Here is a 61,397-nt window from a genome sequence, read left to right as displayed (position 1 = left end):
AGAGGCGAGATGGCGTTGGTGTGGACATGTGCAGATGAGAGATGCTGGGTATATTGGGAGAAGGGTGTTAAGGATAGAGCTGCCAGGCAAGAGGAGAAGAGGAAGGCCTAAGAGGAGGTTTATGGATGTGGTGAGAGAGGACATGCAGGTGATGGGGGTGACAGAGCAGGATGACGTGGACAGGAAGATATGGAAGAAGATGATCTGCTGTGGTGACCCCTAATGGAAGCAGCCGAGAGAAAAAGAGGAAGAAGAAGGGGGGCTGAAGTGGTGTGAAGCTCGGCTCCTTAGTCACTACACCACCCAGCCCCGCACTTTCTTTGTGTACCATTTTATAAAGAGGGCATCTGGAGTCCTTACATAAATGAGTAGGGAGTCTGTGCTGTGCCATCCCTGAGCCGACCTTAGGACACCTGTGTTACGGTGGGACATGTGTACCACCCCAGTCAAACCCGCTGACTCTCCCACTGTCCCCGGAGTGGGTCACACTCCATCCTGCCTCAACGGTTAGAGTAGCGGTGTTTCACTGGTGGAATCCCAGGGCCTCTGGTTGGGGCGGGTGGCCCCCCGACTTCTGTCTGTTCATGGTTGGAAAAGGATACTCCCTGAAAAAGAGTCCTGCTAAAAAGATTCTTGATTGTTGATTGTCGATGGTAGAACGCAAGCAAAGCAAATAAACACGCGAGCTGAGCCGAGAATCAGCTTTGTGACAGCGTTGAGTGTCACCCGGCGTCACGAGGCCATCTCTCACATTTCCTCAGGTGGTCTGGTTAAACCCTTACATTCCAAGCACAAACTGTATGTCAAATCTAAATTGGTAAATTGGCTCAGTGTGGACTGGCATCCTGTCCGGGACTGGCACCTGCCATGCCTGCATTACTGCCCTGAGTGATTCAGTGATTAATGGATCAAAAATAATTTCAGGACAAACGCAGGTTAGACAAAATGGATGGATGGATGACTACAGGAAAACAGGTCTTGACCGGATCCTCATTAACTGCCTCCTCCCGTTGGCACAACATCTTCGCAGCGAGCACTTTGGGCCTGCAATGGGAAACACAGCTTGTTAGTTTTTATTGCCTTGCCCGTTGGCTGCTGCTACCTGGTTTCCTGCTGACTGGCAAGAGCTGAGCTTTCTAATGAGGCAATGATTGCCCGCTACCTGTTGTTATCTCCCTGATGGGCTCGGTGGATTTGTTTGTTTTTTTTGTGCCGCAGATAAAAACAGGATATTAGAGCATCTAGAGGCCGAGTTCAATTGCCTTGTCAGAAATGCTTTACACCGCTCACCTACCCAGGTAGCGGGCATAATGACTCGCCTAACGATTTTCCCACCCATTTCCCTCACTTGCTTTATCCCAGTGAGAGGATACGGCCAAGCGGCTATAGTATGTGTCTATGGGTATGCCTGTGTGTGTGGTTGCCCTGTAATAGACTGGCATCCTGTCCAGTTGTGGTTCCTAGCTTGCATCCTAAGATTGCTGGGACAGGCTCCAGCTGCCCTGTGACCCTGCCCTCAATAAGTGGGCTAAGAAGATGGATGGTTGGTTTTTAGCCAATCACAGCAGGCCCCTTGGTAATCCTGTTAGCCTCCAGGGATGCCAGTCTGCCATGGCAGTCTTTGACATTGAATTGCTCTTCATGTTCCTCGCTCAATCTTTGCTTTACTTTAAAATGATTCATTCAGTTTTCAGCATCTGCACCTCACCCGTCTCGCTTCATTCATCTGCTCATATTGACCTCTGGCACTCTAAGGCAGTGGCACTAACCAGTTTGCCAAGAACAAAAAAAGAGCATAACATTAAACTTTCTTAATGCTATTCAGGATCACAAGGAAGCTGGAGGACATTCTGGCAGCACTGTACACAAGGCAAGAACCAACACCAGATGGGAATCCCACCCATCGCATTTTACAATCAATTTCAGTCTGTCCCGGGAAAAACCCATCCATCTACAGGGAGAACATTCAAACTCCACATGCACTCTTAAAATAATAACGGTGCTAAAGGGATTCGTCAGAGTGATGCCATAGGGGAATCATCTTTGCTTTACCAAAAGAACCACCTACATTACGGGGTAAAAGGACAGTTTTCAACATTTCTTTACACCTGTGTTTATGTAAAGTTGCGATGTCTCTATCATTCCAACAGATGACGCATCATAAACATTTGCAGCAATAACAGGAATTGCATTTTTCATTCCAACAGAAGGCACATCCCAAACATTGACACTGCTTTTACGAACACCTGTACCAAATGACATATAACATAGATATATGATTGTATTTGTCATTCTAACTGATGGCACATCACAAACATTTGTAGTAATAAAATGCACTGCATTTGTCATTTCCACAGATGGTGCATCACAAACATTAACTCTGATTTTATGAATACTGTAGCAAATGGCACATAATAGAGATGTTGCATTTTATTTGTCATTCCAACTGATGGTGCAACACAGACATTTGTAGTAATAAAATGCATTGCATTTGTCTTTTCAAGAGATGGCACATAACAAACATTAGTACTATTTTTAGGAATACCATACTAAATGAGGCACAGAGAAGTATTCATTGTATTTGTCATTCCAACAGATGGCACATCACAAACATTTGTAGTAATAAAATGCACTGCATTTGTCTTTCCACGAGATGGCACATCCATCCATCCAATATCCAACCCGCTATATCCTAACTACAGGGGCACGGGGGTCTGCTGGAGCCAATCCCAACCAACACAGGGCGCAAGGCAGGAAACAAACCCCGGGCTGGGCGCCAGCCCACCGCAGCAGATGGCACATAACAAACATTAGTACTATTTTTAGGAATACCATACTAAATGAGGCACAAAGAAGTATTCATTGTATTTGTCATTGCAACAGATGGCGCATCACAAACATTAACACTGCTTTCTCGAACACAAGTACGAAATGGTGTTTAATAGAGATATATTATTGTAAATTGTCATTCCAACTGATGGCACATCACAGACATGTGTACTAATAAAATGCACTGCATTTGTCATTTCCACAGATTGTGCATCACAAACATTAACTCTGATTTTATGAATAGTATAGCAAATGGCATATAGTAGAGATATATACATTATATTTGTCATTCCAACTGATGGTGCATGACAAACATTTGTAGTAATAAAATGCATTGTATTTGTCTTTCCAAGAGATGGAGCATCACAAACATTTGTAGTAATAATAGGAATTGCATTTTTCATTCCAACAGATGGCTCATCACAAATATTAACACTCCTTTTATGAGCACCAATACCAAATGGTGTATAACAGAGACATATGAGTGTATTTGTCATTTCAACTGATGGTGCATCACAAACATTTGTAGTAATAAAATGCATTGAATTTGTCATTCCAACAAATGGCGCATCACAAACATTGACACTGCTTTCTCGAATCCAATACGAAATGACTCGGGTATCTCTGCAGCCCAGGGGCTCCGCCTTGGAACTCCAAGTAGGCGGAGTTAACTTACTCAACAGTGCTTGGCATTATTTGAGTCAAATGACCTTCCTCCCAAAACTCTAACCCTTAACCACAGTATAACTGAATGGTGTGCTGGAGGTCTGTAGCTACTCAACTCGACCTACTTGGGGCTCCAAGCTGCAGATATATGCTTTTACCAAATGGCATATTACAGAGACATATGCCTTGTATTTGTCATTCCAACAGATGGTGCATCAGAAACACATGTAGTAATGCATTTTCTTACTCCAAATATTTGTGAAGCGCCATCTGTAGGAATGACAAATGAAATTCATTTTATTACTTCATGCATTACAAAATACATTCTAATGGTGCGCTGAGGTCTAAAGTGATTATTTAGATTTCAACCCATCTTAGACGGGTGTGAAGCAAAGGTGACTTGAAGTTCTTGTTGAGAATCCTGAATTGGATGGGCTGCATGGCCTGTTCTCGTGTCAATGATCCTAATGGGCTGATATTCCAACAGGCTCATGAAAGTTCAATGTTTAACTGTTGACGTGAACGACATTCTGCCATTCGTGTCCAGTTGTGAACGTCACCAACCCTCCCCTGATCTTTAAATTTCGTGAACAGTTTAGAACGAACTGTCTGAGTCAGAAGCAAAGGTGTAGCCACTAAAGAGGACCTGCGCCTTGAGGGTCTCACCTGTCATGGTTTTCAAGAACAATGAATGTGGGGCAGAGACCTGCTTGAGGGTCTGGTCTGAAAATGACAGAAACGCTGTTTAGATCTGCAGTGGATCTGAAGTATATGTTTACGGGGTCTCGTGTAGTGCCTTTCAGAGTGGTCACAACGCCAATCATGACGTCCATTCATTCTCTATATTCTGGTATCTGGCACCTTAGACCTCAGTACTGGGCAAACCAAAAAACAATCGTTCATCATATACATACAACATTATTGTGGATATCGGCTCTCAGCTAATTTAACGGCAGTGAGTAATAGCCGTCCCAAAAAGTTGTTTTGTTATTTAAAACGTATTCAGCGCGAGCCTCGGCCAAGCGCCTTGGGAAAGCCATTTCATTTCATGTAAATAATTCAGTGACTGGAGTCGGTTAGGACCCGCTAAACTCGTAGAGATCGATGTCTCCTGTCTATCCACCTGCCTTCAAGATGTAATTTGCTGTAAGCGTTACACGAGACTTCAATAAATGATTGGCCTCACTGAAACACGGAGGGGAGCTGGGCCGCCACGTCGAGAGGAACAGAAGTGAATTACAGCGGCCGGACCACCTCACTCACGCGTGTGTACTCTGTTTTTGTTGGGGTCAGTTCTGCCACTTGGACCCCTCGGAAGCCACAATTTGTGTTCATAAACCCTTCGAGAAAGGATCGAAGAAGCATTCAGAGCAACTTCTGTATCCAATAATGAAAAATAACCCTTTGTTAATTGTGATTTGTGAGCCTGATTGTGTTAGCGTACGTCCGGCTGATTTAAGGACAGTCTTTTCAGGCAGGGCCCTCGGTTCATTAAAGCAGGCCTGACCCGTCACTTTCAGGCTGTATCCGTGAGAGATTAGAGAAGCTTCACTGGGCACAGATAGGGAAGAAGATGTTAGTTGGGTCTTAGAGGTGCACAGAACATATAACAGAGGCTCAGAGAGACGTATCACCATAACTGGTAAAGTCTGTAAAAATTTCACTGAATATACAAGACGTGTGGGTATTTATAATGGCGAGGGACCTTTCAGAAGCTAGACGCCATCTGCAAGCACTCTGCCGAACCGGACGAACACTCGTCAGCATTCGCCACTGAAGAACTGGATGACGCTCAAGTGATTCGACGACATGGCATACTGGGAGGGAAAGCTGCACTTTAAAGCACGCTATATACAAGGTGAATGTTGATGCTGAGCGCCATCCAAGAGCAACGCCAAACAATTCAATGCCGGTTCTGACAGGTCCATCCTAGGGCCGAGTTTGTGACCAGTTTCATCTCGTTTGATCCTGTCAGTCATTTGTGAGCCACTGTTGAGTTCAAGTGTGTTGTTCACGTTTGTCGTTAATAATGGATATCGAGCAACCAATTAACGTGAATTTTTGTTTCAAATCGCAAAAAAATCCCATCAGATGTTAAAATCGGTTTATGGTGACACTGCACCGATAATTAGGACTGTTTACAAGAGGTTTGACTGATTTCGTAATGGATCTGAATCGGTTGAAGACGAGAAAAGATCAGGAGTTCCTTCAACATCAATAACCGATGAAAATGTTGTAACGGTATCTCATTCTTCATCATGACAACGCGCCTCGTCACCATCCCTTTCTAGTACGACAATTTCTGTCGAATAAAAAACATTACGCGGTGTCCTCATCCACCTTATTCGCCTGATCTGTCACCGTGTGACTTCTGGTTGTTCCCTAAATTGAAAATGACCACGAAAGGCAAACGATTTCAATCCATTGAAGACATCCAGGCAGCCACGACTGTGGTATATTGTGAATTAAGGTTTTAAATAAAGTTGTTATAAACCAGATAACCAATGAATAAATAAGGGGGCGTGGTTAATAACAGAGAGTAATGGAGACGGGCGTCTTTTGAAAGGTTCTGTTTCGTGTGCGCTAATAAATTAAACGCCTTTCTGAGTTAACCATCTGCCTTGCACCGAATCATTTACGGAAGCTTCCAGAGCGAATAAAGAAAATTACAACGACACCGCAACTAAAGACACGATCGAAAGAAAACTTCCAGAACGGCTTCGCAAAGTGGCAGGAGCGTCGGGAGACGTGCATTCGAAGTGGAGGAGACGATTTTGAGGGAAACTAGTAGTTAGAAATCTTTTATTGCAATAAACGTTTCTTTTTTTTACAACATTCACCGTATTTCTTGATCACACCTCGTATATTGTGACAGAGCCGCGGCGCCCCTCGGTGTACATAGGCGTACTGCGAAATTTAAGGAGTGGGCACCCCTTCACTTTAATAAGGTGACCATCCGTCCCCGGAGGGGACAGTCCCCTTTTTCGGACAACTGTCCCCACTCAGAAACATAACCCCGTCTTGTTTCCGGTTTAAGATTTCGTCCCCCGTTTCAGCTGGTCCACTTTTTTGAATGTACAGTATCTCATCACCAGGATAACTCGGCGCGCATGCGCGGTGTTTTGACGGAGGTTAGGCTTTACCACATCCTGCAACTTTGGAGAGTAATCACGTGATAAGCTTTCGCTTTGTACTCTGTAGTGTTTAGTGTCCCTACTCGTAATCTGCAGATTCTACGCTCCTCTAGCCCAAACCAACCCCATAAAACCACCCCCTCACGTCCCCGGATTGGCCCAAAAAATTTGGGTCACTTTAACTTTAATAAACTAAAGGCATTTGACTGGCAGCACGTGGGCAGTATTATTAGACTTCGATGCCCAAGGTGAGGGTGGTTCCCCCTTGGTGGCCTTTCTGCAACATACCACAAAACCTCAACATTTACCAGGTGCGCGCCCCTCAAGTGATGGCATGTGGGCAGTATTACTAGGCTTCGACGACCGGGCTTGAGGTGGTACCCCCACTGTGTCAAGAGTGTGCCCCTTTAGCAACATAGCACTGAATTTATGGAGTTTGCACCCCTTCACTTTCGTAAATTGTGACCCTCAGGTGATGGCACAAAGTTTATTATTAAACTTCAAAGACCGGGGTTGAGGCTGCTTCCCCCTGTGGCAGAAGAGTGCGCCCTTCTGAGTACATGCTGCCCACTTTATGGACTGTGTGCCCTTTAACTTTCCTATTTGTTGGTTTGGCCACCCCTCTGTGTACATACTGCAAAATGTATGGAGCGCGCCCCCCCTTATAAAGTAAAGTCCCTCATGCGGGGGCACGTGGGCAGTATTATTAGACTTCGATGACCAGAGTCGGGGTGGTTCCCCCACTGTGTCCGGAGTGTGCGCCCCTTCAGCAACATACCACCATATTTATAGAGTGTGCCTCCCCCAAGTGATGGCACGTGGACAGTATTATTAGACTTCGATGACCGGGGTGGGGGTGGTTCCCCCCTTGGTGTCAGGGGCACGTGGCGTTTCAGCAACATACCGCATAACCACAAAATTTATGGAGTGCACGCCCCTTTGTTTTCATAAACGGTGCCCCTCAGGTGATGGCACGCACAAGAGTATTGTTAGACTTTGATGACTGTGGTGGGGGCGGGTCCCCCCTCGGTGTCAAGAGAGCACCCCCGTCTGTGTATATACATCCTACTTACTTTAATTCTTTTTTTTTTTTTTTGATTCAGATGCCCTGTACCATCTCTGACAAGATCCCGCCCTGGATGGTTGCCCACGTCAGCCATAACTAAATCCGCCACTGCAAACCCACTGAACCAATGCCAGCATTTTCTTTTTCTTTTCTTAACTAAACTGACCCGATGATTTATTTCAATTTGTGCGGCCTTCAGTGTTTTTGGCTGAGCTTTTTCTTTATCACATCAGCCAATCGATAAAGCACATAGGCGTAACGCTAACTAGGGTACTTCTATAAAGTTTCAATAAAGTCTGCATGATAAACTTTATTTAAACATTACACAAAAATTAGAAACAAATATGTATTTCGAGGTCCCGGAACTCCGGCAAAAGTTAAGCGCTGGACATCAGTGGCGTAAGGTGGTCTGGTGTCCCACCCTGGGTTGGCTCCTGCCTTACGCTTGGTGCTCGATGAACCAGTGACGGAATTCAGATATTGGGAGGTCTCAAGGACTTTAATGACGGGCACACAAGTGGCCTCCTTCGGTAATAAACTGAAGGGACGTGCCGGGCTCTCGTCTCACTCTCGCCATGCTAATTGCTTATTGAAAAAGAAGCCTGAATCGATGCGCTATTTCCTGCAGTCAATTTAACGCCGACGCTAAGGGAGCCTAACTTAATTAAGCTCTTTTGTTTTGCATGGGCTTTTGTTTTCATTTTTTTTTTAGCATTGATAACAGAATATTTGCTGATGGATTATTGGAATTTTAGTCCAAAATGAGCAAAGCCAAACACATTGAAGGCACCTAAGGAGGCCTTGATAATCATGTAGTGGGCAGGCTGATAGGTGACAAATGGCACCGCAGATCACGAAGGAGGGGGGAGAGACTTGCCAGCTCTCTGTCTTTCTGCCTGCAATTTCCTGATCGCTCCATCAAGGACGATTTACTGGTCCTACCATCAGCTGTGGTCAAGATGGTGCAGAAAGCAGATTAGGCAGCACGGGCACCGTCAGCCCCAAAGAAGGCACTCGGAGTCTCAGGACAGGCAGCAGAATCAGGCTCAATTCAGACGATCTGAGCAATTAGCGAATACGGCGATCTTGTATTTATTACAATTCACCTCAAACAACACTCCTATCGGACTCCAATAGCTGAACCAGCTGAAAGTCCAGTTCACACCGATTAAAATGAATGCATTCACCTTCATACTTCACCATTTCCATTTTGAACTCGTTCATGTTCAGTTCATTTTGCAGGCGCTGATTCAGCACATCGCCGCACCCACCACATGACAAACCAACTCAGGATCCCAGATTAGGACCCGAGTGCAGCCGTGCAACGAGTGACACCTCAGCACCACACCAGTTCAGATGGAATGGAAATAGTGGGAGGTTTTTTATGGTGGCTGGAGTGCCAGTTCTGCCACCAACCTCCAGGTTTTTCCCTACATGCAGATTAACGTCATACCCAGGAGGGAGCAATTGCAGGTTAAGGGACGTGCTCAAGGGCCCAACAAAGTAGAGTCACTTTTGGCATTTACGGGATTCGAACTGGCACGCTTCCGATTACCAGTGCAAATCCCTAGCCACCTCAGAGCCACCACACCACTCCTTATGTTCTAAGGAGTGAGAATAAATGACCCATGAGTTTACTTTTTTCGTGTCTTGTATTAGGCTACTAGCAAAATACCCGCACTTTGCAGCGGAGAAGTAGTGTGTTAAAGAAGTTATGAAAAAGAAAAGGAAACATTTTAAAAATAACGTAACATGATTGTCAATATACAGTAATTGTTTTGTGAGTGTTATGAGTGTTGCTGTCATCAAGGATTTGATTATCATTATTTGTTTCAATCAGGTTTGTATTTTGGAGGACGTGTTGTGTTCAAGTTACACTCCGTGTTTGTCAACCGTTGTAAAGATAACGGGTTTCATTCATTGAAGTGTTCACTACCCAGAACGGTACTCGTGAACCTAAAATGTTTAACAGGCATTCCCGGTATTAAGTTGTGGATTTGCCTGTGAATATTTAGCGGCAGCGTGTCTATGAACTTAATTTAAACTTAAGCTTTACACCTTGCTTTCCTATTGATATGTCTACAAAGGCTTGTTCAGCTTCAGAGGGTTGTTCCTTTCTTACCACCTTATTCGCCTGATCTGTCACCATCTCATTCTTCATCATGACAACGCGCCTCGTCACCATCCCTTTCTAGTACGACAATTTCTGTCGAATAAAAAACATTACGCGGTGTCCTCATCCACCTTATTCGCCTGATCTGTCACCGTGTGACTTCTGGCTGTTCCTGAAATTGAAAATGACCACAAAAGGCAAACGATTTCAATCCATTGAAGACATCCAGGCAGCCACGACTGTGGTATATTGTGAATTAAGGTTTTAAATAAAGTTGTTATAAACCAGATAACCAATGAATAAATAAGGGGGCGTGGTTAATAACAGAGAGTAATGGAGACGGGCGTCTTTTGAAAGGTTCTGTTTCGTGTGCGCTAATAAATTAAACGCCTTTCTGAGTTAACCATCTGCCTTGCACCGAATCATTTACGGAAGCGAATAAAGAAAATTACGACGACAACACAACTAAAGACACGATCGAAAGAAAACTTCCAGAACGGCTTCGCAAAAAGTGGCAGGAGCGTCGGGAGACGTGCATTCGAAGTGGAGGAGACGATTTTGAGGGGAACTAGTAGTTGGAAATCTTTTACTGCAATAAACGTTTCTTTTTTTTTTTTTTACAACATTCACCGTATTTTTTGATCACACCTCGTATATTGTGACAGAGTCGCGGCGCCCATCGGTGTACATAGGCGTACTGCGAAATTTAAGGAGTGGGCACCCCTTCACTTTAATAAGGTGACCATCCGTCCCCGGAGGGGACAGTCCCCTTTTTCGGACAACTGTCCCCACTCAGAAACATAACCCCGTCTTGTGTCCGGTTTAAGATTTCGTCCACCGTTTCAGCTGGTCCACTTTTTTGAATGTACAGTATCTCATCGCCAGGATAACTCGGCGCGCATGCGCGGTGTTTTGACGGAGGTTATGCTTTACCACATCCTGCAACTTTGGAGAGTAATCACGTGATAAGCTTTCGCTTTGTACTCTGTAGTGTTTAGTGTCCCTACTCGTAATCTGCAGATTCTACGCTCCTCTAGCCCAAACCAACCCCATAAAGCCACCCCCCCGCATGTCCCCGGATTGGCCCAAAAAATTTTGGTCACCTTAACTTTAAGTGTTCACTACCCAGATCGGTACTCGTGAATCTAAGATGTTTAACAGGCATTCCCGGTATTAAGTTGTGGATTTGCCTGTGAATATTTAGCGTCAGCATGTCTATGAACTTAATTTAAACTTAAGCTTTACACCTTGCTTTCCTATTGCTATGTCTACAAAGGCTTGTTCAGCATCAGAGGGTTGTTCCTTTCCTACTGCATCAATAAGCAGCTCGTCTTCCTCTTTATCTGAGACATCACACACTGCATGCACGGGTTTACCTTTCCCAGTCCTGCACACTTTAGCGAAGTGGTTCAATTTACCACATTTTTTACACTGCCTTCCTTTAGCTGGACATTGACTTTTTCCACCGTGTGCTTTGTTTCCGCAGTAGCTGCACTTAGGAATATGCTTGTATGCGTCACTCGCTTCATATTCTTTTGCTGCTTTCTCAATTGTGTAATGCTTTTTTTGTTCAGCGCTCTTGGAGCTCTTGCTTGTTCTCTCTGCGTACTCCGTTCACAGTCAGTTCACGTGAGCCGCTCGGAGTACATGCATTGAAGGTTCTCAGCTGTGCTTGTGCTATCTCGTGCGATCTCGCGATGTCCACGGCTTTATTTAATGTTAGCTCAGACCCGGCACTTTAAAGTTTCAATTTTAACTCCGTTACAAAGTGATCAAAAGTCTCGTTTATACCCTGTGTCTACTTATTAAACTTGTATCTCACGAATATCGTACTCGTCTTAGGCATGACAAACGCCTCAAAAAGGTCATAATAAGTTTTCAGTACCTTGGCTTCCTCATGGGTGAGAGTCAATGTGTTAAAAATGTCTCTTCCTTTTTCCCCAGTCCACAGGAGCCCTGCGAATATTTAGCGGCAGCGTGTCTATTGGATTGCTGCTGACGGACGGCCTTATATGGGCAGGCACTCAACTACGTGGGAGGCGTGACGATGAGGGACGCAACTCCGCCTCACACAGCGACTGAGCTGCCGGCTATGGCCGTATATATGTACATAAGTAGGATTCAGTTAGCGTTGGGAACCCACGTACCAAATTTCTTGAAGATGGGCCCATAAGTAACAAAGACCATTGAAAAGTTCAATATGGCGGCCGACAGTGGCATCATACCACTGAAATAAGTAAGTACATTGGTTTCGGTTAGCGCAGGGAAGCCGCCTACCAAATTTCGTGAAGATGGGGCCATAAATAAGAAAGTTCAACATGGCGGACGTTGTCGACCGTTATGACCGTTAACGTGTAGAATTTTGAAATGAAACCTGCCCAGCTTTTGTAAGTAAGCTGTAAGGAATGAGCTGCCAAATTTCAGCCTTCTAACTACACGGGAAGTTGGAGAATTAGTGATGAGTGAGTGAGTGAGGGCTTTGCCTTTTATTAGTATAGATTAGAGTGTTCTTGAATAAAATACAATAATTATGAAGACTTTTTTATTTAAATACACTTTACTGAGTTATAACCAGCACCAAACATGTATAACCATCTATGCTAATACCTTCCCGGTCAGAAAAGAAATTAAATAGATGCAAGTATACATATAAATGACCGCTCTATTTCCACCTGTGTGACACAAATGGTGACTGTGGAGCCAGCGTGCATGTGAACTAACCGATTACGCTGCCGGTCAAAATTTGCATCACATGTCCAACGGGGAAAAATATAAACTGGCCTCGCGTAAAACACGGTTTTCCTAAAAGCAAAAGAGGAGCTTCACCGCATGCTCGTGTCAGCAGGGGTCAGCTTAAGCACAAGCAGGCAGACACAGACAGCGGCGATTTGATTTGACGTTATTTTGTTCCAAATACAAATAAATGGCAAAAAAATTCACACAAAATAAAACTTTGTAAAAAGCCACAATCTGCGCTTATCTGAAAACCGCATTCAGATTCGGCTCCACCCCTACATTACAGGGTAAGGCAAAAACGTTAAACCAGATCGAGAATGTCACCTAAAACTGAAATCACTCACGTTCAGGTTCTTCACTTGCAAATACGTTACGTTAAGTTCACCGTTCTTAGAGCAATGAGCTTGTTCAATGAAGGCACTCTTTTGAACTTGTTCACGCACAACACTGCCAGCAGGGCATTAGATAAAGGGACCAGGAGAAGATGGGTTTTTCAGGGTCAAAGCCATTAAATCATTCTGAACCCCAAACTCCAAATCCTAGTTGCTGTTCAGTCTCAACAAGTGAGGGAGAAAAAGGATTCAATTGTGGGATCGGGAGATGGAATGTGGTGTGTGGAACGGGACCCAGACAGGTGGAGGTGGACATCGTTTTCTCACCCAACACACTCATTTATTTACAATACTATTCACAGTTATTTTAGTGCACAACCCAGTGCCTCCAGCACCGATCCCCCAAAGGCCAGGCCTCACAGTCACCGATGCCTTCCTTCTGGCCTCCTCCACTCCTCTCTCCAGCTCCGTCCTCTTCCACCCGACTTTTGCTCCTGAATGATGGGAGGCGGCCCCTTAAATACCAGCCCGGAGGGGCTCCGGCTGCTCCCCGGCAATCTCCTGCGGACACACCCCTGTGTTACAGAAGTGCCGGCTGCGCATCCGGAAGCCCTCCGGGTTTTCCCAGTCTTCTTCCCCCCCAGCACTTCCTGGTGTGGCGGATGTGCTGAGGTCCAGGGTTCTTCAGGCACCGGGACGCTGCCTGGCAATGGCCACAAATCCCCTACAACAACAACAACAACAACATTTATTTCTATAGCACATTTTCATACAAACAGTAGCTCAAAGTGCTTTACATATTAAAGAATAGAAAAATGAAAGACACAATTATAAAACAAAATAAATCAACATTAATTAACATCGAATAAGAGTAAGGTTCAATGGCCAGGGGGGACAGAAAAAACAAAAACTCCAGACGGCTGGAGAAAAAATAAAATCTGTAGGGATTCCAGACCATGAGACCACCCAGTCCCCTCTGGACATTCTACCTAACATAAATGAAACAGTCCTCTTTGGATTTAGGATTCTCACGGAAGGGCTTGATGATGATGATGATGGTCACGTAGACTTCTGCCTTTTAATCCGTCCATCATTGTTGGAGCATCATGAAGCTTTGAGTAGGTGGTGGCACCACCACCACAAAGAGACCGGAAAAAGAAACAGAAAAGAGAGTAGGGGTCAGTACGGAACTTGGGCTTCCAAGCCCTCTACCCGTGGCCCCCAACACAACCAGGGCGGTCGCCCCCTCGTGGTCTGGAGGAGGCACAAGCCCTCCTCCGGTCCTCCTGGGTGTCCCGGCTGGGCTCCACCCCCAGCCGCATGCCACAGGTGGGATTAAAATACGGTAAGAAATTAAAAAAACACAGAGGAGGAATGAACGGAGTTAAAGGACTGCACAGGATCACAGTTTTTTTTTTTTACAATTTTCCATCATTCGGGTTCTTTTACTGTTGTTTTTTGCTGCTAGAATCCTAACAACAACAACATTTATTTCTATAGCACATTTTCATACAAAAAAATGTAGCTCAAAGTGCTTTACATAATGAAGAAAAGAAAAATAAGAGACACAGTAAGAAAATAAAACAAGTCAACATTCATTAACATAGAATAAGTAAGGTCCGATGGCCAGGGTGGACAGAAAAAACAAAAAAAAAACCAAAGGCTGGAGAAAAAAAATAAAATCTGTAGGAGTTCCAGACCAAGAGACCACCCAGTCCCCTGTGGAAAAGAAAATCCGAGCACATCTCTCCAGTTTTGATGTCACTACACTGGTTGCCTGTGTCATTCAGAATTGACTTTAAAATACTGATTATGGTTTATAAAGCCTTAAATAATCTGCTCCATTTTATATCTTGGAATGTCTTACACCTGACACTCCAAATCATAACCTTAGATCTTCAAATGAGGGTCTGATTAGAATTCCAAGAGCTAAACTTAAAAGAAGTGGTGAGGCGGGCAGGCGGCCTTCTGCTGTTAGGCACCTAAAATCTGGAATAGCCTGCCAATAGGAATTCACCAGGCTGATACAGTAGAGCACTTTAAAACACGGCTGAAAACACGTTACTGTAACATGGCCTTCTCATAACTTCACTTTAACTTAATCCTGATACTCTGTATGTTCAATTCATCATAATAACTATTCATGGTGGCTCTAAAATCCGTACTGACCCCTACTCTCTCTTCTGTTCTTTTTCCGGTTTTCTGTCATGGTGACCTGCGCCACCACCACCTGATCAAAGCACCGTGATGTCCCTACATTGATGGATTAAAGACCAGAAGTCCACATGACCATCATCATCATCAAGTCCTTCCATGAGAACCCTGAATACCATGAGGGCTGATTGTGAGGTCATTGATGTTGGGTAGAATGCCAAGAGGGGGCTGGGTGGTCTCATGGCTTTAGAACCCCTGCAGATTTTATTTTTTTCTCCAGCCATCTTTTTTGTTTTTTCTGTCCTCCCTGGCCATCGGACCTTACTTTTATTCGATGTTAATTAGTGTTCTCTTATTTTGTCTTTTTTTTTCTCTCTTTCTTCAACATGTAAAGCACTTTGAGCGACATTGTTTGTATGGAAATGTGCTATAGAAATAAATGTTGTTTCACTTTGTGGTGTATTTGTAATAACTGGCATTATAATAATTGTTTGATATTGTAATTTAACAATGAGTTTAAATTGGTGACTTAAAGAAAGAGGCAGCTTTCTGAAAACCAGCCAACGTACTTCCCCAGAGTTTTCACAATATGACTACGGATAAGAACTTCTTGTTCAGGGTATCTGTGATGGTGAGGCCAGTTTACAACTTAATTACCTGTACAGGTAGTCGTCGACTTATGACCGATCCATCTTATGACTACTCGACTTACGACTGCCACTGAAGATGTAAAAAAAAAATTTAAGTGTCACATTTTTGAACAGGGGCAGCACGGTGGCACAGTGGGTAGCACTGCTGCCTCGCAGTTAGGAGACCCGGGTTTGCTTCCCGGGTCCTCCCCATGTCTGCATGGGTTTCCTCCCACAGTCCAAAGACATGCAGGTTAGGTGCATTGGCGATCCTGAATTGTCCCTAGTGTGTGTATGTGTGTGTATGTGTGTGTGCCCTGCAGTGGGCTGGCGCCCTGCCCAGGGTTTGTTTCCTGCCTTGCACCCTGTGTTGGCTGGGATTGGCTCCAGCAGAGCCCCGTGACCCTGTAGTTGGGATATAGTGGGTTGGATAAAGGATGGATTTTGAACGGGCGTATAAATCGGGGTCTGATTTATTATCAATGTTTTTGGTTTCAAGGCCTGACTTATACACAAGTACAGTGGGATGCAAAAGTTTGGGCAACCTTGTTAATAGTCATTATTTTCCTGTATAAATCGTTGGTTGTTACGATAAAAAATGTCAGTTAAATAAATCATATAGAAGACACACACAGTGATATTTGAGAAGTGAAATGAAGTTTATTGGATTTACAGAAAGTGTGCAATAATTGTTCAAACAAAATCAGGCAGGTGCATAAATTTGGGCACCACAAAAAATAAATGAAATCAATATTTAGTAGATCCGCCTTTTGCAGAAATTACAGCCTCTAAACGCTTCCTGTAGGTTCCAATGAGAGTCTGGATTGTGGTTGAAGGTATTTTGGACCATTCCTCTTTACAAAACATCTCTAGTTCATTCAGGTTTGATGGCTTCCGAGCATGGACAGCTCTCTTTAACTCACACCACAGATTTTCAATTCTATTCAGGTCTGGGGACTGAGATGGCCATTCCAGAACGTTGTACTTGTTCCTCTGCATGAATGCCTTAGTGGATTTTGAGCAGTGTTTCGGTCGTTGTCTTGTTGAAAGATCCAGCCCGGCGCAGCTTCAGCTTTGTCACTGATTCCTGGACATTGGTCTCCAGAATCTGCTGATACTGAGTGGAATCCATGCGTCCCTCAACTTTGACAAGATTCCCAGTCCCTGCACTGGCCACACAGCCCCACAGCATGATGGAACCACCACCATATTTTACTGTAGGTAGCAGGTGTTTTTCTTGGAATGCTGTGTTCTTTTTCCTCCATGCATAACGCCCCTTGTTATGCCCAAATAACTCCATTTTAGTTTCATCAGTCCACAGCACCTTATTCCAAAATGAAGCTGGCTTGTCCAAATGTGCTTGAGCAGACCTCAAGCGGCTCTGTTTGTGCTTCCTCTTCATCACTCTCGCATACAGCATCTCCTTGTGTAAAGTGCGCCGAATGGTTGAACGATGCCCAGTGACTCCATCTGCTGCAAGATGATGTTGTAGGTCTTTGGTGCTGGTCTGTGGGTTGACTCTGACTGTTCTCACCATTCGCCGCTTCTGTCTATCCGAAATCTTTCTTGGTCTGCCACTTCGAGCCTTAACTTGAACTGAGCCTGGTGGTCTTCCATTTCCTCAATATGTTCCTAACTGTGGAAACAGACAGCTTCAATCTCTGGGACAGCTTTCTGTATCCTTCCCTAAACCATGATGGTGAACAATCTTTGTCTTCAGGTCCTTTGAGAGTTGTTTTGTGACCCCATGTTGCTACTCTTCAGAGAAAATTAAAGGAGGAGGGAAACTTACAATTGACCCCCTTAAATACTCGGATTCACCTGTGTATGTAGGTCAGGGGTCACTGAGCTTACAAAGCCAATTTGAGTTCCAATAATTAGTTCTAAAAGTTTGGGAATCAATAAAATGACAACGGTGCCCAAATTTATGCACCTGCCTGATTTTGTTTGAACAATTATTGCACACTTTCTGTAAATCCAATAAACTTCATTTCACTTCTCAAATATCACTGTGTGTGTCTCCTATATGATATATTTAACTGACATTTTTTATCGTAACAACCAACGATTTATACCGGAAAATAATGACTATTAACAAGGTTGCTCAAACTTTTGCATCCCACTGTATATACGGTAAATAGATTCTGGTTAAGTAACATGCCACAATCACAAACTACCGTATATACTCGCAGATAAGTTCTCCCACAGATAAGTTGGGACTTGATTTTATCGTATAATTTCTGGTATTTTATAATGTTGGTCGTATAAGTCGAATGTAGAAATCTCACGCTATTGGTCCAAGAGATTACGATATGCTAACGCCCACCTGAGAGAGTAACCACGGGGCACACGGCCTTTGTTTTCGCTGTATTGTGCCTAAGTGACCACACGGTAATACCTGGACTATTGTGACGCAATGTCTGCACTGTTTAGTGTTTTTTGTATCTCACACCTCATTCACCTTTTTTGTATGAGCATCCCTTATCTGCAATGGAACGTTCGATCAGAAGAAAATATGAAGCTGGTTTTAAATGAAATGTCATTGAAGTAGCGAAAGAAATTTGTAATTGCTCTGCTGCAACAAAATTCGATGCTTGTGAGAAACTGATGCGAGGCAAGAAGATGAAAAAAAAAAAAAATAATTAAGTGTCACCCTTTTGAACGGGCGTATAAGTTGGGGCGATTTTTCAGGTTTCAAGACCCGACTTATACGCGAGCATATATGGTAACTCATTCTCAGGGAGCGAGCGCCCTTTAGTGGACACAGTGTCTCAGCTTCTCTTGGCTGTTGTCTCCTCTCTCGGTTGTGTTCCCGTAAAATCGGCTTCTCAGACTCTTGTTGTGTTGAGCCACGTTGCTCGGCAGCTGTCTGATTTTTGACTATCAGCAAATGTCAGATTGTCCCCCCCATTACCTGCTGTGAACACATCATCCATACTCTTGTAGCTACTGTCTACGTTTGAAGGCGACTCTCAGCGTTCCTCCTACGTTATCCTTGTGTGTGTCAACCTGCCTTGTCTGGCGCTTCTTGTTTTGATCTTATTTGACGAAGGAAACTGACCAATCAGACCGAAGCCGAACTGACCAATCGGATTGTCGGGGAGTACTGGACGGAAACTGACACACCCACAGACGCACACATACAGACATTAGTGTTTTAATATATAGATATCGAATCACAGTGGATGATATGTCATTAATAGAGACCAGAGAGGGTAGGACTTCAATCAGAAAGCGGCAGGCATCTGAAGGAAATCTGAAGTCAAAGTGAGGTGGGCTTGCAGGACCCAAAAAGTTCCGGCGTCGCTGAATCAGAATCCAGCGGGCAGGAGTTCAGACGACTGATTTGTAGGACGCTGTGAGTGAAGAAGCTTTAGTAAAGTGGCTTAGACCTCAGTCGTAAAGCCCCCCACACACACACCGGTATGATGGCGGTTGTTATGCAATTACCGAGCAAGGGGCAGGTGGCTGTAAGGTGTAAGCAACAGCTGATCATAAAAATCAGAGGAAACCGGAGTCAATAAAGGAAACATCCGCAGTGGAAGTTGCTGACAAGGCGGCATCGAGTCAACGTCGCTTAACTTTATGGCTTCAATTTGCTGCTGATTACATGGCAAAGATGCAATTACAATACATTTTTAAAGTTACTGTACCAGCAAGGCAGAAGGCCCCTCCACGCCCCCACAGCCTTTTGCAGAGATGCTTGATAAGCACAAACAAGGAAATCACGACCGAGGATTTTTAGGGCTTCACCGTGTCCTTTCAAGGCCCACGTGCCCTGCTGGGGCTTAATGGTTAGTAGCCGGCGAACAAATATGAAAACGTTCAACGCAATTGTTAAAATTTTCCAGCGTTGTAAATTTCCAGTGAAGTGTTTTGCAGGGAAAGTATGACTGACATCATCCCTGCTCGCCATTTTGTGGGTTGTGAGGTGATCGGTGTGTCTCTAGAATGAGGGATTTTAATTGTGGTGATCAGCGTACTGAAGAGAAGGTAACATCAGCGTCGTGACTGCAGATTCTCCACACCTGTGTTGTCTTTGCCTTGTCCCGTTAGAAGGTGAAACCTTCGGCCAAGTGTGAGGTCCGAGTCTTTGTTAAGGATATCTCTGTACTTCACTCCGTTCCTGCTTTCCCTCAACTCTGTCTAGTCCCCCAATCCCTGATACTGTCACCACCATGCTTCACCACTGGAACGGTATCGTGTAGGTGAAGAACATTCCATGGCTTTCCAGAACTGAGGTCCAACAGTTCGATCTTGGAGTCATCAGACCAGAGAGTCTTATTTGTCATAGTCGGCGAGTTTTCCAGGTGCCTTTTGATTTTTTGTCAGCTCCAAGTGGGTTTCACATGTCGTCTGTCCACACTGCCATAAAGCCCAGATTTAGCAGCGGTGGTTGTCCTTCTAGATGTTTCTCCCATCACCATACAGCTTCTGTGAAGTTCAACCAGAGTGCCCACTGGGTTTCTTGGTAGGCGAGTTCTTCCTACAATTGGTCAGTTAGGCCTGGCCGCCACTTCTAGATAGTTGTTTCAAACTTCTTCCATTTAGGACTTATGGAGGCCACAGTGCAATTTGAAGCCATCAGTGCTGCAGGCTTTCCCAGCTCTGTGCCTCAACAGAATCCTCTCCCCAGAGGTGGGTAGTAACGAATTACATTTACTTGAGTAACTTTTTAAAATTACTGTACTTTTACGAGTAGTTTCACCGCACCATACTTTTTACTTTTACTTGAGTACATTTGTGAAGAAGAAATGCTACTCTTACTCCGCTACATTGGGCAACACTCGACTCGTTACTTTTTTCCATTTACACATTTATATACGCTATATTTTAGTCAGGGAGAGGTCACCAGTGGATCTACTGCATGACTCCTTCACCACTCAGACGTAGCAACAATAATCACATGACTCAGTTTCACCAATCAGACGTAGCAACAATAATCACATGACTCCGTTTCACCAATCAGACGTAGCAACAATAATCACATGACTCCGTTTCACTAATCAGATGGAGCCATGCAGTCACATGACCACACCCAAACTTCCTGCGTCTTGCAGCCTGAGAGAGACTTTTTAGTCATGCGGGGCTCCTGTTCACTGCTAAACGGTCACAGCTTTACTGCAGGAACCATGAGAGCCAACTCCTGCTGAAGCTTAACCATCACTTCACTGAATGAAGAACACACACGTTTTAACCAAACCTGCACAGACAGTCCTGGTAAAGAGAGTCTTCTTGGACGTGCACAAGCTGCCTCATTCTAATGTGATTTTCTATCATCTGTGCTATTTGGAGGACAAGTGTGTGACGATGCCGGTCCCTTTACAGACTCCCTCTTCCCACATGGGAGTCTTCTGAAGCCACACCGAGTTCGGCTCTCCTCCCTTCTTCCTTTGTGCTCACGTTGTCGCACCTCAGAAGCCTAGGGAGGGCACCTGCCTTGCTCGCCACACTCCACCCGAATGTTCAGTGGGGCGAACTAGCCACAGCTAATGCTCTTTCATGGGGCCCTAACTCGCACTGCTTCCTCCCTCCAGGTGGCCAGATCTTTGTTCCCAAGCCCGCCTTTCATGTCTTTTAACCTCTTTTCTTTTTTTTTGTGCTTACCTGTATATAAACACTCCTGTCTCCGTGGGTCTTAGTCACATGCCGCAGGAAGCCAATGAAGCAATTGAGAACGATCTCACCTGCACGTGCAGGTGTGGCTCGCTCCAACTAACTCATTAACTCCCCACAGTCGTGCAATTGCGCCCACGGAGAGTGACACGGATTTATGGATTTGAAACTGGCCTCTTTTTTTTTTTTTTTTTTTAAGCTGTGGACCCGCTACACCACAAAGTGAATATGCAGTATCATACCGTCAGTGTGCAGGGTATCTTGTCACTGTAAGCAGTTTGCACTGTTCAGTCATACATGTTACCCACTGTACCTACCTATTGTAGGCACGGAGCTGGACAGTTTGACATCCGTGGCAGAGCGACGGGCGCTGAGCAGACTCCTGTCAATCATGGAGAATCCACTGCATCCACTGAACAGGATCATCTCCAGACAGAGGAGCAGCTTCAGCGACAGACTGCTGTCACCATCCTGCTCCATGACAGACTGAGGAGACCACACAATATGCGACTCTTCAGTTCCACCAGGGGGGTAAACGTTAACATTATACAAAGTTATAATACCTTCATTGTTATCACTCTTTAATTTAATATTGTTCTTTATCAGTATACTGCTGCTGGAGTATGGGAATTTCCCCTTGGGATTAATAAAATATCTATCTATCTATCTATGTATCGTAGGTATCGGCTTCAAAAGCTTTGTTGTGAAAAACAGATTTGGAACTTTGTGTTATTTGTGAATCTTTATTTTGTAAAGATGTTATTTATTTTTACTCATTTTTTATTTTTTTTTTATTAATAGCAGAACTTGCACATTATTTAATATTTTTGTCTGTCTTATTACATTTCTAAAAAATAAACCATTCATTATGATCAAACAGTTTCTCAGTACTTGAGTAGCATTTTCACCAAATACTTTTTTACTCTTACTTGAGTCATTTTTTGGATGACTACTCTTTACTTCTACTTGAGTGATATTATTTTGAAGTAACGCTACTCTTACTGGAGTACAATTTTTTGGCTACTCTACCCACCTCTGCCTCTCCCCAAACTCAACTCCGCAGCGGCTGCAGGTTTTCATTCCAACCAGTTTTGTTATCACAAGTCAGACCCTAAAGAAACTTGATGTTTATTTACCGTATATACTCGCGTTTAAGTTCTCCCGTGGATAAGTCGGGGCTTGATTTTATCGTATAATTTCTGGAATTTTATAATGTCGGTCGTATACAGTGGTGTGAAAAACTATTTGCCCCCTTCCTGATTTCTTATTCTTTTGCATGTTTGTCACACAAAATGTTTCTGATCATCAAACACATTTAACCATTAGTCAAATATAACACAAGTAAACACAAAATGCAGTTTTTAAATGATGGTTTTTATTATTTAGGGAGAAAAAAAAATCCAAACCTACATGGCCCTGTGTGAAAAGTAATTGCCCCCTGAACCTAATAACTGGTTGGGCCACCCTTAGCAGCAATAACTGCAATCAAGCGTTTGCGATAACTTGCAATGAGTCTTTACAGCGCTCTGGAGGAATTTTGGTCCACTCATCTTTGCAGAATTGTTGTAATTCAGCTTTATTTGAGGGTTTTCTAGCATGAAGCGCCTTTTTAAGGTCATGCCATAGCATCTCAATTGGATTCAGGTCAGGACTTTGACTAGGCCACTCCAAAGTCTTCATTTTGTTTTTCTTCAGCCATTCAGAGATGGATTTGCTGGTGTGTTTTGGGTCATTGTCCTGTTGCAGCACCCAAGATGGCTTCAGCTTGAGTTGACGAACAGATGGCCGGACATTCTCCTTCAGGATTTTTTGGTAGACAGTAGAATTCATGGTTCCATCTATCACAGCAAGCCTTCCAGGTCCTGAAGCAGCAAAACAACCCCAGACCATCACACTACCACCACCATATTTTACTGTTGGTATGATGTTCTTTTTCTGAAATGCTGTGTTCCTTTTACGCCAGATGTAACGGGACATTTGCCTTCCAAAAAGTTCAACTTTTGTCTCATCAGTCCACAAGGTATTTTCCCAAAAGTCTTGGCAATCATTGAGATGTTTCTTAGCAAAATTGAGACGAGCCCTAATGTTCTTTTGCTTAACAGTGGTTTGCGCCTTGGAAATCTGCCATGCAGGCCGTTTTGCCCAGTCTCTTTCTTATGGTGGAGTCGTGAACACTGACCTTAATTGAGGCAAGTGAGGCCTGCAGTTCTTTAGACGTTGTCCTGGGGTCTTTGTGACCTCTTGGATGAGTCGTCTCTGCGCTTTGGGGTAATTTTGGTCGGCCGGCCACTCCTGGGAAGGTTCACCACTGTTCCATGTTTTTGCCATTTGTGGATAATGGCTCTCACTGTGGTTCGCTGGAGTCCCAAAGCTTTAGAAATGGCTTTATAACCTTTACCAGACTGATGGATCTCAATTACTCTGTTCTCATTTGTTCCTGAAGTTCTTTGGATCTTGGCATGATGTCTAGCTTTTGAGGTGCTTTTGGTCTACTTCTCTGTGTCAGGCAGCTCCTATTTAAGTGATTTCTTGATTGAAACAGGTGTGGCAGTAATCAGGCCTGGGGGTGGCTACGGAAATTGAACTCAGGTGTGATACACCACAGTTAGGTGATTTTTGAACAAGGGGCAATTACTTTTTCACACAGGGCCATGTAGGTTTGGATTTTTTTTTCTCCCTAAATAATAAAAACCATCATTTAAAAACTGCATTTTGTGTTTACTTGTGTTGTATTTGACTAATGGTGAAATGTGTTTGATGATCAGAAACATTTTGTGTGACAAACATGCAGAAGAATAAGAAATCAGGAAGGGGGCAAATAGGTTTTCACACCACTGTAAGTCAAATGCGGAAAACTCACGTTAGAGATAATGGAAGTATGAAAATTCGAAAGTCTCAAAAAAAGGATAAAGATAGTAAAGAAGTAAAGATCGCATTAGCGCAAACAAAAGGAAATTATTACTCAGTGAAATAACGGAACAGCGAAAAGAGATTAAATGTATTGTTTAGATTTAAACTTTACGTCGGAGACTTGTAGATCATCTAATTTGTGTTGCCATCAGGGAAAAGTAGTTTTACCTCCCAATAAAGAGGCGTATCCGCAAGAAATAAAAGATTTGTTATTATTTGGTGAAAGTGAAATCCACAAACACTATCCGAATCTACAATAATCTGTTCACGTTCGCATCATTCAATGCTCAAAATGTAGATTTACATGATTCAGGACCGCACGCTATGAGAATCTGTGGTCCCGCAACAATTAGAGCTACGACAAGTTTTATTTCAAAGAAACCAAAATTCAGTCAGGTTTATATTTATGATCATGGAGAAGCGATGCAACATGAGATCAAAAGAGGTAAATAATCAGACGTGTTAGAAATTCTACGGCCAATAATGAATACAAATCCATACTTCCAAAAGTATCGCACTTTACACGAAAATCATCTGTGAAACATGGACCAAGAAGAGATGAATCCGAAAGATCACGCTCGCATATACAGTATAATAAACCAACGTGTGACGAATTGTCAGCGATAATAGTTTTGAAAGACGGAGATATCAAAGCCAGAGTTGATATTCATGTTTATCCAAAAGCACAGCGCGATTCGTCGCAAGCAGAAGATCCGGGAAATGACTAACGCGTAGGGCCCGCACAGGGGTTGGTGAGCGAAGCCAGCAGGGGGCAGAGCCCTCTAGTATGTTATAAAATAAAATCCATCCTTCACGCCCCTTTGAGAGCGAGGGAGCAAAAGTAGCCCCGCCCCTTCCTGTCCACCCTTCATAAACAGGGAGGAGCTCTCAGAAGTTGGCCATCACCTCACCGGAGAAAGGCTATCTTTGTGAATGCCAAGTGGCTAATTTAAAGGCTGACTGACTTGTTGATATGGCGCCATCAAGCACATATTTTCGTTTGAATATATGGGCTTTGTGCCCAGCTGCCACTCCAGTTATTTTGGATTCATCTCACCTTGTCACTCTCCACCCACATAAGGAAAAACTGAGGCCAGAAAAATGAGGCTCTCGTTGCTTTCTTCTGCAGGGCATCCTATTGCACCTTGGTGCCATAAATAAGAGACATGAATGGACCCGATCGGTCAGATATTTCTACTCCATGTTAACCACCGGTTATTTCTTTGGTGGTTTATTTGCCACCGGTTTTATTCTGATTGGCCTCCAGAGCGCCACCCACTGACTGAGTTAAGCCAAACCGTAGGAGGCCACAAAATAACCTGAAATAAAACTAAATAACAGAGAGATGTGCTCCGTCACCCGCAGCACAGATTCATTATCCAGAATTAGCACCCAAGACCCCGATTCATTTGCTCACTGAAGGGTTGACGAACGCTGGCGGAATTCAATCAGGCCCCCTGCTTTTTTATTAACAACAGAATTCATCTTTATTACTGAGAGATCCTCCGAGTCCTAATTGGCTTTCCCAGTTTTATTGCTCTGCCCTCGATATTTATTTGTTATCATGATGAGCATCGATGGGAGGGAAGGGAGCATCTTGGGACTCGATCAATCAGAGCGTTGCTCCCAAAGATGTCCTCTGAGGAGCCCAAGTGCCACTTTCATTCAGGTAATAACAGTTCTTTAGACTTTTTAATTATCACTATGTGAGCTCCTTCCTTCCATACGGTCAGATAAATAAATCACGACCCGCAAAGCGGGAGAAATGTAGCCAGAGCAGGGCCGCCTGCTTGGATTTAACCTCGGCAATAAATTCCCCGACACCGACGTGCATTTCTTCTTAATGTCACGCTCCATGGGGACCTCTTCAGCGCTTCTAATTTTTCATTTTTCTTTTAAACGCAATGTGTTTGTCTTGCAGAGTGGGTGCACAAAATATCACAAGTCGCATCAATACAGGTCCAGCCCGGCCGGAGACAAACAAAACACGCATTCAAAGCAGAGGGTGAACAAAACAACCTATCACACCTGTGCACCCGATTGTCAGACCCATCTGAGGTAAGCGCTAACCACTCCCTGACACCAGGGGGCGCTCACTAACACTCACATCTCTCTTATCACCCACAGGTCGGAGGAGACACCTACTGAAGGCAACTGGCCACGCCCCTTTGGCTCATTCCATTGCATTACGAAGCTCTGACCTTGTGACTGGACTGCTCCCCAGAGCGTATCGTTTTGAAGTCAATGGCTAAACAAGTTTTTACTCTTCATTGACCCTTTGCGCTATCCTGGCCTGTTATTTTCAGTTCTTGTCCTGCTTTGCAACTAAATGGGGTGGCCTGGCTGGGACCCCCAATATTTCTTTCGAGTTATATGCCATTTGGTATGGGATTCATAAACACAATGTTAATGTTTGTGATGCACCATCTGTTGGAACGACAAGAATGATGTATTTTATTACTACAAATGTTTATTAAATATTAAAAATATTATACGTTGGAATGACAAATGCAATGAATATGTGTCTGTAAGATGCCATTTAGTATGGGATTTGTAACAGTAGTGTAAATAAATGTCTGTCATGCACCAGCTATTGGAATGACAAAGGCAATGCATACGTCTCTGTTATATGGCATTTGGTATTGGATTCAAAAAAGCAGTTTTAATGTCTGCTATGCGCCATCTGTTGAAATGAAAAATGCAATGCATTTTATTACTAAAAATGATTGTAATTAACAATCCATTGGAATGACAAGTGTAATGCATATGTCTCTGTTATATGTCATTTGGTATGGGAGTCATAAAAGCAGTTTTAATGTTTGTGATGCACCATCTGTTGGAATGACAAATGCAACAAATTTTATTACTAAAAATGTTTTTGATGCTAAATGTGTTAGAAGGATAAATGCAATACATATGTCTTTGTTATATGACATTTGGTATTGTATTTGTAAAAGCAGTGTTGTTTGTGATGTACCACCTGTTAGAATAACATACACAACATATTTTATTACTACAGAAGCCAGTCACCCAGAGCTGTAAGCCACACAAAGTGTAAGTGCAGATGATATTCCAATGGTATGATGGACGCTCAGACACCTCATGATTTTCTGATGCCAATTGTTAATTTTCAACATGGAGGATCAAGGGACATCAAAAGTTTACAACAGCAACAATGGACACAAGTCAGTCACCAGCCAAACCAGTCCATCACAAAGCCCACTCTTTTCCTCTCATTCAAGACCAGTTTTGAGTTGTCCATTAACCTATCAAGCACATCTTTATGGTTGCAGCAATGTGGAGTAAGGCTTTGGGCTTCAAACCCTGAGGATGTGGGTTCAAATCCCACTTGTGGATCCTGTGCTCCAACTGGATAAACAAAAGTAACCAGTGGTATCTCAAATGTTGTAAATCACCTTGGATAAAGGCATCAGCCAAATCACTAAAATGAAATGTAAATGCGCTAAACACTGCCTCTAAAAACAAATGATCAGCACTTCCAAAACTCCTTAATAGGAGCTGAAGTTAGATGGGCACCCTAAAACGTAATGCCTCACAGTGGTTGACAAGAAACTATCCAGCCATCCATCCATTATCCAACCCGCTATATTCCAACTACAGGGTCACGGGGGTCTCCTGCAGCCAACACATGGCAGTAAACAAATCCCGAGCAGGCCACCAGCCCACACAGGGAGAGTGTCTACTAGGGACAATTTAGAACGATGTGGGAGGAAACCGGAGTACCCGAAGGAAGGGAGAACATGCAAACTCCACGCAGGAAGCGAACCCATGTCTCCTAACTGCGAGGCAGCAGCGCTACCCACTGAGCCACCGTGCCGCCCGTTTGACAAGAAACCATTGAAAATAAATACTAAATAAATAAATAAAAAAGTAGCAAAGCAAGCTCTATAAAAGTCAGCTTTTCTCTCCATCGTGCGAGACGGAGACCCCGGCGTTCATTTTTAATGTCAGTTAAGCCGGCTGTGGAGCTGATAACGAATGACTCGTCGCTGACATTCCAAATAATTCAAACATGATGAGATGGATGAAATGCGCACGCTCACCGGGAGAGCGGCTGCAGCCGCCGGCGCCGAGAATTAAATCGCAATGGAAACGCGGTACTTTTCACGCCAGGTTTGTCTTCTGGCGCCTGGAGGCCTTCCAGGCAATTATGAATTGTCAGAGTAAAGGATCCATCTTGTTCTCGACGAAGAGCCACATCTCCATTTGCCTTTCAAACATCGGCATGGCCGTCAGCTTTTGCGTGCAAACGCTTAAGCAAATAACCAAAGGCCATTGAGCATCTCGGGTGTCAAGCACTTACTTGCCTTATTTTTACCTTTAATTTTCATTTGGGTCTGAAAGATGTGTGGCAGCAGATGCCACAGAGTCTGGACTGGGTGCATCAGTTGTCAACCGGCCAGAGCACAATTATTATTTTAATGGACACGCATATTGCTAGAATCCACTTGTGTCAATATGCTGGGAACTGCTTCGCTATACTGTGTGTTTAAATGAATTTGTACTTTTTTTTGGATGTTTATTATGTAATTACATTTTACCTCCAAGCCAGTTACGGTTACATCAGTGAGGAGCGCTATACAATAACCAAAGGAACTGCACAATATGTTAATACTGCCACTACAGAGAACACGTTTACTCAACAAAGATCACATTTACCAAGCAAAGAATTGAAGAAAAATAAAAAAATAAAACACAGGCGCTACGTTTACTAAAGGAATATTTGAAAAATTGTGACGAGAGGGGTCCATTCAGTCCAACACAGTCGTCCAGCCTGCAGCTCTGAAGGTCCCGAAAGTCCAACTCTCTACCACAATACGAGATGGTAATGTAATGTACTCCACGTGTCTGAGGTTCTGCCCTTAACACGTCGTTTACAACTGCGTGTATTTTAAAGTAAGAACTGGGATCAACCACACTAATTCCTTTAACAATTTTAAACACTTAAGCATATGGAGATAAGAAGGTGATATGACTGAAGATGAAAAGGTTAAATTCCTTCAGTCTCTCCATATAACTCGGACCTATTAATGCCAGAATCAGCCCATTTGAGAGAAGCATATACAGTACTTTGATTTAAATCAGCCTTTAACAGTAAAGTCTAGGGTTGCAGTCCTGGTGTCATGTTAAACATTTTATATTATTTTGCTGCATCTGTGTCATGCCAATTTGAGGATTATTATCATAACTATTATTGCTAATCACCTACTAGCAGTGCTACCCATCTAAATCAGGTTGTCATCGAAGTAATCAATACAGACCTCAGTGTTAACATTTGCAGTGCACCACACAATACATGTGTCTGTTATATGCCACTTGGTATGGGATCCACAAGCAGTGTTAATGTTGATGATGCCCCATCTGTTGGAATGACAAATACAATGTATACGTCTCTGTTACATGCCATTTGGTATGGGATTCATAAAGGCAGTAATATTTGTGATGCACTATATGTTGGAATGGAAAATTCAATGCATTTTATTACTATATATGTTTACTATGTTGGACACTTTGGAATGATAAATGCAGCAGCACATATGTGTCTGTTATATGCTATTTGGTACGTGACCATAAAAGCAGTACCATCTGTTGGAATGACAAATGCAAAGGAATGCTATTTGGCATGGGATTTGTAAAAGCAGTGTTAATGCTTGTTATGTACCATCCATTGGAATGAGAAATGAAAGGCATTTTACTACAAAAAATGTTTTGTTATGCAACTTCTTGCGGAATGACAGAGACATAGCATCTGCATGAACAGACACAGACACACCTACCTACCTACCTTTCATTAAAGTGGATATTGTAGCCCATCATTTTTTTTTCCTCCACCAGCATTTACGGTATTGCTGTTGACTCGTGTACAGAGTATTGGTAAAATCGCACTTGCAACCTTTCCACTTTCTAGCAGGATGAAGAACCAAGAATCTATCATAATACAGAACTCAATTTTACCACTCCAATAACATGAAATAATCTCTGATCATTACTTAATATTCACTCGACTCTCCTGAGCGGACATTTACTGAACACTTTCAGACGGTGCGGCAAGCACTCTTGGCGAAACACAGCTGGTTTAAAGCTATGGCTTCTGTATGGCGTTATTTCAGTGCCACTATTCTGAGCACACGTAAAAAAATATTGAGCGCACGTAAAAAAAGATTGCAAGTGCAAGTGTTGCATTTTGAAGAGAAATTTATTTTGAGCGTACAAAAGCTGAATTTGAGTGAACAACATTCATTGCTGCGTGCAAAAAATGTATTTCAGTGTTTGCGCTTATCCATATACACACACACAATAGCACCCCCTCTCGCTCAGTTTTTTCATTTGCGCTTGCTCGCAATGTGTTGCTTGCGCTCACAACATTCTCTGCTGCGAGCGCTAAACTCTCTGTACACCGTTATAAGTGTGCCACAAAACCAACCAATCACAGACTTGGTTTCAAAAATTCTGATTGGCTCTTACGGTCTCCAATCAGCTCGCTAGCTGCTGCATTCCGGACACCGGAAACACTGTCCACTCAGCCTCGCTTCTTGCAGATAGAGGGAGTTTTGATTTACTCTGCAGCCAAAGAAGAGATGGCAGAATCAAATAATGGCTCCAATAATACTACACCACAGTATGCAACTACATTATACTACACCAACGATAGTCTTAACAAATAATATATTTTAAAATAAAATAATTAAAGATATTATCCGCAAATTGGGGTTTAATTGAGTTTAGCTGGATTTAGCTACATTTCGGACTGTTTCCGGAATGCAGCAGCTAGCGAGCTGATTAGAGACCGTAAGAGCCAATCAGAATTTTTGAAACCAAGTCTGTGATTGGTTGGTTTTGTGGCACACTTATAACGGTGTACAGAGAGTTGAGCGCTTGCAGCAGAGAATGTTGTGAGCGCAACACATTGCGAGCAAGCGCAAATGAAAAAACTGAGCGAGAGGGGGTGCTATTGTGTGTGGGTATATGGATAAGCGCAAACACTGAAATACATTTTTTGCACGCAGCAATGAATTTTGTTTACTCAAATTCAGCTTTTGTACGCTCAAAATAAATTTCTCCTCAAAATGCAACACTTGCACTTGCAATATTTTTTTACGTGCGCTCAGAATAGTTGCACTGAAATAACGCCATACTTCTGCAGTTTGTTAAGAAGTAGACTTCCTCAGCTCATGTGCTCAGTGCCTCCTACTGACGACTCGCTTGTCGTTTGTCATTTCATAAAAATATCAAGTCAATGTAACAAAATCCAAAGTAGTCCTCTAATACCTATTGTTTTTTTAAATCTGGTTTTATTAAAATAAGAAGCCATCCACTTCACAATGTGTATATATGTCCATGTAGGAAATATACCCCCAATCTCTGGAAGTGTTTCTAAAGATGAGACTTTATCAAATTCTCCATATGTGTAACAATATTGATCCTGATTTGGAACTATCAGGCAGCTCTTTGACCTACTAGTGCAGTTTGGACAGGAATGCAAACACAATTCCACATCTTAACCCCAGCCCCCCCAGACCATCGTAACTTACTTTCTTTCCACCCACCTTAACTTCTCTTACAACCCCTCGAGGCTTCTGGGCTGAAACTCACCATTTTGATAATCATCAGGCTTTCTGCTTTGGTTCTCCCATAAGGGCCATTCAACCTTGAAGAAAATGTCTAGAAATCAGATCTTCTTTCTTTGGTTATGAGACTGGCAGTGAATATCATGTCCCTTGCCAGCACTTTTTATTTTTATTATACAAAAGGGCATCCCAGTGAGCTTCCCACCATGTTACAAACCTGTGGCACTTGATGGTTTCAATAAATGAAACAATGATTAATCAAAATACATTCATTGCATTCACTGTCTTAGGCTCACCATATGAACACCACCAGCCTGGACTGCATCCTCAGCACTAATTTGACTACACTGTGTGTCGAAAATAACCAACTCCTAGAACCTACAGATGTACTTCTTTTAACTGCAGTCTATTTTATTTTCTTCTCCAAGAGCTTCTCGGTCATTTTTGGTAGAAATAACTGCAAGAAATGGAAGAAATCCTGGAAAAGGCCACTGGCGTCCTGGACTGGAGTAATAACTGCCAAAGTTCTTGTGCTTTCTGTGCCACCAACTACTTCCAAATGAAGTGTGAAATTGAGGACGGGCTCGGATGTATTGCCAGATGCACGCTCCTGCTGTGCTATCGCCTCTGACACTCTGGCCTCCAGATCAATACCACCGCCATCGTTATCATCATCATTTTCATCTGTCCTTGATGCCTTTAGACCCCGCAAAATGTCTCGTCTCATTTTTCTCCGTCCAGCCCAAACCTTGTGCCAGAGTGTGCAATACCAACTGGCATTACCTGCCATATTTTCTGGTTCAAACCTTAGCTTCTTGCAGCTGGATGCACCTCCATCAGAACAGCGATGTCGTTTACTTGAATTAAGAGATTCACCAGCCATGCTGGCCGTCGTATCACTTTCATTGCTGTTCACTTCTGGAGGATTTTTTCCATCTAGTACCTCATCTGAAGGTTCGTTGTGATCAGCAACTCTGGTCGAGAGCTCTGGGAGCTGTGTGTGTGGGTCTTCACCAGCTTCCAGCTTTGCACAGTGCTCTGCAGTCGTTGAATACTGAAGAGCAGCAGGTGTAATGCAACAAGTGCACTTCAACATGTCCTCCAGCACGCTCAGCACGGCCGCAGATACCCAGCCAAACCATAGCTGTCGAAAGTCATCAGAGTTGCAAAGCTTTTTCCTGGTCTCCTCCGAGAGGGAAGCCAACTTGAAGGGGATATCAATGACCATCCTCTCCTGGCTCACCTCACCAGGCACACCAGGCGAGCCCTCAGCTGAAACACTGTCTTCGTTGAAGAGTCGCACCAACCCCCAGACTTTGCCTTTGGCCGATTTGCGTTGATACTGCAGACTTCGGCAGTACTTGGCGGCTTCCAGACACTGCTTCCGAAAACGCTGCTCGCTCCTCTCGTTCAGGTTGGCGGCTACATTGTGACACAGCTCAAAGGGGTCCAGAATGTTGACGGGCCCAAGGCGTGGGCTCTTGCCTTCCTTGTTGGAAAGAAAGGCAGTCACAGGGAGAGCCTTCCTATCTCGAAGGCAAATCACAGAACTCACAAAGTCAAACTGGCCATAAAAATTAAAAAACTCGGACAGCAGGGTGCCTAGAGAAGATAGAGAGGAAAAAGTGAATTTGGCTCACTACAAGGAAACCAGACATCTAAAAAGTGCAGTTAAGCAACATTTTTGTGGCTTAAAAAAACATCAGTTTTTAGATCCATTTAATAATGCTCTGAGAAAGTGTATAAAGAAAGGTGAGACTACATCATTGGCTGCTTGTTCTTCAGAGTCACCTACCATATATGCACTTGCGGATAAGTTCTCCTGGAGATAAGTCAGGACTTGATTTTACAGTATAATTTCTGGTATTTTATAATGTTCGTCGTGTAAGTCGAATGCAGAAAACTCACGCTATTGGTCCAAAAGATTACGATATGCTAACACTTACCCGAGAGAGTAACCATGGCCTTTTTTTTCTATGTGGGTGCAGCAATGCGCTGTATTAGCACTGTATTAGCATGTGCTCCTAACCGCTATCTTTCTTTCTCTCTCTCTCTATTGTGCCTAGGCAACCACACAGTAATACCCACACGATTCCGATGCTGCGTTTGCACTGATTTGTGTTTTTTGTATCTCATACACCTTTATTGTAAGAGCATGCCTTATCTACGATGGAGCATTCAATCAGAAGAAAATATGAAGCTGGTTTAAAATTAAAAGTCGTTGAAGTAGCGAAAGAAATTGGTAACTGTGCTGCTGCAACAAAATCATGAGTCTGAGAAACTGGTGTGAGATTAGAGGAGGCAAGAAGATGTAAAAAATAAATTAATAAATAAAAATAAGTGTCGCATTTTTGAACGGGCGTATAAGTCGGGGTGTGATTTTATGATCGATTTATTCAGGTTTAAAGACCCGACTTATACGTGAGCATATACGGTAATTATCACAGGCAGGATAAGAATAAAGGATTCTGGGTCTGATGAGTGCATACATCAACATCAGCTGTTCTTCACTGTAGTACTCCCAACCGCCCCCAAAAATTGACCCGCTCAGTCAATGCTCCCCATTTGTGCTATATATTCCACCATTTCTACTCAGAGTGTGCACATCACACTACTGCAAAGTGAGGAAAGGCTGGATGCTTTGCAGGGTGGGTTAGTTGATATGCTAACAAGGTACTACAGTGGCACAAAGACTTATCTTGATAAACTGGAAGAATCCTAAGGCCAGGTTTATATTTCACGCGACGCGTCACATGCTACAGTGGACGCTCCTGCAACGCAAGCATTTTCCTGTTTATACTTGTGCGCGTACTTTCCGTAAATTTGGAGGAATCCAGCAGGAGGCAGTGCGAGATATTATCACAGTCAGAAAAGGTTTGGCTTCGCTGTGTTGTGAATTGCCTGGATCACCCATTAAATTCCGATGACACCTTACCGCAATATCTCTGGAAAAGGATGCTTAATGATTAAATCCATCAATCCAGGGATGTGCCCATTCCAGCAAGCACTGGGCACAAGGCAGAAACAACCCCTAGACAGGGCATCAGCTCATCACAAGGTGAATACAAGCACTCACACACACACACACACTGGTGTCATTTTAGTGCCACCAAATCTGCATATCTTTGGAAGGAAACTGGAGAACAGTAAGGAAACCTACCTGGAAAACATGCAAACTCCAGGTAGGGTATACCAGCGATGTGACTCCTTGCGAGACAGCAGTGTTACCACTCCGCCACTGTGTCATTCCCATGTGTGTAATTATTAACAGTATTCATTATTTAAACTGAATTAATGATTTATGCGTAAAATGTAACATAATATACTTTAATGCACTTCATTATGAAAGTGATATCAAGTATAAATCTAAGGATTCTAAATCTGCAGAGAGTTGGAATATCACACATTTAATGTGCTCTGTGTGGTGATCTATTGATGTTTGCTGCTCCTGTCAGGTCAGGAGGAAGCCACAGAAAAAAAAAAAAAAAAGACGGCACAGAAGACGGTGTGAGACTTTTAAAATGTATGATGTACAATCAGGAATATGTGATGCTTGAATATAAAAGCACCACGAATGCATGTGTGTCAGCATTTTACTTCACTACATCAAATCATTCATTAAACATTGAAGCACTATTTATAGTGCATCCAGAAAGTATTCACAGCGCATCACTTTTTTCCACATTTTGTTATGTTACAGCCTTATTCCAAAATGGATTTAATTCATTTTTTTCCTCAGAGTTCTACACACAACACCCCATAATGACAATGTGAAAAAAGTTTACTTGAGGTTTTTGCAAATTTATTAAAAATAAAAAAAATTGAGAAAGCACATGTACATAAGTTTTCACAGCCTTTGCCATGAAGCTCCAAATTGAGCTCCGGTGCATCCTGTTTCCCCTGATCATCCTTGAGATGTTTCTGCAGCTTAATTGGAGTCCACCTGTGATAAATTCAGTTGACTGGACACGATTTGGAAAGGCACACACCTGTCTATAGAAGGTCCCACAGTTGACAGTTCATGTCAGAGCACAAACCAAGCATGAAGTCAAAGGAATTGTCTGTAGACCTCCGAGACAGGATTGTCTCGAGACACAAATCTGGGGACGGTTACAGAAAAGGTTCTGCTGCTTTGAAGGTCCCAATAAGCACAGTGGCCTCCATCATTGTAAGTGGAAGAAGTTCGAAACCACCAGGACTCTTCCTAGAGCTGGCCGGCCATCTAAACTGAGCGATCGGGGGAGAAGGGCCTTAGTCAGGAAGGTGACCAAAAACCCGATGGTCACTCTGTCAGAGCTCCAGAGGTCCTCTGTGGAGAGAGGAGAACCTTCCAGAAGGACAACCATCTCTGCAGCAATCCACCAATCAGGCCTGTATGGTAGAGTGGCCAGACGGAAGCCACTCCTTAGTAAAAGGCACATGGCAGCCCGCCTGGAGTTTGCGAAAAGGCACCTGAAGGACTCCCAGACCATGATAAACAAAATTCTCTGGTCTGATGAGACAAAGATTGAACTCTCTGGTGTGAATGCCAGGCGTCACGTTTGGAGGAAACCAGGCACCGCTCATCACCAGGCCAATACCACCCCTACAGTGAAGCATGGTGGTGGCAGCATCATGCTGTGGGGATGGAACTGGGAGACTAGTCAGGATAAAGGGAAAGAAGACTGCAGCAATGTACAGACATATCCCGGATGAAAACCTGCTCCAGAGCGCTCTTGACCTCAGACTGGGGCGACGGTTCATCTTTCAGCAGGACAACGACCCTAAGCACACAGCCAAGATATCAAAGGAGTGGCTTCAGGACAACTCTGTGAATGTCCTTGAGTGGCCCAGCCAGAGCCCAGACTTGAATCTGATTGAACATCTCTGGAGAGATCTTAGAATGGCTGTGCACCGACGCTTTCCATCCAACCTGATGGAGCTTGAGAGGTGCTGCAAAGAGGAATGGGCGAAACTGGCCAAGGATAGGTGTGCCAAGCTTGTGGCATCATATTCAAAAAGACTTGAGGCTGGAATTGCTGCCAAAGGTGCATCGACAAAGTACTGAGCACAGGATGTGAATACTTATGTACATGTGATTTCTCAGCTTTTTTTATTTTTAATAAATTTGCAAAAACCTCAAATAAACTTTTTTCACGTTGTTATTATGGGGTGTTGTGTGTAGAATTCTGAGGAAAAAAATTAATTTAATCCATTTTGGAATAAGGCTGTAACATAATAAAATACTGTGAATACTTTCTGGATGCACTGTGTGTCATAAAATGATTTCTTCAGAATATCATACATACCTACGTCTGTTTTTTTTTTTTTGACATCATACACCATAAGGTGCATACTAATTCTGCATGAGCAGGAACACTCAATAAAACTGAATAAAAAAAATCAAGTGACGGTGAGATACGAAGAAGGCAGATTCACCAACGTTTGTGTGTAAGTTTTTATCCCTCCAGATTAGAGAATGTCCAGTTCCATTGCCTCAAAACACTACTCACATCTACAGTTATTCCCAGTTTCAAATAAAAACTAACAGCGTCAGATCCCTAGGGTAGTAGTATGTATCGTGAGTGAGAGAATAAAAGTGAACAAAAAAGGTAACTTTTACAAGTACAGTACTATAAATGTACATGGTCTGTTACAGACGCAAACCAAATGTACATGTGTACTATGTAATATTAACAATAAGAGCAGCTCACTACTGAAAACGGCAAGTATAGGAGGCAGTCAGGATTGAACTGGTGGCCCCTTGATTACAAGTCAGCAAATCTTACCGCTACGCCATGGAAGCTGTTGTATCGTCCTTGAACCTTTTGTGAAAGTGTTTATTTGATCTTTGGACTTCAGGCTTCACACATTCTATAGTTTATGCCTACATTTTGTAACATTTATTACTAAAATATGAAAAAGTTTCTGTTTTAACAATGTGTTTACACAGATTACTGTAGAAACGGAACACACAAGAAATGCATGTGTTCCAAATAACGATCTATTATTTCCACTCTAAAACTCCAGTAGTTCACTCACTCACACATAATCAAACAAGGCACGAGTTGGAAGAACTTAGTGAACATTCTGCGACGGTGGGGGATGGAATAGCCAGCTGCTTGCTGCCTTTCTTAATCGGCACATTTACAGGACAAAGACGCTGATGGAGAGGTGCGAACGGATTTAAGGTGGGCCAGATTTACGAGTTTTCTCGTAGGCTCTGGTAATTCTAGTGTTAATGTAGAAAAGTGCAACAGGCTACACGTGGGTTTAAAGGAACGTCAATTACCCACACAAGATGGGAGACACTGTCCTATAGGAAGCAACCTCTGAAAAAGATTTAGGGAAAAATGTTGATAACATTTTCATCATCTAAGCAATGTACATAAGCTTACAAAAAGGCAGGTAAAATGTTAGTAATCTTAAAAATTATTGAATTTAAATAAAGGGACATTACACTCAGACTATACGATGCACTAGTCGGAGCACATCAGGTGTACTATACGCAGTTGTCATCACCACAATGCAAGAAAGACAGTGCACTTGAAGTTGTGCAGAGAAGATCAACCAAGTGCATTCCCAAAACTTATGGACATGTCGTACTCTGATAGGCTCAGAGAATTAAACTTGAGGAGACTGTGTGGGAACCTAATTCAGGACTTGAGAATTCTCAAAGGCATCGATAAAGTAGATTCAGCAGAATTCTTTCATCTAAACCAATGTTCCCCAACCTCGGTCCTGGGGACCCCCTGTGGCTGGGTTTTTGTTCTAACCAGATTCCAAGTCAGTGACAACACCTGATCACACTAATCTCATTTAAATTAGCTGGTATTATTTTTCTTTCACTCTACATTAAGAAAAGCACATCGGTGTGATTTTAACATTTATAAGACATTTAGAAATATTTTTGCTTTTGCTATTGATTTAAGTGCTTAACTCTCTTTTGTTGATTTCATTATATTTTGCCCTCTCTCTGTGCAGTTTTACCCCATCAATGTATCTTATTAATGACAATTAAAAATGAGCAGAGCAGACACCCAGGCAAACAACACTGAATAATCAAAGTCTGCAACTACTTTAGTATCGGACCCACTAATTAGAAAATAATGGATTGATTAAACAATTAGAACACCTGGAAAAACAGAATGGAAATCAAGATGAAAATATTGTAAAAAGAAAAAACCATTATTCCCATATAATTGCTTGGTACATTTTTATATATATATATATATATATATATATATATATATATATATATATATATATAAAAATAGCCACAGTGTGCTCCCAGGACCGAGGTTGGGAATCACTGATCTAAACGGTAAATCGTATACTTGAGGACACCCGTGGAAATTAAAGGGAAGTGCATTTTGGATTAAACCCAGGAAGTCCTTCTTTACAAAAAGAGTTGTGGGAATCAGGAACAAACTAAACTACTGAGAAGTGGAGTTGAAGCAGAAACCTTTAAGAAGACTCTGGAGGAGATATTGGGACAGCTTACCTATTGGCTAAACAAAAAAGTTTGATGGACTGCATGGTCCTCTCTCATTTGTCAAAATGTGTATGTTTTTATGTGAATTAGGCAGATGTGGTATAGTAAATTACAAGTAGGGCAAAAAAAAAAAAATTAATTTGTTCCCATCCAGATACCCTCCATTTTTGTACATCTGTCACAATGAATGGTTTCAGCTCTTTAGGCAAAATGTAGTATTAGATAAAAGGAATCAGAGTAAACCAATAGCATCATTTCTAAATTAGTACTTAACATATTTAAGCAACAAGCTTATCCAACACCTGTACTGTAAATATATTTTATTGTGAGTTTTACTCAATAACAAAATGCATTAAATGAGTTTATTAAAGTGAACAAACTTTCACTATAGCAGTAAACATGTTAAGTAGGAAGGCAACAAACCCCCAGAGAAAAGTGTTAAAAAATAAAAATGTGGCCACGCACCACCTAGCAATGGTCAGCAAAGGCAAGGACCCAATTTGAGACTCACTTTAGGCAAAGAAAAATAAAAACAAAAATACCTCAGAAGACAGTTTAAAAAAAACTACCACTTTCTTACTAGATATGAGGCACGAGTTGCATCTCTGCATTGAAAAATAAAAAAAAAGCATTCAGCTATTTAATAAACATGGATTTATCAGGCTTCCCTTTACGCTTCACAGCAGACAGGTCCTTCGTATCAAGAGCTCATTTTCATAACCCATCTTTGACAGTACAAAATGCGCTCGCCAAAAAAAGGCTGTTGCACATTTTGCCAACGACCACCTAAAATGACGACAATATGACTAACAAGTTCCTACTGTATTTTGCAAGAAAACAGAAATGATGTCAAAAAGGCAAGTCATAAGTGTGATTTTCAGACGTCAATATCTAGAGGCAGAAACGAAAGAGAATATTTATTTTACTAAGATGCCCTTTAAAGGCAGGTTCTAGATGTCAAATGAGTAAATAATCAAGTGTGCTGCAATAAAGTGCACTTTATATTAAACCTTTGAATGGTTTTGTCATGGGGCAGCAAGCTACATCAGCAATAGCTTCAAGATGAGGGTTCATAAAAAAATATATATATAACAAATGGGCCCTAGCTTGGAAAAGCAGAGGGGACCTTATGTTTATGCAAGACTGACCAGTCCAAAGCTGTGCATGCATAAAAAAAAAAAGGAAGACATATTCTCTTATGCTTTCAATTAGTAAAGCCTATCGTACTACTGGAAACATCACTCATTTAATTAAGAAGACTAAAGGTTCTAAATAAGAAGAAAATCTTTAGTCTTTTGTGGGTGACCTTTTAGAAGCAACTGGAAAGAAAACATTACTTACATAGACTTTCACAGTTTTTGCTTGGTGGCAGTGTCGAGGCGTCACTGGGAAATGAACAATCCCAGCCTTCGATTATACACTGGTCACCTTCTCCTGAAATTACAAAACGTCAATATCAGAAATGAAGACATAGATGAATATGAGTGGCAACAAGTCCTTTGTTATTTACGAATGAAGAAAATCCAAAAGGTAGTATTTGAGGACGGAGACCCAAATAATGGGCTTCTACCAAGAATACGGAGGGAGGAAGAACAGGTGGCACTGAACAGAATAAAAATGGAAAGGCGACAGGCCTGGAAGAAATACCAACAGGAGTGTGGAAGAGTTTAGGAAAAGAGGGAGTAGAAATGAACAGGATAGAATACAAGAGGAGTGGAGGAAGAGTGAGATTGTACCCATTTATAAGCAGAAGAATGATATTCAGGATTGTGGAAACTACAGTGGGAGAAAACTGATGTCACACACAATGACAATTTGGGAAAGGGTTATAGAGAGAATGATTAAAGAAGAGACCACCATTGGGGTGGAGCAGTTTGGTTTTATGCCAGGGATAGTGACACCTGATGCCGTCTTTGCATTGAGGCAGGTGATAGAAAAGTATCAAGAAAAACAGAAAAGGTTGCATATGGTGTTTATTGCTTTGGAGATGATAGACGTTCACATCAAGAGATCTGGAGGTTCATGACAGAGAAACAAGGACCATAGAAGTATGTGAGGATTGTCCAGGATATGTATGAGGCAATGAAGACTTGGGTCAAAAGCAGGGCTGGTATAACAGACAAGATCAAAGGAAGATGAGTCACCATCAGGGATCTTCTTTAAGTTCTTATCTCTTTGATCTAGTTATGGATGTGTTGACTTGTGGGATAAAAGACCAATCCCCCAGGTGCAGGCTTTTTGTCGATGACATTGTGTTGTGTAAAACCAGAAAACAGGAAGTGGAGAGGAAGTTGGAAGAATGGGGAAGAGCTTTGGAAGATAGAAAACTGAAGATAAATAGGAAGAAGACAGAATATATGACATTTAATGATGATCAGGACTCAAAAGTTAGCTTGCAGGGAGAGCTACTGGAAAGAGTGGATAAATTTAAGTATCTAGGATCAGTGGTCGCCCGAGATGGAAAACTAGATGCAAAAATAACCCACAGAGTGCAGTGTGAATGGAACAACAGGAAAAAGGAATTGTGTGATTGAAGAATTAAGGTAAGGTTTTCAAGACAGTAGTAAGACCAGCAATGATGTCTGGATCCGAGACATGGGCAGTAAAGGGAGCACAGAAGAAGAAGTTAATTGTGACAGAAATGAGAATGTTGAGATGGATGTGTTCAGTTACAAAAAAAAAAGGACAGAATAAGATATGAGGCAATCAGAGGTACAAAAAAAATAAGAGATATCTAGGAAAGTAGGTTGAAAAATGGTACAGACATGTGATGAGAAGAGACAACAAATATGTGGGCAAGAGAGTGATGGGAACGGAAGTACAGGAGAAGTGAAAGCGATGGAAGGCCACAGCAGAGGTGGACGGAGAAAGTAAAAGAAGATCAGAAGGAAATTGGACTTGACTGGCAATGAGGTGCAGGACCAAACTCTTTGGAGAAGGTTGATCAGGCACTTCGACCCCACATAAAAGTGGTAAAAGATGAAGAGTAAAAAGTAGAAGTAGCAGCATGTTCTTAATAGGCAACTCTGCATTTGCAGAATTAAGAAATACATCTTGTTCTATAGGCAGTCTAGTACGTTTAAAAGTCAAGCTTTTGTTATATATGGAGGAAAATAAACTACAGTGAGTTATATATAAAATAAAATCTCAGAGAGATGAAAAAGTATACAAGTTCCTACCAGCAAGTTCTTTAAGATGGTTGACTGATGGAATAACCGGAATCTCCCTATTCTGAAGAAAAAAAATTACCAGCAAAGTTAAGGCGTAGTTATTCAGTGTAGGACCTCTGCCAGAAGATTGTCCTAGGAAAGAAAAAAGAATGATAACAAATGTATTAATAATTTCCGCATTTTACTTTTATCCAGTAACATGTTCAAATTAAATTTATCAGCATTCTTGTTTATAATCTCTTTCACCTTCCTTAAGTTTTAATAGGTTTTTTCTATTGATTCAGTAAACTCAAAACCTTATCTGATAGAGTGTTTTTCCAACACGTAACATTGCAATGTGTACTGCACCGGAGTAGTTAGCCCTACTGCCTCACAAACCTAACATCTTGGGTTCAAAATGTTACAGCCACTCATAGTCTTTATGGAGTTAGCATATTCTCTCTGTCTCAGTGTGGTTATTCCTTCAGAATCTTCCTCTGACAGCCCTAAAGATGTGCGGGGCAGGTTAATGATTCTAAAGTGGCACCTATTGAGCTCTGAAATGGACTGGCACACTATATACAGGGTTGATTACATAAAAGACACTGAACACGGTTAACTAGGTTTGAAAATATTAATGTTATTTATATACAGTACTAGCCATCCCCCGCGGCTCTGCCCGTGTATTAGTGAAAAAGGACAGTGAGGAGGACCCTGCCCAGCTCTCCAATACTGATGTCACGCTTCCCCCTCCCCTTGGCAAGCAGCCTCTGTCTCAGATTTGCACGAATATATCACTCCTGTAAGTGAACTATGAATCTTAGTGCAATGAGAGAAGTTACAAAATCAACTGGAATGTTCAAGCAAATTATAGAAAAAAACCCGATTTAAATCTGTTAAGTAGTTCTCCCGTGAAAAGCGGACAGATGTTGTATTTTTTTATATATATTTTATTATATATTATATATTATATATAGATAGATAGATAGATAGATAGAGAGAGAGAGAGAGAGAGATGTAAATCACTTTGTAAGAGTGTTCAGTAATAAATACTGTCTGATGCTGAATAAGTGTATACATTGAACCTTAGAACCTCCTGTTGTCTCCAAAACTATTTGAACTCTTCCAGGATTGAATTCAACAGGGTGCTGTTAAAAAAAACAACCAACCTTTCATAATTTTGGTCTGTAATGAATCAATAATATCATCCAGTTAAGATTTTTCAGTCACAGATTCACGGTGCAGACCTCCTGCTTCACCTCATCACAAAGATGTTCGATTGATTTGAGATCTGGAGTCTGTGTTAGCCACTGGAGTGAACTGCAGGCACTGTCACATTTGTAGAACCACAATGACATGATTCAGGTTTCACTAGCCGCTTAAAAAGCGCAGACTGTGGCCAAACACGTATGCACATGGTTATAAACTATGCTTAGGGACGCTGTGGAATTTAAATGATACTAAACTAATATTAAGTGGGCAAATATGCCAAGAAATCATTCCCAAAATCATTACAGCACCACCAACAGCCAATACCACTGATGGATCCATTCGTTTACGTTACTCATTCAGCAAAACTCATAACTTGTCAGACAAAGTGAAATTTCTCCACCATTTTCAGTTGTGCAATGTTGGTGATAATTAATCCACTATTGCCTCATCTTCCAATCCAAAGCTGACAGAAGCTGAACCCCTGAGCAACCTTTTGCTTCTGCTGCCTACCACCTTAAAAGTCCAACACACTGTGTGCTCAGAAATGCTCTACTGCATGCTCCATTGAGGGCTGTTATTTGAGTGCTTGAGGAGTTTATTAGTTTGAATGATTCTGGAAATTGTTCTCTGCCCTTTTCCACTGTCCAAAGAGCTGCCGCTTGGTTAATTGGCCAGGTCTCTGTAAACCCCATGGACTGTAGTGTGTGAATTCCAAGAGGGCAGCTGTTTGAGAAATGCTGGAACCACCATATCTAGCACCAACAATCATACTATATTCAAAGTTTACTAGAAAACACATCCTGACCAATGAAGTATTTGCTCAAATGACAGCTAAATCTCTAGACGATCTTTTCATACCACAAAAGAGAATTTTCATCATAAATTGGTGTTTATCAATTTTATCAAGGCCATTGGCATTAATAAGCAAGAGTATCTATTAAAGTGGCTGCTGAGTGCATAAATATAAAATGACTGAAGGCATAGAAGATGAAGTACACAGTAAATGCTACACTTTTATGCTAATAACCCCGCTCACACTGCACAGTATTAAAAGTGTGACTTATAGAATTTATATTTTGTAATTTGTACTGGCAGAGCAATCAGAGCCACTGCCTTTATGCTTGAGAGTCCCGATATTGAAACCTATCCTGGTCACCTCAAGTTTGACGTCAGCATTGTTTTCCCCATGTGTGCATGGATTTTTCCTCCGTGTTCAGGCTTTCCTCACACATCTCAAAGAAGCACATGTTAGGTTTACCACCAACTGTAAAACTGGCACTGTGCGAGTATGTTTGGGGATGTGCAAACATGTCCTGTGATGGACTAGTGCCTAATAAAAGGTTGGCTGTTGCCATAGATCCAATGCTGCCTATATGCCCCTGGGGCCAAATAATGATCTATCTATCTATCTATCTATCTAAAGAGATAGCCTCTGGCTCCCAGTAAAGTGAATTAAATAGGTTTGATAAACAGTTGGATGAATGGATTTAATGATTTCCTGAATATTTATTACCAATGTGCATTACTCAATTACAGTGTTATGCTGTGTATGAAACTGCCCTAAGAAAGACACATACATAAAAAAAACACAAAACTGTTACAAGTTTTGCCGCTTATAATGTCGCATCACACACTGACGTATGGAAAGAGTCATATTTTCAAAACACTTTGGATAGCACTTGGTATGGAAAGATGCATCACAATATATACTGTGTACAAACATTCCATTCTCTCTAACATTAACTGCAAATGTTCTCCTCCCTAGGTTTTGGGAAAAAAAAACCTAAAAAAGAAAAATAGAAATAAAATTTAAAAAAAAATACAAGAATGTACAATTCCGAAGTACACAGACATGAAATATAAAGCTTTTGGCGCCACCTACTGGCTGCAAGGCCAGCTTCATCTACTCCAACATTTTTTTTCTTTCTTCCATCTTTCTCAGATTTCCCCAGCCACTTTATTCTTGTTTATATGCTTACCATAGAGAAGAGAACTTTTAAAAAGGATTTATAGGGCTTTTAAAACAAGCCGACACTGTTGTGCAGAGGTCTCTAACCTTTACCCAAAGAGAGCTACTTTTACAAAATGAAAATGGCCGAGAGCTACTCATGTTTTCTAACGTTTATTCTCATAGCTTATTTCAATCCAAACAAACTTAGCTTGTTTTGCCTGAACATTTACAAGATGTTGGTGTCCACAACTCACATTTTGCATTAACACAATCACAAAAAAATATTTAGTTCACCTGCAAGTGCAGTTTGCATGTCTGTATGCATTTTCTAGCGTATCTCACACTATTGAGTTAAAACATGAATGCTGTCAAAACAAAACAATGCAATTACAAATCCGCAGATATGACTTATTCATTTGGCATTTTGTCACATGTCACTTTATTCACATGTCCAGTTGCATATGTGATGTGTTTTTTAGTTAGAGAGATGACTGGCAATACATGGAGTCAACAAGAGAGGCAGGTGTCTGGTGGAGTGGAGCCACTTAGGTTCACTCTGATGGAGTCATTTCAATGTTCATCTGTCAGTCTTGTTCTGAACTTTGTTTTCATGACATTCAGGTCAGAAAAGGCCCACTCATAGAGGTATGGAGACCCAAACAAAGCAGACATTTTCAGAGCTGCTTGGTGAAGATTCTTACAGTTATATGGCTCTACTAAGCTCCAGAAATGCCGAGAATGCTGTTGAGACTTTAACTGCCATATTATTTTGAATGTTTACTAATATACTGTATCCTCTTTAATAAAACCCCTGTGTGCGTCCAGGTGTCCGTGTGTGTTTGTCGTCTGGTGAGGTGCGCGGGACCGTGCCGTGTATCGCACCGTGCCCCGCCCATGCGCACGGCACCGTGGACACACACACACTGGAAGCTGGGCACACAGTGAATGGCCTTGCCATGGCCGCGCATGATAAGAAATAAAGGACACCATTGCTGGGGAGAGTGCTGATTTGGTAGTTGCGGCCGCGCACATAAAATCTGTTGCTGGGGAGACGCCACACATACAATAATCAGCTGCACGCCAGCACAGATTAAAATACTTGCTGGGGAGACGCCACGGGCACGATTATCAGCTACACACCACACATTACATCAGTTGCTCGGGACACTCTGCTGATTGCCCACTGTTGTGACAGAAAATTAAAATCATATTACGGACATCAAAGCCAGTATTACTGTCAGAGAAAATTACAGGCATTTTACGGAAAAACAAACCAGTATTCCTGCGAGAGAACTTTAAAGACACACAATACATTTAGGCATATTACAGCCACATACAAGCCAGTATTACTGGAACAGAAAATATTATGGACATATCTACTAACAACATGCAACCCAAAAAAAAGGACACATTAAGTAGGACAAAAGACACAGACAATCAAATCCTATATAAGCAACATCTCCTGGAAGAACGGCCAGCTCAACAAGTAAACATCAACAAAAGAAAGGCTGAAAGACAAAGAAAAATATGAGCAAATAGATCGATTGAAGAAAAGCAAAATGACCGTCACAAAAACGCTAAAAGAGAAAGACTCAGAAGGGCAAACCTTAGAAAAAGTTGGCATTTACTTGCCAGAACCAGTATTCAGCCACTGTCAGTTATATGTTGCATTATCAAGAGTTAGAAATTTTCCAGATGTTGTTGTCAAGGTTGTAGATGGTCCTGAACAAGGCAAACTGTTGCCAAACTCAGACAGAATATTTACAAGAAATATTGTCTATAATGAAATTGTATAGAAAAATTTCATGAGGAAAAAAAAAATAGAAAATGTTATCTAAATATCTTCTTCAGATATTGTGTCTTACAGATTATTTTACACTAAGGCAATATTAATTATACTTACTGTATTGTCATGTACGTTTCTATTTTATTTTTATTATTTTACTTTAGGCTTCTTGCAAAAATATTTTTGACAAAAAAAAATTAAGACAAGAAACAGAATGAGGTCAAGGTCCCTTGCCATTTAATATAGACTGTTCCTACTAATTTTTATGCACTACTGTTCTAGCGCCCGTTATTGGAACGTAATATATAAAATCCAATGTCTGTCTGTCCGCTTTTCATGAGATAACTACTTAACAGATTTAGATTGGGGTTTTTTTTTTATAATTTGCTTGAACATTCTGGTTGATTTTGTGACTTCTCTGATTTCGCTATGTAACATAGTTCACTTGCGGTACCGATTTATTTGCATGAATCTGAGAAACACACTGCGGGTTGAGGGGAGGGGCCTTCCTCACTCACTGACGCCAGCTTCGAGGTGTGTTACTTAACTCCACTTAGCTAGCGAACGAGAGAACAATTGAATTCAACTTTGTATGATATTTAAAATACAGTATTACTTCGGTCTTGATGAGTTTGAGTCCAGATATTTTCTGAAACGTATGCCACATTGAAAAGATAAGTTTGAAATTCAGATTGTGGATCGTGATATGATTTTTTGGAAAGATTGCCCACCCCTAATTTGACTAATCAAATTTTCAAATTTATGTAGCATTCATTAACCCTTCGGTTAGCTACTTGGAAAGGGGTTGTGAGCTACCAGTAGCTCGCGAGCGATGTGTTGGGAGACCCCTGCTGTAGTGTTATGTGTAAACAACTGAATCACACCTTGAAAAAGTCAGTTTGGATAACAAGCTTGGTCAAAGGCTATTTAACTTTGCATGTTATTGCCATGTCGGTTGGTTTCATGTGAGCAAGCATGGGGGATGTGTGAAATGTGCTAGATGATGGACAAGTGCCCTGATCCACAATCGCTCCCTTTCTCTAGTGCTGTCAGGTGTTAAGTGCTTCTCTAGTGTGCTATGAACAGGATTAGTCCCATTAAACTGCTGAAAAAAAAACCTTAAATACCTAAATCATATTTCTAAAGGAGAAAGTAAAATGAAAAAATGCACTCCTTTTAGAAACATTCTCTAAAAGGAGCACAGCATCTGTTGTTCATCTAAAACAGAAGCCTGAAGAAATTAGTCTTTTAACTGGGAAGCAGAATTTTCAGAGTACTTACCAGCTAGATGCTTTTGCTTTGCCCAGTACCTGACAGCATAGACGAGTGGTCGAAGCCTCTTATCTAGAGCAGAGCACAACTTAAGAAAGCTCGTATTTCTGACTGCTAACCTAAAATTCAAAAAAATAAAAAGGAAATGGGGTGAGATTTATGAGCTCTAATAATCACAAAGTTCACCTCCAGCTTCATATTGTATTTAAAGTATAACCCAAAAAAAAAAAAAAACCTTTTACATGTTCTGGGCTAAGCCTCTTATTCAAGACACATTAAAATTAATAAAATGTGGCAAGTCATAAAAATGTTGACCTGTTGTTGACTGAAATGTCCCCATGGAGCCCAGAGTCTTTGTGGATGAACTTGACAACCGGTCGGCGAGCAGTTGTCACAGCCTGCACTTTATGAACTCCTGGCACGCACTTCCGAAGCACCATTGCCACCAGCTCCAGCACCTCAGCCTCAGAGGCTGTCTCTAAGTCAATGTCAGACAGGATCGAGTCCTCTGACTGTGTGTCTTCAATGACACCTGTCTGGATGAAATATTTTATTTGATAAACCAGTTTTCATGATAAAAAGTATCAGACTACCTAAAGCAAACATCTTTACAGCGCAAGATGATTTATTCAATGTATTGTATGGGGCAACTTTAGCAAACCTTAAGTACACACACTGTGTAAGTCTTTGTGTAGCTGTTTAATGAAGATCGGTCATGTGCTATATTTTCTGGCTCTAATAAGTATGGGAGTATTTCTAAGTTTGCTTTAGTAAATGTTGAGCAAGCACAATATGTAAAGATGTAAAGTTACTGGTCACTTACTTACCCTGCAGCCTTATAGACATCAGAGTGTAATATTTATTAAACTTTACACTGCTCTTTCACCTGAATGGTATACATGTTAACAGCATGGACCGGGGTCGCCAAGTCCGGTCCTGGAGGACCACCGTGGCTGCAGGTTTTCATTCTAACCCTTTTTTTAATGGATGCCCTGTTTGTGCTGCTAATTAAGTTCTTGTGAATTCATTTTAATTGAATTGCTTTTTAAAGATTTGCTCCCCTGAAGTTCTTCATTGTTCCTCTGAATTGCTACAATTCTTTCCTTAAATGGCACCCAAACAGAAATGAAATGTGAAGTGGGTGAGCCAACAGAAGACAAACTAAGTGAGGGCATCAAATTCTAACCAATTTCACTCCAGCCAGCTGCTTAATGAGGTGCCAATTCTTGTTGTTAACTAAACCAATTCTCTAATTCCATGGCTTGTTGCTGCTCTCGTGGTGCATTAGCAGACATTTCCAAAATTGTGGATTTTCTCTTTCTAAGAGCTCTGTTAAAATGTTTTGAGGACCTGAGAAGATTGAGATTCCTGAGACCTTCATCATTCTTTATTTTCAGATATTGTATTATGGACACCAGTTGTTTTGGCTCATTTTGTATCTCATTATTGTTTGACTGTTAATTAAGGAAAAAGAAACGATTAAGGGATCTGAGTCTTCAAGATGAAGTCAATTAAAATTAGTTCAAAAGAAGTTAATTAGCATAAACAGGTCACTCATTAAGGGTTAGAATGAAAACCTGTAGCCATGGTGGTCCTCCAGGACTGGAGTTGGCGAACCCTAGTATGGACATCCAAAATGCAATAGTGACATCTCTCACTGCCCCTGTGATGCTTGAATCTCTCAAAAGTTAAAACAGTGTTTCAAAAGACTGTAAGGTTACCTGCTCATTTGAACCTTTGGATTTAGCCTGAAATATTTTGGTGTGCTCCAGATCTAAAAAGAGGTCCAAGTCACAGCAATGGATGTTGAAACCATTAACAGTGGAGCCAAACGGAATGATCTTGCACTCTGCAAGAGAAACAGAAATTATACACATCAAAGTTTTAGGGTTTCTTTCACCTTAACATTTAAAGTATTTGGCACACTAGTGTCAGTGGTTCCTCAGCTTTACCAATGGTCTATCATTAATAATAAATCTTTAAGAAAAGCCTAAACATCAGAGCATTTGGAAGAAGCCAGAATTACAATGCATACCTGGAAAGAATTCTGAGAACACTTCTTGGATGAGAGAGATGACAAGCTCTCGAAGTCTTTCCTCACTCTCTGAAAACCCAAAGAGCTGCACCAACTTTTCCATCTGCTCGTCCACCTGAGAAAATATAAAATAGAGAAATACTAACAAAAAAAAAAGAAAGAAAAAAAAGCCATAACCACAACTGCTTCAACTTATTACCTGGCAAGAATTAAAAGGCGGAGACACTTGACAAAGGATATGCTGCCTTGCAAGTAGGTAAGTAAACATAAAATACTTAAGTTTCCTTTATATTTACCGTTTTCTACAGAGTTTGCTCCTTTAGTTGTACCAAAATACTGGCAGCACTGAATGCTAAAGTGTAGCAATTATTTGACCGCCATATTTATTTATCAGCTCATTTGTCAGAAATGTTTCTTAATGAGCAAACAGTGCAGCATGATACAGGAGTGCTGTGACAAAGGCAAGCAGGAAAAATACAGGGAATGACAAACGAGTGTAATTAGTAACACTTTCCTGGGGTTAGTTTTAGTCACTACTGTAGAAAGATATATGCTTTTTATATACAGTTCTCTAAATGTTTTAAATCACAGGCATGATGTTTTTTGCATCTCAGGAACAAACTACACATTAAATTTAACGTCCCAGCAAGACGATTTTTCCCCTACTTTCAAATCGGAAACTCTGAGATAAGAAACCTACCCAATTTTCCACACCTCTCACCTATTTCTAACTGATCAGTATTGAAGACCCAGCCAGCATCTCAACAATATATAAGAAAGTCCCTTCCTTTCAAAGATCTTTGGGTATGGTTGGAAAAGGATCTTTCAATTAATATCTCTGAAAAGGAGATGAAGGCAGCTATGCATATAATACACTCTAGATACATATGGACAAAGCAATCGATCAACTTACAATTTTACACCCATCACATTTATCTTGTTTAAAATTGTCCAAAATATATCCAGGGTAAGATGAAACATGCTGGCATTGCAATTGATCTCCAGTTTCACTGGGCTACATGTTTTGGAAGGGCACCATATTAACATCATTATGGGCAAAAATCTTTGAATGTTAATCAGACATCCCTGGTGTCACAATTACTCCCATTAAGTGCTGTGTTTGGTGGGCTCCCAGATGTGCTTCAAATGGAGAAGGACAAATTGGTTGTAATTGTCAACACCACACTTCTAGCACATAGTCTTGTCTTGCTTAACTGGAAGAATCCCAACCCACCTTTCAGAAGGCAGTGAGCAACTAATGTTCTAAACTATTTGAAATTTGAAAAAATCAAATCTCGGTTAGAGGATCTCTTCAAAACTTAACACAATTTTAGAATTTATTTTTCTTTTTCTTCTTCGTGGCCCTAATACACTTCCATACTCAGGTGGGTGATAACACTTAATCTCTTGGACCAATAGCGCGAATATTCCGCATTCGACTTATATAGCCAACATTATAAAATACCAGAAATTATACGGTAAAATTAAGCACCGACGTATCCAAGGGAAAATATACGGTACCCATGCTGTCAGCTCTCCTCCCTTTTTTTAAACTTTCCAATATATATTTTTTTCTTTTAATTTTTGTTTTCCTAGTTTTATGAAGTCATTTGTTGTACAAGTTTGACTTGATGGTATGCAGTGTAATTTTCTTCAAATAAAAGAAATATATATATTTAAATACTACACATGAAATGTACTGTATATCACAGCATAACAAAACATAACACAAAACGGAACACTATGAACTATACAGTGGTGTGAAAAACTATTTGCCCCCTTCCTGATTTCTTATGCTTTTGCATGTTTGTCACACAAAATGTTTCTTATCATCAAACACATTTAACCATTAGTCAAATATAACACAAGTAAACACAAAATGCAGTTTTTAAATGATGGTTTTATTATTTAGGGAGAAAAAATCCAAACCTACATGGCCCTGTGTGAAAAAGTAATTGCCCCTGAACCTAATAACTGGTTGGGCCACCCTTAGCAGCAATAACTGCAATCAAGCGTTTGCGATAACTTGCAATGAGTGTTTTACAGCGCTCTGGAGGAATTTTGGCCCACTCATCTTTGCAGAATTGTTGTAATTCAGCTTTATTTGAGGGTTTTCTAGCATGAAGCGCCTTTTTAAGGTCATGCCATAGCATCTCAATTGGATTCAGGTCAGGACTTTGACTAGGCCACTCCAAAGTCTTCATTTTGTGTTTCTTCAACCATTCAGAGGTGGATTTGCTGGTGTGTTTTGGGTCATTGTCCTGTTGCAGCACCCAAGATCGCTTCAGCTTGAGTTGACGAACAGATGGCCGGACATTCTCCTTCAGGATTTTTTGGTAGACAGTAGAATTCATGGTTCCATCTATCACAGCAAGCCTTCCAGGTCCTGAAGCAGCAAAACAACCCCAGACCATCACACTACCACCACCATATTTTACTGTTGGTATGATGTTCTTTTCTGAAATGCTGTGTTCCTTTTACGCCAGATGTAACGGGACATTTGCCTTCCAAAAAGTTCAACTTTTGTCTCATCAGTCCACAAGTTATTTTCCCAAAAATCTTGGCAATCATTGAGATGTTTCTTAGCAAAATTGAGACGAGCCCTAATGTTTTTTGCCTAACAGTGGTTTATTCTTGGAAATCTGCCATGCAGGCCGTTTTTGCCCAGTCTCTTTCTTATGGTGGAGTCGTGAACACTGACCTTACATGAGGCAAGTGAGGCCTGCAGTTCTTTAGACGCGTTGTCCTGGGGTCTTTGTGACCTCTCGGATGAGTCGCCTCTGCGCTCTTGGGGTAATTTTGGTCGGCCGGCCACTCCTGGGAAGGTTCACCACTGTTCCATGTTTTTGCCATTTGTAGATAATGGCTCTCACTGTGGTTCGCTGGAGTCCCAAAGCTTTAGAAATGGCTTTATAACCTTTACCAGCCTGATAGATCTCAATTACTTCTGTTTTCATTTGTTCCTGAATTTCTTTGGATCTTGGCATGATGTCTAGCTTTTGAGGTGCTTTTGGTCTACTTCTCTGTGTCAGGCAGCTCCTGTTTAAGTGATTTCTTGATTGAAACAGGTGTGGCAGTAATCAGGCCTGGGGTGGCTACGGAAATTGAACTCAGGTGTGATACACCACAGTTAGGTGATTTTTAACAAGGGGGCAATTACTTTTTCACACAGGGCCATGTAGGTTTGGATTATTTTTCTCCCTAAATAATAAAAACCATCATTTAAAAACTGCATTTTGTGTTTACTTGTGTTATATTTGACTAATGGTTAAATGTGTTTGATGATCAGAAACATTTTGTGTGACAAACATGCAAAAGAATAAGAAATCAGGAAGGGGGAAAATAGTTTTTCACACCACTGTATGTGTATATATATATATATATATATATATATATATATATATATATATATATATATATATAAAGGTACCTATACTGTGTAATCCTCAACAGCAAGTCTAAAAATGGCACCCATCCATATGCAAGTATTATGTGTAGCAGGAGGCAATTAAACTGGGCGTATATTAATCTGAACATAGCAATGGCCAGAGTATGGATAAAAATCCATGTTAGGCTATAATTAAAAAATCTGTCTGGTTTCAATAGGTACCAATATCATAATGTATTAATTATTAATTATTTTTGTTATATAACATGGTTTACTTGTAAAACTGTTCACAACCTTTCAAAAGTAGCAAGAATGTCATCACTAGGCACAGAAATTATAGCTCAAAACATTTTAATATGCAAAGGATTAATAATATTTGTTATTTGTTAATTGAATAAAATTCCTGCAGGTGTCCGAGATGAAAAGAGCAGCACACATTTTTCCTGTGCACATTTTTTAGCATACTGAACACAGCTGTACAAGTCATTGCTTCCCTTTAAAATGTAATGCTGTTTGTACCCATGTCTGTATTGCTCATTGCTAATCATTGGCATCTTAAAACAATTAAGGAAGAATACTCTACAGAACAGGGTAAATTAAAAAGAAAATGGAAAACAAAACCTAAGCATTTAAAGCTATGGCAAGGAAAATAAATATTAATGAATTCATTAGAAAAATGTGTCGCTCAGATAGCTAAAGAATGGGATAACTTACAGGTGGCTGGATTGAAAACCTGAAGCCAGGCCTGAACTTGAAAACACCCCATTTAGAAAACAAAAGACTGGAATTATAAAGTGGATTTCTATTAAGTTCAGTTACGATTGTGTTCAAAAGCAGGATGTTAGATTTAGAAGTGCAGCCGACTCACGTCATTAGCCTGACACAGAACAGGAGACAGCAGCTCAAGGCTGGGCAGTAGGCTGTTCGAAGGGGCCTGCTTCTTCTTTGGGGTATACTTGAATTCCTTCTTCTCTCGAGGCTTCACTTTAAGGCGTTTGCCATTCATTATGTGCTCTGGTTCTGCGAGGGCCGATTGTAGGCTTTCGATAGAGCCATACTCTACAAAAGCATATACACCCTTATGGGACAGAAAAAAAATTAGTCATAACTGCAACTTCACAGATTATTGGCAGAACACAAACGACCTCCAGAGTCGCTAACCTGATTTTTGTCCATAATAATACTTGACACAGGGCCAAAGCGCTGGAAGTGATCTGTGATTTCAAGTTCTGATGTGCCATGCTGGAACCCACTCACAAACAGGCTGTGTTCTTCTTGGACCTTTCTAGTTTCACGGATGCTGCACAGCTTTTGGTGTTTTTTTCCTTTCTTGTGGTCTTCCAAACTTGCCCCTAGGAACAAACAGACGATCCAAATCAATTGAATATTCATGACCCCAAAATATTACCGAAGCAGATTTGTGTGGTCATTCCATGAAATGAAATCCATCTGGCATCAGACATTGGCAACACACTGCGTTTCGGACTTTCCTACCCCACCGACCTGCTATCTGATACAGTTGCACTAAGAAAATATTTTTTTAAACACTTCTCTAGCAGCCAAATGATATTGTTCTGCTTCTGATCCTGTTCCAACTCACTCTTAACCAGGAAATACACAACTTATGCTGTTTTGGCTAGGCCTCTTAAGCATTCATTGGGGGAAAAATAAAAATAAAAGAAAAAAGTGAGAGGCAAAAAAATAAGGTAAGACAAGGAAAACGTTAAGATTACTTACAGTTCTATTTTCCTTTCATGTTTTCCTTTACTAAATTCTATGTATTATAGTGTACTTAATAGTTTAATTATAGGGGAATGTATGCAGTTTTGTTTTTCATTTTTTATGAATATTTAATATTTTTCACATCTTAAGTTTTGTTATTACACAACACTGTTTAGTTTCTTCACGGGCATCACCATTTTGCGGAACCTTTGCATCCTGTTGTTAATACTGACAAGACCAGAAGTGAACGATCCTCCACCAGGTTATCCAAGATTGCATTCGAACTAAGTTCTCTGTGCATTTCTTGATTTTTTGAGGAAGGTTAAGAACTTCAGGCAAAAACTTCTGACTACAAGTTTTAGATAGTGTTTCACTGTTGTGAGGACCGGCGCCCCAGCCAGATTTAACTTGGGAATCCTACCTAGCAGAGATACCAATATTATGGAAGGACAGGGGAAGGCACTGTATTCAGCTTATTGCCTTTCCCATATGCTAAGTGGCAGCATCCCTGGGCTCCAAGACCCATTTAGACACCCGCAAGGAAAGCTGGGAACTGTAGTCAGGGGACGGAGCCCTGCTGGGACCCATGGGTGCTGCAGGGAATTACAATCACTATTCTTAGGGACTTCCATATGGCCTGGAAGTGCTTCAAATGGGTGAAGCTCTGGCTCTGGAAGTAATCCCAGGACTCCAATAAAAGAGCTCACACTGTCTTGTCCAGGAGAGTCTGAGCTGGGAGTGGAGATGGGCAACATTCACCTTGGAGGAGTAGTAGCACGGCGAAAGAGAAAGAAAGGAGACCTGTATGATTATTATAAGATAGATAGATAGAGATACTTTATTAATCCCAAAGGGAAATTCACAAATATAAAAAATATAAATATAAAAAGTATTTTGTAATAACTCCCCCCGTTATTTAAAACAGGGTCTTTTTTGTGTATTGCGTTTGGAGCTCTGTGGCACCCCCTACCTTTCACACTTGGTTTCTGAACTTGCAGTTTTGACCTTTGCCTGCTGCTTAAACTACGTTTTATCCCGTAGTCCTTACTAATATCATACTCTGTAAATTGCTCATACTTTTGATGGAAGCAAAACAGGAAAGGTACACAAAACGAGGGCATGCAACTCGATGATAATGCAGCAAAATTGAACAGAAATTGCACAACCTGGCAACAGAGATCACTAAAATGAAGTGCAGTATTTTAGAACATTATAGTGCTGACTTGTCTTATGTTAGTCAGACAGGCAAGGGAGAAGTTTATTGTACTCTGTACACGTGACAGCATTAATACTACAGCCTCAAGTGTCTTTGACATGTGACAGTGTCATCCAATGCCTGTTGCGATTAACTGCTGAGCAGACGCCTACTTGTGTCGGTGTTATTCAGTGCAGCCATCTTTTGATTCGATGCTTTATTCTCTGATGCAGTCAAGATGACAGTGTGAAAGAAATGACACCTTTGAAAACTGACTTGGCAGTTACAGTTATGGTGAGGCGCTATACAGATGTTCTGAAGTTTATATAAAACAGCCCCAGTTGCGTTTCTTGACATACTTCTGCTGAATGATTCGTTGACTGAAAGTCCTCAGTGTTGGTGTGTCAGAGAAAGGAAGTGCAGCATTGATCATAATAGTACTTGTTGTAATTCACTCCTTTGCTACGACCTTCGGGAGGTGGTCCGCAGTGTGTCCTCTAACATAGTCTTTGCCTTTAATTAGCGCGTTGATTCAGTGAGCCTCTCCTGAAGTGATGTAACTAGCCCAGCACACCACACTGGCCATCTCAGAGTTGTAAAAGCTGTGAAAGATGTCACTAATAAATTATCTATCTATCCACTGTAAAGGAACGCAGCATCCTAAGAAGAAGAGGAAGAAAGAAAGAGTCTGCTTTGCCCTTTCTTCTATAGTTTTTCTGTGTTATGAGACCAGTACAACCTGTCATTGATGTGGACACCCAAGTACTTGTAGGAGTGGACCATCACCACACTCCCTTCCCAAGTGAAGCTAGTTTTTGCATCAATATGTGATTATGGGCTCTCTTTGGGATAAGGACATTGCAACCCCGGCCACAAGCGACTATCCACCTGCACCAATTTCCACAGCACAGGCTCAAAGTGAGCCATCGCTTATTCCCGACAGGTGTGTAAACGCTAAGGTGTCAAGTCCCACTCCGGCACATTTGAGATTTGGCTGAGAAAATTCTCATAGTTCAAAAATAGACACAACTTTCATTAATCCAGCAAGTGTGACAGACACAGATAAAATTAAAGACCCATTTGGAATGGTGTAAAAATGTACAAGAAATCAAAGTCCCTATGGTATGGGGACGTGATGCACAAAATGGGGAAAAAACTTAATGCCTGGTCAGCCAAATCCAAGTACATATGTCTGCAGTCTGAAACATCCATCCTGGAGTTTCAAAGATATGGAGCAAGTCTAGCTTTAGAACTCTAGAGCTCTCTGTCTGGTTACACTAGGATTAAGATTACGGCTGAAGGAGGAGGGTTATCTGAATCAAATAATGCCAAGCACCCCACGAGATGCCTCCCAAGTACTACTGTGTAAGTTTACTCCACCTACTGGGAGTTTCAGGTTGAAGGCGCCGGGCTGCACAGATACCAGACTCACCAAAACGGGAAGCAGTGCCTGAAATAAGGGACTGTCCAAGATGTTATCGACCTGTAGAGCCACAGCATCACACGTCACCGCGGGTCTACGTCAGCAGGTTCAAGGCTGAAGTGACGTCACCTCACGTCACGACCAGCAGCTTGGTAATAGACGTCAAAAGGTCGTCACAAATCAAACTGATTGACATGCTAACCACACCAAAATAACCCCCAACATTACCAAGTTATCCATCATGCTAACCTCTAAATTTAACTTCCTTCTCCTAACTGTTGGCGTAGACCTGCGGTGACGTATATTGCTCTGGCTCTGCAGTTCGGTCAAAGCAGGACTTCTGGTCACCCTAGAGAGGCAGGACCGCACGTCTGCACGGAGCGCCATTCTATCATAATGAATACTCAGACAAAACAGGGGAATTACTAGTTAATACACAATACACATGGCCAGCATGGCGGTCAGCACTGCTGTCGTTAGATCCTTTCCTACTTGGACTGGTTGACTTTAAACGTTGGTTCGAAACCCACTTCGAGACGCATCCAACATAAACCCTAGGGTTAGGATATCAGCGTTGCGCAATAAACATGCTCTGCTTCCACACTCTTAGCAAGACTTTTCAAAAGAAACTTTCTGTACATGCGCAACACCTCTCGGCACAGAAACTGCACTCACGGTTAGGCACGTTCACTTCACACAAGCGACACATAAACGTCCCTCGTGGGAGTAACTGGATGTCCGGGTCCTGTTCTGATTCCATCCGCAAGGCTGGCGGAGTACCACGTTTATGAATAACGAAACGAAACAGGCGCGCAAAGAGGATGCGCAACACCAAATTAACACCCCCCCCTCCTACGCACGAACGAGCACTAGAAGTTCGCGCAAAAAGTCCTTCCGTGCGGCTCGCCAGTCCCTACCCCCAGAGTTCCGGTTTCCCTGTAACGATTGAGATTGAATTAAAAAAAAAGACTAAAAGAGCGCTACTGTACGGAAATTGTGAAATGAAACAATAATTAACAAAACACAATGTGGCAGCATCATTCGAAGCATTTCATTAAATTACATTTTTAACTCATACTGTATGTATTTTATTTTATTTATCCATCCATCCATCCATTATCCAACCCACTATATCCTAACTACAGGGTCATGGAGGTCTGCTGGAGCCAATCCCAGCCAACACAGGGCACAAGGCAGGGCGCCAACCCCATAGACATATATAGGTAGACACCACATTCACTGTGTTGCCCAGTCGACACGATACGTTAGCGTGTTCGCCATATTGCGAGTGGCAGAAGTGCCATTTGAACTATTACAGGTAGATGTGGAAACAGGGTTTTCTCATGAAAAAACAGTAACATTAAAACAGTTTACATACAACAGATTTTGCTGAATCGTTTAAATGCAATTATTTATATCTATTTAAACACTAATAATGGCAATTATTAAATAATGATAATAATAATAATTATTATTATTATTATTATTATTATTATTAATAAATAATTCCTCCCATATAAGTAACATTTCTCGGACTTCGTCCTGTTCTTACTCAACACAGTACTTAAGTATTGGTTAATGCCCGAGTCACCTCACGTATAGATTCCTGTAATGATATTCTAGCTGGCATCCCACAAAAACGTACCCATCGCTTACAGCTTCTTCAAAATTCTGCTGCCAGGATAATAACCTGCTGTTCTAAATCCACTGAACATATCACACCGATTCTCTCTCAACGTCACTGGCTCGCTGTTCACTACTGAACACGACACACAATCCCGCTCTGAACATTTAAAGCTCTCCACAACCTCGCTGATCTCCTCCAGACTTGCACTCCTCTCGCTCACTCAGATCCTCATCTGCAGCTCGACTTTCTGTACCGCACATCAGACACAGTGCTATGGGAGCTCGAGTGTCTCTCATTGTGCACCTCAACTAGGGAATTCTCCTCCCTCTCATATACATCAGCTCGATTCAATAACACATTTTAAAACTGCCTTCAAAACTTATCTTTTCAAACTGGCATACCAATTGTGAATTTTGCACTGTTACTGCCAGTTATCTTTGTTTGTTTGCTAATTATTGCTTTTTGATTGATCATTCTCTTGTTTTAATTTGACTAATGTTGTTATACCATGGAAGACCCAAAGAGTGTCTGATTTAAAGAGAACATGCCGCAGAGCTGAGCGTCAATGGAGGAAGACTAAACTTACTATCCACTATGAAATATTAAAAGTCAAAATAACAGAATACAATAACACTGTCCGTCTTGAGAGACGCTGCGATTTCTCCAAGATTATAAATAACAATGCTAGTAATCCCAGAGTCTTATTTTCTACAATTGATCGCCTACTAAACCCAGGTAACTCAAAGGAATGCCTCCAAAGTTCTTCCAGTAAAACCTGTGAGGCTACCGCTGTATTTTTCAATCAAAAAATTAATGATATTAGAAATAACATAGTATATCCCTCCAACACTAAGGATCCTCCTAAACCCCAGCATCCTGTTATAAACAAATTAAACTCTTTCACTAGGATAGATTTACCTGATTTACAAAAAATAATCTCTCAATTAAAACCCTCCACCTCGTCCTTGACCCGATACCAACAAGGTTTTTCAAAGAAGTATCAGGCGTGCTAATTGATAATGTTCTTGACATAGTAAATTCGTCACTAGATACTGGGGTCTTCCCAGACTGTCTTAAGACTGCTGTAGTTAAACCCCTACTTAAGAAACATAATCTTGACCCCTCGGCTCTTGAAAATTTTAGACCCATCTCTAACCTGCCTTTCTTAAGTAAAGTTCTGGAGAAGGCAGTCATTATGCAGTTAAATGACCACCTCAATAAACATGCTATTCTTGATAAATTTCAGTCGGGTTTTAGAACAAATCACAGCACAGAAACTGCACTCGTTAAAGTAGTAAATGACTTGCGGGTAAATGCAGACAGAGGCCATTTATCTGTTCTCATCCTCTTAGATCTGAGTGCTGCATTTGACACCATTGATCACAATAT

The 61,397-nt window shown here is 41.6% G+C and overlaps 1 protein-coding gene across 1 annotated transcript; it reads right to left on the bottom strand.

Moving 5' to 3' along the window:
* Nucleotides 1-31,882: 31,882 nt before the first annotated feature.
* Nucleotides 31,883-59,236, bottom strand: tut1 (terminal uridylyl transferase 1, U6 snRNA-specific). Its single transcript, XM_039740017.1, has 10 exons — nt 59,057-59,236; nt 55,203-55,393; nt 54,910-55,119; nt 50,654-50,768; nt 50,340-50,467; nt 48,934-49,154; nt 48,628-48,737; nt 42,428-42,550; nt 40,590-40,682; nt 31,883-33,376 (listed from the first exon to the last, which is right to left on the bottom strand). The coding sequence occupies exons 1-10, from the start codon at nt 59,139-59,141 to the stop codon at nt 32,181-32,183; spliced, it is 2,472 nt and encodes an 823-aa protein (XP_039595951.1). The 5' UTR covers nt 59,142-59,236; the 3' UTR covers nt 31,883-32,180.
* Nucleotides 59,237-61,397: the final 2,161 nt, after the last annotated feature.

The sequence above is a fragment of the Polypterus senegalus genome, chromosome 17 (assembly GCF_016835505.1).
Source record: "Polypterus senegalus isolate Bchr_013 chromosome 17, ASM1683550v1, whole genome shotgun sequence".
Classification (NCBI taxonomy): Eukaryota; Metazoa; Chordata; class Cladistia; order Polypteriformes; family Polypteridae; genus Polypterus; species Polypterus senegalus.
The sequence above is the reverse complement of the archived record's forward strand: the minus strand, read 5'-3'. Positions and strand labels throughout refer to the sequence as shown.

Excerpts from the sequence above, each read along its gene's own strand:
- tut1 (XM_039740017.1), bottom strand. The coding sequence starts at position 59,141 with ATGGAATCAGAACAGGACCCGGACATCCAGTTACTCCCACGAGGGACG. Across the intron at positions 55,394-59,056 it reads TGAAGTGAACGTGCCTAACC|GGGCAAGTTTGGAAGACCAC; the intron begins GTGAGTGCAGTT and ends GTTTGTTCCTAG. Across the intron at positions 50,468-50,653 it reads GTTCTCAGAATTCTTTCCAG|AGTGCAAGATCATTCCGTTT; the intron begins GTATGCATTGTA and ends TTTCTCTTGCAG.